Source organism: Pan paniscus, chromosome 2 (genome assembly GCF_029289425.2).
Source record: "Pan paniscus chromosome 2, NHGRI_mPanPan1-v2.0_pri, whole genome shotgun sequence".
NCBI classification, from domain to species: Eukaryota; Metazoa; Chordata; class Mammalia; order Primates; family Hominidae; genus Pan; species Pan paniscus.
This window is the reverse complement of record NC_085926.1, coordinates 23,903,489-23,975,577: the sequence shown is the minus strand read 5'-3', so window position 1 is coordinate 23,975,577 and position 72,089 is coordinate 23,903,489. Positions and strand designations below refer to the sequence as shown.

The window sequence follows — 72,089 nt, the reverse complement described above, 5'->3', positions numbered from 1 at the left end:
AAAGGTGGAAGACTCCAGGAGGGAAGTCTGGGAAGTGGAAGAATGAGACTGGGAAGTAGGAGAGTGAGACTAGTGAGTTATCTGCTGGAAGGTGTGTGATAAATTAGCAATAGGTAAAAAGAAAACTAAGCAAATCTTAATGCAATTAACAACTTGGGAAAAAATAATACGAGGCCGGGCACGGTGGCTCACACCTGTAATTCCAGCACTTTGGGAGGCCGAGGCAAGTGGATCACCTGAGGTCAGGAATTCAAGACCAGCCTGGCCAACATGGTGAAACCCTGTCTCTACTAAAAAATACAAAAATTAGCTGGGCGCAGTGGTGCGCGGCTGTAACCCCAGCTACTTGGGAGGCTGAAGCAGGAGAATCACTTGAACCTGGGAGGCGGAGGTTGCAGTAAGCCAAGATCGCACCACTGCACTCCAGCCTGGGCAACAGAGTGAGACTCCGTCTCAAAAGAAAAAAAAAGAAAAGAATTGTAATCTTACTGCAGTACTTGGTAAGCAATATGCACATGGACACAATATTTACATAGGCATAATCACATAAACACTGAATATTACTCTAACCAGAAACACTGACTAGACTGTATCAGGAGACCAAGAAGATCAAAGCAGCTGAATGACAGGGTGGGATGGGAGCCCTGTAAAAGAGCTAAATGCTCATCTACCGCAAGTAGAAGTCAATAAATCAATTTTTAAAAGTCTAAAATAAACAAACCACGATAGTATTTAGGAATTCCAGACACAACTGCTACATGGATAGAAAGTGGGTCCCTCCCAGAAACAAGACTAAGGGGTTTGAGTAGGGTAGGAAACTATTTTTTTTTTAATTTTTTGTTTTGTTTTTTTGAGACAGGGTCTCCCTCTGTTACCCAGGCTGGAGTGCAGTGGTGTGATCATGGCTCACTGCAACCTCCAACTCCTGGGCTCATGCGATCCTTCTGCCTCAGCTAATTCCAAGTAGCTGAGATTACAGGCACAACCACCACACCTGGCTAAATTTTTTTTAAACTTTTTTTTTTTTTCTGTAGATGGGGTCTCCCTATGTTACCCAGGCTCGAACATCTGGGCTCAAGAGATGCCCCTGCCTCGGCATCCCAAAGTGCTTGGATTACAGGCATGGGCCACCACGCCCAGCCAGGTTTTTAAATTTTAAGTCTTTGTGTCCTATTTCACTTTTTAAATTTTGGTAATAAAATAAATTTTAATAATAAATAGAATAAAGGGGGAACTCTTTATTAAGAAAAAAAAAGGCACCACTGGCCTGATTCAATCTGACAAAACCCACAAGTAGCATCAATTCAATCCAATTATGAATTGTTCTTTTTCTAGGCTGGCTTGAAAAATCAACACCTTCCCTTTTAAAGAAAGCCCAGCCTCAGATTAATTAACAGCTGAGCTGGCACACAGTTGTATTCAAATGATTCCTTCAGGTTCAGTCTCAAATTAATTAATGACACTCTCCATTGCACTTGAATGTCATGTATTTCATCTTTCACAATTACTTAGTTTGCCTTCTCTGGACAAAGATTTACTCTTTGGCTCTCAATATACTTATAGAAATTTACTCCTACCCTGCAAACAAGAGGAGAGAAAGCAATTCATCAGCCCAGGAGAAGCCTCAAGGTGAAGACCTCCTCTGTCTAAATCACACTTTGACTAATAGGAAGCTGACAGGCTGCAACGAGCATGTCAGCTGACTGTTTTTCTGTGCTCCACTTTTAGAGGAAATATCAGGGTGTATCACACACACATACACACACAAGAGCAGATATTAGAGACGGAATTCCAAACAGCCAGGCTCAGGACATGTAGCCAGGCTAAGGCTAGCACATGTAGACACCTCTAACACCCCAGCTCACATCTCTCAGCTCCTCATTTCACCTCAGATCTTCATGGACTTCAATGCAACCCCCACTGATGGTGCTTTCCCTCAAGCACACACTGGGACTTCTCCAGTACTCTAGAGCCCAGAGGTGTCATCAAGGGCTCACGGGGAGAGTTTCCAACCCCCAGGGAAACCTCAACTAATGGGGGCCAGTAGTGGATGGATAAATACTTCTCCCAGTCCACCTTCTGATAGACCATTCTGAGAGGTATTCTGGCTGGAATGTTCCAGGCAGGATTAAGCCCCAGTTACTCTCAATGTTGACCTCATTAATGCAGCCTTTTCCTTCTCCCCTTGCTCTCCCTGACTCCTCATCCTTGCAACTTGGCAGAACCTCCAAAATAAACTACCTGCATCATATCTTTGTCTCCATGCTAAGCTTTCAGAAATTATGCAACTTAAGAGCTAGAGAGACTCAGGGTCCTAGTTTTCTGGGGACAGTGATAGTGCCTTGCCTCAAGTATGTGCTGGGGGACTCTTCCAACACTCCAGACCCCAGGGTTTCTTCAAGCACTCACATGGGAGAGTTACCAAACCCCAGGCAAGATTCAACTAATGGAGGCCAGGAGCCAATGGAGATATCTCTCTCAGTCATGCTGGGTGTGGTGGCGCACACCTATAATTCCAGCACTTTGGGAGGCTGAGGCAGGCAGATCATTTAAGATCAGGAGATCTAGACCAGCCTGGGCAAGATGGCAAAACCCTTTCTCTAGAAAAAAATACAAAAATTAGCTGGGCATGATGGCGGGAGCCTGTAGTCCCAGCTGCTGGAGAGGCTGAAGGCGGGAGGATCGCTTGAGGCTGGGAAGTCGAGGCTGCAGTGAGCTGAGATCGCGCCCCTGCACTTCATCCTGGGTGACAGAGTGAGACCCTGTCCCAAAAAAATGAACTTCTTTCAGTCGTAAATCTCCCAGGGATTCCCCATGACATGGGATATTCAGTGCCAAAACCGGGAAAGTCCCAGGCAAACCAGGATGAACTCATCCATGTAAGACAGTGAATTTTTGTCCAGTCTTTGACACTTCTGATGTTATTATCTGAAAAACTTAAGAACTGTTATTCTTGATTATTTTTCATCAATTCATTCAATGTTTACTTGACTCATACTCTGCCTCAATCACTGGAATGAGAGATGAATGGGATATATCTCGGAGTTCTCTTGGTCTAGTGGGGAAAACAAACATAAACACATCACAGTATGTTGCAATGCACGTTGTGGCTGAGTAATACATGAGGCACCCCCAGGGCACAGAAAGAAGGCCTATCTCTGTGATGGGGGTCACAAAAGAATGCAGAAGTGGACCAAGCACAGTGGCTCATGTGTGTAATCCCAGCACTTTGGGAGGCCGAGGAAGGTGGTTCACTTGAGCCCAAGTTTCAGACTAAACTAAAGTTTAGTTTAGCCTGGAGACAAAGATACGATGCAGGTAGTTTATTTTGGAGGTTCTGCCAAATTGCAAAGATGAGGAGTCAGGGAGAGCAAGGGGAGAAGGAAAAGGCTGCATTAATGAGGTCAACATTGAGAGTAACTGGGGCTTAATCCTGCCTGGAACATTCCAGCCAGAATACCTGAAACTTGAGCCCAAGTTTCAGACCAACATGGCGAAACCCTGTCTCTACAAAAAATACAAAAGTTAGCCAAGCGTGGGTGCCCGTGCTTGTAGTCCCAGCTATTGGGGAGGCTAAGGTGGGAGGATCACTTGAGCCCAGGAGGTCAAGGCTGCAGTGAGCTGAGATCAGGCCACTGCACTCCAGCCTGGGTAACAAACCTAGATCCTCAAAAAAAAAAAAAAAAAAAGCAGAAGTGACTGGTGAGAGAAGTTATGGAAGCTGCAAAATCCCTTGGAGGCTTGATTTTGTTTTGTTTTTTGAGATGGAGTCTCACTCTGTCACTCAGGCTGGAGTGCAATCTTGGCTCACTGCAACCTCGTCCTCCTGGGTTCAAGTGATTCTCCTGTCTCAGCCTCCGGAGTAGCCAGGACTACAGGAGCACACCACCACGTCTGGCTAATTTTTGTATTTTTAGTAGAGACAAGGTTTCACCATGTTGGCCAGGCTGGTCTTGAACTCCTGACCTCAAGGGATCCACCCGCCTCGGCCTCCCAAAGTGCTGGGATTACAGGCATGAGCTACCACGCCCGGCCCTCCTTGGGTATTTTTTATGATTTAAATGTTTTCATGAGTTTGCCCCACTAAGGTAAGAAAATGAACTAATGGATATCAGCAAGACTTTTCAACAGCAAGCTTTGGCTTGTAAACAGTTTGGGTTGAACCTGGAGTATACCAGGAAATTCAGTTAACTATAAAACGCCTTCGCTGACGTGTGAAGGCAAGTCTGATGGTAATTTTTTTTAAGTGCAGCACATTGGAAATTCCTGAGGGGGCAACAAGATGTTTCCCCATGTGGCAGCTTAAAACTTCCTGGAGTATGTAGTCCTCACCTCTGAGAGTAACCTCAAAATCAGATAGGACTTCTACAATAGTAAATACTTCAGGTTAAAGATGATTAGCTGGATGCTTGGAAAAAGGGAGCTGAGGGAAAAGAGATATGGAAATGGTTCTAGGGAAGGAAGAGAAAAAATTATTTTAAAAAATAATTGCCACATGATCCAGCAATCTTAATTCTGAGTATATACCCAAAGGAAATGAAATCAGTGTATTTAAGGAATATCTGCATTCCCCTGTTCATTATAGCACTATTCGCAATAGGCAAGATGGGAAATCAACCTATGTATTAGCAGACAAATGAATAAAGATAATGTAAATAGTATGCACAATGGAATACTATTCAGCCTTTAAAAAAGAAGAAAATCCTGTCATTTGCAATAACATGGATGAACCTGGAGGACATTACATTAAGTGAAATAAGACAGACACAGAAGGACAAACACCACATGATCTCACTTATATATGGAATCTGAAAAAGGTGAATTCACAGAAGTAGAGAGGAGAACAGTGGGGTTTGTAGGGGGATTGGGGGGATGTTGGTCCAAGGTTGCAAAATTTTAGGTAGACAGAAGAAATAAATTCAACAGATCCCTTGTACAACATAGTGACTATAGTTAATAACAATGTATTATATTCTTGACTATCACAAAAAGAATTGATTTGAAGTGTTCTCATCAACAAAAGAAAAAATGATAAATATGTGAGGTAATGTACATGTTAATTAGCTTGGTGTAGCCATTCCACGATATAGACATATTCCAAACATGTTGTGTATGATAAATATATATAATTTTTACTTGTTAATTTAAATAAAGATATCAAAAACTGGATAAAGATGGCAAAGTGAACACAAATGCTATTCTCTATCATAACCCAAATACCTTTAAAGTGACAGAAAAAAACGTATTTTTAAATAATAACATTTATAACAATCTTGGCAAAAATAAACAGCATCGTTAACAGAAATCTTAAAGAATTCCTGGAAGTTAGGGAGAAATCAGATTTATAATGAAACCACAGCAACAGAAAACTGCCATCCGAAACACTAAGATGTTCGTGGAAAAAAAGGATGACAAGATAATGCACAAAGCAGGTATTTAATATTACTGACAGCGGATTAATATCCAGAATATATAAAGAATATCTAGGAATCAATAAAAGGCTGGGCGCAGTGGCTCACACCTGTATTCCCAGCACTTTGGGAGGCTGAGGCAGGTGGATCACTTGAGCTCAGGAGTTCGAGACCAGCTTGGCCAACATGGTGAAACCCTGTCTCTGCTAAAAATACAAAAATTAGCCAGGCATGGTGGTGTGTGCCTGTAGTCCCAGCTACTCCAGAGGCTAAGGCAGGAGAATCCCTTGAACCCGAGAGGCAGAGGTTGCAGTGAGCCGAGATCACGCCACTGCACTCCAGCCTGGGAGACAGAGCGAGACTCTCTCTCTCAAAAAAAAAAAAGAATCAATAAAGGTTTTTAAAGTACCCACAGAAAAATGGGCAACAAACACAAATAGGAATTTCAAAGACGAAACACAAATGCCCAATAAACATATTGGGACACAACCTCAGCAGTAATCAGAGAAATGCCAATTAAAAGCAATGCCTGCCAGGCATGGTGGCTCTCACACCTATAATCCTAGCACTTTGGGAGGCCAAGGCGAGCCGATCGCTTAAGGCCAGGAGTTCCAGACCAGCCTGGGTAACATGGTGAAACCTCGTCTCCACTAAAAATACAAAAATTAGCTGGGTGTGGTGGCAGGCGCCTGTAATCCCAGCTACACAGGAGTCTGAGGCAGGAGAATCGCTTGAACCCGGGAGGCGGAGGTTGCAGTGAGCCAAGATCACACCACTGCACTCCAGCCTGGGTGACAGAGAGAGTCTCAAAAAAAAAAAAAAAAAAAAAAAAGGGCTGGGCACGGTGGCTCATGCCTATAATCACAGCACTTTGGGAGGCTGAGGTGGGCAGATCACCTGAGGTCAGGAGTTCGAGACCAGTCTGAACAACATGGCAATACCCTATGTCTACTAAAAATACAAAAACAATTAGCTGGGCATGGTGGCACACACCTGTAATCCCAGCTACTCGGGAGGCTGAGGCAGGAGAATCGCTTGAACCCAGGAGGCAGAGGTTGCAGTGAGCTGAGATCACACCACTGCACTCCAGCCTGGGCAACAGAGTGAGACTCCATCTAAAAAAAAAAAAAAAAAAAATCTAATTGTATAAGATTATAGGTCTGCCAAAGTCTCAAGAGGAGAGTTCAGTGTTCACACTTGATTCCCTTTCTCCTTTGAAATGAAAATTTCAAATACAAAGCACAAGGAAGAAAATAGTAACCTAAGGTGGGACATCTAAAAGCCAAACTGCAAATGAATGATATGGTAACAAAAGGAAAAGGTACCAGAGAAGCTGAAAGCAGTCTAGGGGTAAAGAGGAGGGGACAGTGTCTCTCCATTATACACACTAAGTCTCCTGACCTCAGGAAATAACCACATGCTGCGGTTGGCTCCCATGATCCTTGCTATTGTTAAACACTGTATGGATGCATAGGAGAGACAATAAGACAAGAAAAAATATATAAGATATAAATCATAGAAATAAAGAAGCAATGCTAGAAAATCTAGAAGCAGCACCCTAGAAAGCAACCTAGAAAATCCAACATAGCAACTAAAAATCTATGAAAATAACAGAATTCGGTAGTTTAGCCAGACAAAAGAACAAACAGAACAAATGAAACAACATAAGAGCTGGATGTAGTGGCTCATGCCTGTAATCCCAGAACTTTGGGAGGCTGAGGTGGGTGGATCCTTTGAGTCCAGGAGTTTGAGACCAGCCTGGGTAACATGGTGAGACCCCGTCTCTACAAAAAATACAAAAATTAGCTGGGCATGGTGGTGCACGCCTGTAATCCCAGCTACTTGGGAGGCTAAGGCAGAAGGATAGCTTGAGCCCAAGGGACAGAGGCTGCAGTGAGCCAAGATCATGCCACTGCACTCCAGCCTGGTTGCTAAAGCGAAACCCTATCTCAAAAAAAAAAAAAAAGAAAAAAAATAGACAAGCACATTCTTATTTACCATTAATAAGCAATTAAAAATTGTACTATTTTATTTTATTTTATTATTTTTAGACAGGGTCTCACTCTGTCACCCGGGCTGGCTCACTGCAGCCTCTGCCTCCTGGACTTAAGCGATCCTCCCACTTCAGCCACCTGAGTAGCTAGGACAACAGGTGCATACAACCACGCCAAGCAAATTTTTGAATTCTTGTAGAGATGAGGTTTCACCATATTGCCAGGCTGGTCTTGAACTCTCGGGCTCAAGTGATTCACCTCCCTCATCCTCCCAAAGTGCTAGGACTACAGGTGTAAGCCACCGTGCCCAAGCAGAAATTGTAATTTTTAAAATTCCATTCATTACAGCAACAAAAATTATAAAATGCCTGAGAATGCACCTGAAAAAGTGTACAAAACTGATATGAATAAAACTATAAAAATTCACTCCCAAACACAAAAGGTGGCCTGAATAAAGGGAAAAACATTCCATGCCCTTGAATGTGAAGGCTCACTTTTGTGAAGGAATCATTTCTTTCCCAAATTAATTCATAAATTATCAATGCAAACTAAATCAAAATCCCAATATAATTTCATAATGAAACTTGATAAATTGATTATGTTTCCTCTGAATGAGAAAATGAATGTTTGAGGATAGTCAAGAAATGTTTTAAGGTGAAACACAGTGGTTCACGCCTGTAATCCCAGTAATTTGGGAGGCCAAGGTGGGTGGATCACCCGAGCTCGAGAGTTCGAGACCAGCCTGGCCAACATGGTGAAACCCCATCTCTACTAAAAATACAAAAATTAACCTGGCATGATGGTGTGGCCTGTAATCCCAGCTACTTGGGAGGCTGAGGCAGGTGGATCACTTCAACCCAGGAGGTGGAGGTTGCAGTGAGTCAAAAGAAATGTTTTAACAGTAAGTAGGACTTGATCCATTGGCTATTAAAAGATTTTTTAAGTCTACCATTGGTGCAATAATAGACGACAGAAATGAAAGAGAGTAGGAAACTTGAAAAGAGACTCATTGTGAATCAGAATACATTTAGGTAAAATGGTATTTAAAATCAGTAGAGAAAGGAAGACTTGTTCGATACATGAGGACAATAGGCGTAGGATATTCATTTAGAAAACATTTACGCTAAAGCCCTACCTCACACAAATGCTTATTGAAGATCTAGTGATAAGCACTGAAAGAGACATTTTCTGTCCTGTGGCAAGGGCTACAAAAGAATGCCCCTTGCTGCTATGAGAACTCAGAATTTGCCTTTATTAAGCCAGATTAAAAAGTAAGTAAAATTGTTTTTTTAAAAAAAGAGAGAATTCAGAAGAGTGGAAACTGGCTTAGTGAAGTCAGTAAAGCCTTCCCTGAAACAGACTGAGTTGAGTTCTAAAAACTGAAAAAAATAAGGATTTGCCTGGCTGAGAGTCGGAGGGCAACATACCTTGCAAAGGACACAGCTTGTACAAAAGCTCAGGGAGAAAGGAAGGATGCAGGCAGCATTCAAGGAAGCGGAGGAGGTTAGTATGGCTGGCACTTAGAAAAGAGGGAGCGGCCAGGTGCGGTGGCTCACGCCTGTAATCCTAGCACATTGGGAGCCCGAGGCGGGCGGATTGCCTGAGCTCTGGAGTTCAAAACCAGCCTGGGCAACGCGGTGAAACCCCATCTCTACTAAAAACACACAAAAAAATTAGCTGGGTGTGGCAGCATGTACCTGTAGTCCCAGCTACTGGGGAGGAGGCTGAGGCAGAAGAACTGCTTGAACCCAGGAGGCAGAGGTTGCAGTGAGCCGAGATCATGCCACTGCACTCTAGCCTAAACAACAAGAGCTGGAATCCATCTCAAAAAAAAAAAAAAAAAAGGAAAAAAAGAAAAGAGGGAGCATGTTGCAAAATGAACCAGCAAAGGCAGGCAGGGGCCAGATCATGCAGAGCCTTGAAAGCCACATTAAAGGTTCCAATCCCTATCCTAAGAGCTATCGGAAACTACTGAGAGTCTTTGCCAGGGGAGTGACCAGAAGAGATCTTGGTTTTGAAAAGGTCAACTCTGGCTGCAAGAGAGAAAACTGGATTGGCTGAGAGGCCGTACTGAATAAGAGGGTAAGAGAATGTGGACAATAGCCATAGGCCACACAAAAGATACATGTGGTGGCAATGAAAATAGAAGGCGATGGGCCAATTTAAAATGTATTTACAGGCCAGGCATGGTGGCTTATGCCTGTAACCCCAGCACTTTCGGAGGCTGAGGCAGGCGGATCACTTGAGGTCAGAAGTTCAAGACCAGCCTGGCCAACATGGTGAAACCCCATCTCTACTAAAAATACAAAAATTAGCTGGGCATGATGGCGGACGCCTGTAATTCCAGCTACTCGGGAGGTTGAGGCAGGAGTATCGTTTGAACTCAGGAGACAGAGGTTGTGGTGAGCTGAGATTGTGCCACTACACTCCAGCCTGGGCAACAGAGTGAGACTCAATCTCAAAAAATAAAAATAAAATGTATTTAGAAAAAGAAAAAATGTATTTAGAAGGTAATATGTATAGAAGTTATTAGTGGATTGGATACTAAGGGTAAGAGCAAAGGAGGTGTCAAGACTAGATGGATGGTTATGCAATCCACTGAGATAAAGAGCACAGGACTAACCTGAAGCTGGTGAAATCACAAATTCAGGCTTGGACATGCCGTTTGAGACACCTTTGAGATATTCAACTATAGCTGTAAAGTAGGCAATATAGAACCTTGGGGAAAATATTCATGTATCAATTTTTAATGGAACATAAAATAGAGTACTACTAACTGCCATAACAAATAAACCCCACAGTTTTGCAGATTTAACTGTATTGATTTTTCACCCACAGAACAGTCCAAAGCAGCTCTTGTCCGTTTGCAGTGTGGAGACTCAGGCTTTCTCCTTGTGACCTGTTCCTCCCCTAGGGTCTCACAGGTCTTCTGCATACAGGCAGAAGTGGAAAAAGACAGTGGAGAACACACATCTTAACCACCTCAGCCAGGAAGTGGCAGACATTACACATCATTTCTCACTATATGCCATTGGTAAGAACTACTCACATGCAAAGAAGCTGAGAATTAGAGTCCCTAGCTGAGCAACTGCTCCCAAGTGTAGCATTGCCAGACAAAATACAGGATGCCTAGTTAAATTTCAGTTTCAGTCAAAAGTGAATGATGTTTTGGCTGGGCGTGGTGGCTCACGTCTGTAATCCCAGCACTTTGGGAGGCCAAGGTGGGCAGATCACCTGAGTTCAGGAGTTCGAGACCAGCCTGACCAACATGGAGAAACCCCATCTCTACTAAAAATACAAAATTAGCCAGGCGTGGTGGCACATGCCTGTAATCCCACCTACTTGGGAAGCTGAGGCGGGAGAATTGCTTGAACCCGAGAGGAGGGGGTTGCAGTGAGCTGAGATCGCACCATTGCACTCCAGCCTAGGCAACAAGAGCAAAACTCCATCAAAAAAAAAAAAGTGAATGGTGTTTTAATATAAGAATGTCCCCCATATTGTATTTGAAGTTCAAATTTCACTGGGTATCTTGTTTTTCAAGTTTGTTTGCTAAATCTGGCAACCCTATCCCAGGGACAATCCTATCTATGGCAGGGGTCACATATTTTGATGGATAGTTAGTCATGTCTGCCGCATGATACAAATAACTTAGAGAAAATGTGGTACAAATGCATCATGGAATACTATGCAGTCATAAAAAAGGAATGATATCATGTCCTTTGCAGCAACATGGATGTAGCTGGAGGCCATAATCCTAAATGAACTAACCCAGGAACAGAAAACCAATACCTCATGTTCTCACTTATAAGTGGGAGCTAAACATTGGATACTCATAGACATAAAGATGGCAACAATAGAAACTGGAGGCTGCTAGAGTGGGCAGGGAGGCAGGCAAGGGTTCAAAAACTAACTATTGGGTACTATGTTCAGTACTTGGGTGATAGGATAATTCATATCCCAAACCTCAGCATCACACAATATAGCCAGGTAACAAGTACCTGCACATGTAGCCCCTGAATCTAAAATAAGAGCTTTTTTAAACATGACTTAGAGCAAGCAGACTTCCTCCATATTTCCTGTACAAGCCATGGGTAGGGTTGTGGGGAGGGTATGCAGTAACTTTTTCTTACGTTTGAGAGACCAGGAAAGAGGACTTGTAAGTAGAGGATGAATGAGGAGCACCCTTGATAGATCTTAAAGTCAAAAAATTAGAATCTGGCACAATTCCATGTACTTTATCCATTTAGTCAATGAGCATTTACTGAGCACCTACTATGCTCTAAGTGCCACACTAGAGGCTGAAGATACTGAGAAACTACAATCTATATCCTCAAGAAGCTTACAGTTCTGTGGAGTCAGGGGGAAAAGGAGGAAGCATAACTCAGCAGATGAAGGAGCCCTTAAGTCAAACTGGTGGAAACCCAGAAAGTGTCCCAAGGGAGATGGTGGCTGAATTGCACCTTAAAAGTCAGGCAAGTAGGAATTAACCAAATGAAGGTATACAGATTGCTACATTCACTCATGGAGTAGTAACTGGTACAGGACATACCCTCCCACTATAAACATCTAGAAAACTGGGCAAAATATATGACATAGTTGGCCCCAGGCAGAGCGGGACTGTGATACCTGAGAGAAGAGAGACAAACAAGGGGAACCCTCTCTACAATTGCCCTAGGTTTCTGCTTGGAGGCCATTCATGGACCTTGGCAGAGGGAAAGGAACCCAGATAGAACCTGGAAGACTCACTGAGTTGAGTAGACAAAGATAGGCATTTGGGGAGTTTGATGGTTAAGTGTTTATGTGTCAACTTTACTGAATTAAGGGATACCCAGGGAGCTGGTAAAAACATTTCTGGCTGTTCCTGTGAGGATGATTCCAGAAGAGACAAGCATTAGAATCAGTAGACTGAGTAAAGAAGAGCCACTGAGGTGGGCATCATCCAATCCATTGAGAACCCTGATAGAACAAAAAGATGAAAGAAAGAAGGGCAATCCTCTCTCTCTCTCTCTCTCTCTCTCTCTGTGTGTGTGTGTGTGTGTCTTTCTCTCTCTCTCTCCTCTCTCTCTCTCTCTCTGTGTGTGTGTGTGTGTGTGTGTGTGTGTGTGTGTGTGTGTGTGTGTATGTGTGTCTCCTTCTCTCTCTCTCACTGGAACATTCTCCTTCTCCTGCCCTTGGACGTTAGAGCTCCCGGTTCTTGAGCCTTCAGACTCTGGGACTGATACCAATGCCCCCCTCACTCCCAGACTTGGGCTGGGAGTTACCCAGTTGCCTTCTCTGATTCTCAGGCCTTTGGATTCAGACTGAACTATGCTGCTGGCTTTCCTGGTTCTCCAGCTTTCAGGCAGCATATCACGGGACTTCTTGGCCTCCAAAATTGTGTGACCCAATTCCCATAATAAATATACTTTTACATATCTCTGTATATCCTATTGGTTTGGTTTCTCTGGTGAGCCCTGACTAACACAGGGAGGCTAAGGTAGCTGGAATTTATCGGCCAGCGTACCAGAGAGGAGGGAGCTATACAGAGAAAACTTTACAGAAATCTGCGCAAGGTTCTCCTCAAGTGTTTGACTGAATACTAAGCCATACACAGTTAGGGCAAAGCTCCATGAAGCCAAAAAAAAAGACAACTTGACAACTTTCAGGTAGCTCTGAGATGAACATTCTCAGAGCCCATTTAGGGTTGAGAGATGTTTTGATCTCCTCTCGGCCAAAGTAGAGAGGACTCACTGAATACAAGGGCATTCAGAGTGACCCCAGAGTGTCACGCCTTAGTGGTAGAGTAAAAGCTACTCTAGACCAGACCTAACAAGCTGAAAATCAAGCCTAGAGAAAAATCAAGCTGATCTGCCAGTAAGTTTACTGCCCACCGAAACAAACTTCAACACTACTTAGACAACAAAATCCAAACCCTCAACGAAATATCATTCATAATGTCGACATCTAATTTAAAAATTACTAGACATGCAAAGAAGTAGGAAAATCTGATTCAAACCAGGAGAAAAGTTAGTCAATAGAAACAGAATCAGAAATAACAGAGATAATGGAATTACCAAGTGAAGGTGTGTGGGAAGGCAATAGAATTCCAAGCCAAGAGAGTATTGAAATACACAAGGCTTCTGGAGTATGTCCAGTTTCTTTTGGTTGCACTGGTGAGAACAGGTTGTACAGGACAGGCACCCACTACCATCAGATGGGCTGGGTGACATGGGACAAAGGTAGAAGTAGGCTCTTCTGGAGAAACTTGGAAGACTAATGTAGGTCCCGTTAACTGACAAACAGAATGGCTGCCTTCCTCCCACTAAGGTGGTTCAAAGTCCCTGGGACAAGCCAGAATTTGAGTGTTTCCGTCCTAATCATAGTTTTCTCATTTATTTCTAAGACGAACTTGAATTAAATACTTGCATTTCTAAAGAAAGGAAAGGGAGCTCAGCTTTAACGAGCACTCACTATGCGCCAGCAACTATACCTAAGCACCCTCAAATTCATTACTTAATCCTTGACCAGTTCTGAAAGACAGGTACATATCTCTTTAGAAATGGAAACTGGACAACAAATTAAGGAACTTGCTTGTGTCAGTCAAGTAAAGTCAATTTGAACTGAAATCTGTGAAATTCAATGAATCAAACTGTGGTGAACATTTTGAAGTCCTCTTGTGTAGTGCCACCTTTGCAGTCAACATACTTGGGTTTAATTTTCAGCTTAGCCACTAGCTAGCTGTTTGCCTTTCAAAAGTTCCCAACCTCTTCAAGACTCAGTTTCTACATCTGTTGAGTGGGAGAACAAATCATACTTTGTACAGTCATAGGGAAGATTAAGTGAGAAGATTAAGAATGTAAAGAGCCATAGAAGCATGTATATACCAGGTGTTCAACAAATATCTGCCCACTTGGACCTCCTCTTCCTTCTCCTCCATTCATTAAATATCTGATTCTGACCATATATAACTGCAGGAGGATGAAAACCAAAGCCATAACCATAACCAAATCAAATAGAAAACTTTTTCTGCAAAAGTATGTCAGTGGTTCTCAAAATCAGATCCCTGGACCAAGAGCATTAGCATCACCCAGAATTTGTTAAAAATGTACATTTTATTACCTCACCCTACTAAACCAGAAATTCTGAGAGTGGGACCCAGCAATCTATGTTTTAAGAAAGTTTGGCACCATTGATACACACCAATGTTTCCGAACCACTTGTATGATAGTTCTTTCATTGCATCAATTTAATTCATATATTACATAGACTGTGGCTAGGTCTTAACAATCAATCTAACAATTGCTCATTCTCTTTTGTTTTATAGAGTGCCTTCAGATTAACTTATTCTGATTAAATCTCTCTCCAGGAAAGAGTAAACCAAGTAAAATGGTGTTACATTAAAAACGTTACAGAAAAAAGACTAGCTAAGCTATTTATGTGATACAGAAAGATAAATGTAGAGAAGTTCTTCTTGAGAAAAACTATTTTAATGGCCAAGTAGAGAGAGTGAAGCCTAAATTGGAAGCATTATCCCGAATCCCAATAGCAGGTTAGCACAAGTGACCCTTCAAAAATCCAACCATTTTCACAATAAATACTTTTTTCTTTTAATTTAGCTGTTTCTATTCCAATCCCTTTAACTAAAGTTTAATTACTAATTCAGCTGTCCTGTATTCCTGACCTGAAATTTTTGGAAACTATAAGGCAATTTTGATTTAGAAACCAGGCACTTGTCATTAGGTGCAAACGTTTACGTGCTGAAGACCTCAAACTATTGAAAGTTACAAAACAAGAACTGGGTGTGGGTTGGGCAGCTGAAACCAATTATGCAGATTTGGCATCTAAAGAAAATGGTACATCTGAATACTTAGAATGAGTCCCAATTATATTCCAGTTGTTTTCATTTTTTCCAATTGCTGCAACACTCCTCCACATCCCTCTCCCAGGGCAGTACTCCTCCATCCTTGCTTGCAGATGATTTCAATTGTTTTCCATTTTTTAAATCTTCTCTTTTATCTCAGATGCTTTTCCTTCCTTCCTCATTTCATCATTTTTTTAACAAGACAGTCATGCATCTGATGATTCTACAGATGCAGGGATTTTTCTTCCTGTCCTTGAAGCGACAGCTTGTCTTTCCCCTCAAGTGTCTTTGTCGCAATGCCTGATAAACTGTTTATTTTTCCTAACGGCTTTCCTTTTTAGCCTGAAAAACAAACATTAACCAAAAACCTCCTTGTTTCACTAGTCACTTTCAATGCAATCTCTGGTGCTGGAGCGCCGCCTGCTGAGTAAATGAGAATTAGCAGGTCATAGTGCCTTTGGTTAAGCAGCAGAAAAAATAATGGGCCATTTTATCATCAACAGATTCTTCAGAAATGACTGGTGTTAACATTCTGGATATTGTTCCTTCCCCAACAATGCTGCTGAAGTCATTGTACATTATCTATAAGAACTAATCCAAAGTATTTTTAAAACTGCATATTTTAGGCTGGGCGCGGTGGCTCACGCCTATAATCCCAGCACTTTGGGAGGCCGAGGCGGGCGGATCATGAGGTCAGGAGATCGAGACCATCCTGGCTAACACGGTGAAACCCCGTCTCTACTAAAAATACAAAAATACTAGCCGGGCGTGGTGGCGGGCGCCTGTAGTCCCAGCTACTCGGCAGGCTGAGGCAGGAGAATGGCGTGAACCCGGGAGGCAGATTTTGCAGTGAGTGGAGATCGGGCCACTGCACTCCAGCCTGGGCGACAGAGCGAGACTCCATCTCAAAAAAAAAAAAAAAAAAAAAAAAAAAAAACCTGCATACTTTAGCACCATCTACTAAAAACTCAGCAAAATGTCCTCCATAGAATAGGTGCTCAATAAAAACTTGTAGATAGCAGTTTATTAATATCATGTGAAAACATTTATCAAACTGTATTTCAGTTGTCTACTTCTCTTTCTCTCTAAAAAACTGTAGGGCTCCTTGAGGGGGAAAAAAACATACACTTTTTTTAAAAAAACCTATATATTGACCGAGTGTGGTGGCTCACACCTGTAATCTCAGTACTTTGGGAGGCCAAGGCGGGCAGATCACTTGAGGTCAGGAGTTTGAAACCAGCCTGGCCAATATGGTGAAATCCCATCTCTACTAAAAATACAAAAATTAGCCGGGCGTTCTTGCAGGCGCCTGTAATCCCAGCTACTCAGGAGGCTGAAGCAGGAGAATCGCTTGAACCTGGGAGGCAGAGGTTGCAGTGAGCCAAGATTGCACCATAGAACCCCAGCCTGGGCTACAGAGAGAGACTCAGTCTTTAAAACAAAACAAAACAACAACAACAAAAAAGATATATTTCACTGTAGGTATTCAAAATACATTTGAAGAATACTGATTAAATAATTCTAAATATTTAATAGTCATCATCTCTAGCGCCCATTATGTGCTAAGAACTGTTCTAGCTATTCAACAAACATTTTCTCTAATCCTTAAAACCTGCCCGACAATTTTTGGAAAAAGCTCATCAGCTGTAACTTGACATCCCAGCTGAACGCAAAACCCTCATTTCCAGGGCTTCTCTGTTACTCTGACACATTCTTTGCAAACTGGTTTTTCAGAAGCTTACATTTTATTTTTTGTTTTTGTTTTTGTTTTTTGTTTTTGTTTGTTTGGTTGGTTTTTTTGTTTGTTTGTTTTTTTGAGACACAGTCTCACTCTGTTGCACAGGCTGGAGTGCAGTGACGCGATCTCGGCTCATTGCAAGCTCCGCATCCCGGGTTCACAACATTCTCCTTCCTCAGCCTCCCGAGTAGCTGGGACTACAGGTGCCCGCCACCATGCTTGGGTAATTTTCTTGTATTTTTAGTAGAGAAGGGTTTCACCATGTTGTCCAGGCTGGTCTCGAACTCCTAACCTCAGGTTATCTGCCCACCTCGGCCTCCTAAAGTTCTGGGATTACAGGCCTGAGCCAGCGCACCCAGCCCAGAAACTTACATTTTCAACAGTAGCTTAGGACATTTTCCTGCCAGTGGTCCTTACACAAGGTGAGAAATCATGTACTGACAAAAATTACAAACCCAGGTGTAGTAGATGAAAGAAATGGCCGCCAATTCTTTCCCTCCTTGTACCTACACCCTAGTAATGTGACACTGTAACTCCTTCCATCAAGGAGTAAAGTGTTTTTCTCCCCTTCTTGAATCTGGACTGGCCTTGAGATTTTCTTGGGCCTACACCTCAGAAAACCTTGTGTGCGTCTGTTCTCATGCATGGAACCCTGAGCTGCCATGAGAATGAGCTAGCATGGGAAAGAGTGAGTGATCACATGGAGAAAGACTGGCCATCTCAGCCGAACCCACGGTCAGTCAACCCAGCCAAACTATCAGCTGACTAGAGACAAATGAGCAAGTGCATCCAAGACCATCCAAACTCAACCTGGACCAGAAGCTCTTCCCAGCTTATCCCAGCCCAAATTAAAGACCAACCTTCAGAATCGTTAGCTAAATAAATAGCTATAATGCCATATAAACCAGAAACATCACCTATTATATATTATAGCCTTAAACGGTTAACTTGAATCTAATCAAGACAGATCTAATTTCCAGTTCACAGGAAATGTAAGATAAAGGAACAAGCTAACTGATGTTTTGAGGTGAGGCAGGTATACATAAATACACACATAGACACACGCCACACACACACCAATTTACACTCTTACTTTAATGGGTTAAGTTAGCCAAAAGTAGTCTCAAAAAATTTTTAAAAGGATCAAATGCATGTCCCAGAATTGCCCAGAATGTTTACAGTGTTCTGTCAACAGAAGATGTGAAGTTGTATTTTGTGGATCCCATAGAATGTTGAAGTCTAGCCACTTGAGAATCTGTGAAGATTTATCTATATGCAGCCTCTGGATTGATCACTTCCAAGTTAAATCTTTTTTAGGATCATTTTAACAGTCAGTTTCTGAAGCCAGCCGTACAGTCTCTATGATTCACTCAGATCCGGGGAAAATCATCAGACTGACCATTTTTCATCTCAAAATATTTATTCTCATTGGCATAAGAAAGGATTTATTATCAACTTATGCAAGATGCAGATAATAAATCAGCCTTAGGAGTTTGTAGTAGAAATGATTAAATATGGCAGGAGTTTGAGCTCATCTGGTGCCTGGAATGGTTTGGGGTTTTGAAATTCTTTTTAACTACTATTATACAGTTTTAAAACCCAAAACATATTTTCTTAAGGCTTTTTTCCTTCATTTCTAAACCCAAGCGTATGATCAAGGAAAATGGAATCCTTGTGCTATTGAATGTATTTACACTCCATTCAGTTCAGTGCATTACAATGTATGACACTGACATTCTCTTTTGTAGGAGTTATTTCAAGGCCTAAATGATTCTGAAGCTAAAATTTTAGGGAATTTTCTTTCCCAGCCCCTGAAAGAGTCCCAAAATTTGCAAGCCATACTCTTGACTCCTCACCTGGAATATCAGGCTCTTAAAAGTTTTAATATTCATATGATGGAAAGATTAGTGAAACAAGTTCTTCCCCTCTCTCTTTTGTCCTTGACTCTAACTGCTCTGGATAAATAGAACGAAATGGTGTCTTTATGAAGAAACAATCAATACTATCTTGCAAGTCTCTCAGCAACTGAGTGGAATGGGATGACAGTGGATAATTCCACAGTAAAGAAATAAAGGGCACAGTATGAATACAAGGTGCTACCAGACTCTTCCCAAAGCCCTTTGCAAAATAGTATCTCCTATTATTGCAGCATCCCCAAGGGGCAGGTGGAGAATTGTTAATGGTACAACTGGAAAAGCTTGTTAATGCAAGCTCAGGAGAGTGCCTTTACCTCCTGAGCTTCTTGGGCTTCCTCTGGAAAGTGACAGGCTAACCTGATCCCAAAAGATGTTATGTGAGTGTTTCTCCTGCACGTCCATCACAGTGCTGGCAGCTGAAGCTCCATGCTTGGGCAAATAAGCTAGTGACACTAGAAAGGAACAGTTTTGAAGACTGACAGTGTCTCAGAGAACTGGCTGTGCAAAAAGGGAAGTGCTTACATTTAAAGATTTAAAAAAAAAAGACTTTGTGCATTAGCATTAAGTAAAACTAAATTTAAAAGGATAGGTGTGGATAGATTGCATTGTCCATCATTTGTGAAAAGTATCACATCAGATGTTGCTAATATGCAAGTATAAAGGCTTTTCAATCACTTATTTTTCAAATATGAATTAAAGTAGATTAGAAGTCATCCCTATAAAAATGCCACTCTTACCAGCATTTCCTAGATTAGGGAGGAAAGATACTATTACCACCAGGGTCCTGGAAATTGTATATTGAGTGTTCCAGTTACTGTTACTGCATAACAAAATACTTCAAATGTAGAACTGTAAAACAACAATCACTTTACTTTGCTCACAAATTCCGTGGGTCAGGAATTCAGACAGAGCTGGATTGGGCAGTTCTCACTTGGGGTCACTCAAGAGGTTGCAGTCAGATGTTAGCTGAGGCTGCAGATAATTGAAGGTTCTGACATCCAAGATAGTTCCCCCACACAGCTAGCAGTGGATGCTAGCCATTGACTGGGAGCTCCGCTGGGGCTGACCAGGGAGCCTACTTATGACCGCGCCAGCATGGCCGTCTCAAGGTGGTTGACTTCTGACATAGCAGATCAAAGCTCTAAATGCAAGTGTCCCAGCAACCAAAAAAGTTGCATAACTTTTTATGACTTGACCTTGAAGTCACATAGATCACTTCTGTCATATTCTATTGGCCAAAGTGGTCACAAACCTGCCTAGATTCAAGGGAAGAAGCTCCTCTTAAGGGGAAGTGTGTCAAGAATTTACAGATAAGACTTTAAAACCATCACTATCACTATAAATACTATCACTTAAGTGTGTTATGTCATTGGAAGTTAACCACAAAGGCAGACGCTATTGCTGCCCTGTCCTATATCCCCCTGGTCCATGTCTGAGTTCAATGGCAACTACGGTGGACAGTTCCTGTGACTGCTGACAGCTTCCTACCTCAGGTCCCCAAGTGTAGCATCCCCTGTTCCTTCCAGTTTTTCCTTTGTCCTGGCCAAGAAATACAAAGTGCCTTAACTGCTGTGTGACCAGTCAGCTGCGTATTTTTTCCTGCAGGCTTGAACCGAAGCCAGGCCTTGAATATTCCCAGACACTGATAAACTAATTTAGGTTGTTGCCTGAACCACGAAAAGAACAAACATGTTGCTAAACATGTAGAAAGTAGCCCCCATCCCTAAACAGAATTCCTTAGACCCACATATAAACTCCATACCTGGATCTGCATGTTATGGACATACCTAGACAGATCTTGTTTCACTGTCTGTCAAGCGGACACGCTGCAGCCCCCTCCATACATAAGTTCCCCTAATAAGTGTTTGCACTGATCACCCTGGCATTTAGTGTTTCTTTCTTTGGAATCCCATCCAGCCCCATCTCAGGATAGTTTGGGGCAATTGCCTGCAGGAATTCCCCTGCTGCCACTTTTGGGCTGATTCCAGGCTCCAGTTCAGCCACACAGAACACCAGGTCTCTCTGTTTCTCAGCCTGAGGGTTTCTCTGGTAAGTGGGAACTGGCTCAGCATACAGAGGTAAGCTTTAGCCAATAAGAGACAGAGTCAGTGGACAAATACCCCGACTCCCTTGTCCCTTAGTGGGACAATTCTGAGGCACATTCAAGCGGTCCCCGACATGACTGAGCTCAGATGCCCTTAGTGGCACCCAGCTCATTAGGCCCAGCACAGGCTCTCCTCTCCCCCTCTGGATTTCTCCCTCCCTCATTTCTGCTTCCTGGCATCACTTCCCAGCAGCCAACTGCTTGTCTCTGAATTGGCTTTGGGAGCACTCAAACTAAACACCCATTATATGTGTCTGGGTCTGAGTATAAATGACCTCTAAGGTCCCTCCCTAGTCTGAATTCCTATTATCGTTATCATTTCATCCTTTCATCCTTTTTTTTTTTTTTTTTAAGACAGGGCTTCCTCTGTTGCCCGGGCTGGAGTGCAGTTATGTGATTACAGGTCACTGCAGCCTCCAACTCCTGGATTCAAACAATCCTCCCATCTCAGCCTCCAGCGTAGCTAGGACTACAGGTGCACACCACCATGCCCAACTAGTTTGTTTAATTTTTTGGAGAGATTGCAGTGGGGGTGGAGGGGGCGGTGCTCTTGCTATATTGCCCAGGCTGGTCTTGAACTCCTAGTGATCCTCCTGCCTCGGCCTAAGTGCGGAAATGGATGCTTTTATAAACATGGTTACCCGAGAAGCTCTAGGATTGTCCTGAGTTCTCAAAGAAGTCACAGGGTAAAGCCAAAATCACCCCAATGCCAGGGTGGATAACAATGTTTCATTAGTTGATCCCACCTTCCGAATAAAATAAAGCATTTCTTACTCCAAAAAAGAAAGTCCTCGCTCCCATAAAGTAGCCATAAAAATCAGCACTAAGCAATGGTGTAAAGTCTGAAAAATTAAGTGAGACTGCAAATAGAAATATCCCATTAAAACCTAAACTTTCATAGACAGCAAACTTAGGGTAATTGCAATGTCTATAGCTAAGGGTACATTTTGTTTTATTCTTTAACTTCTCATGCCTCCAAGAAGTACAGTCATGCACCACACAATGATGTTTCAATCAATGAAAAGCCACATATATGACAGTGGTCCCATTAGATTATGCCATATTTTTACTGTACCTTTTCTATATTTAGTTATGTTTAGACACACATACTTATCACTGTGTCAGAACTGCCTACTGTATTTAGTACAGTAACATGCTATGCAGCTTTGCAGCCTAGAAGCAATAGACTATACCATACAGCATAGGTGTGTAGTAGGTTATCCCATCTAGGTTTGGGTAAGTACACTCTGTGGTGTTTACAGGATGAAATCGCCTAATGACACATTTTTCAACAAGTATTCCTGTTGTTAAGCAACGCATGCATCCAGGCTCAAGTTATGCTCTGAAATTAGCTTATCAAATGAATCAGCCTTCCCTTGGCTCTTAAATCTTATATAATTAGCTTTGTAACATAATGCGTTCAGTGGCTGTGGGCAAAGCTCAAAGGAGTGAGAAAATCCATTTAGGGCAGTTGCCAGAATTTCCGGTGTTTCCTCAAGCTGAGCTGCTAATTCATTTTCTTGGCATAGCCTAGGATGGATCCCAGATCTGCCAGGCCCTTCTGGCTTCCCCTCCATTGGAAATGTCTTGAGATTCAGTCTTCTGTTATTTTGAGGCCTTCTTTTGATGTCCCACCTGAATGAAAGAAGTGTGGTCACAGAAATGACAGAAGTTTATCATTTGTCAAACCTCAGATTTGAGTGGGAATTGATTAACTGCGTTATGTGCCAACCATCCCCAGAGTTTCTCAACTCCCACAGCGTGTCAGCAACAAAAGTCACAAAACTGCATAGGAGACAGATACGCAGTTGTTTTCTTGAAAGAACTCCAGAAACCAAATTATACAATTTCTAACACTGGGCTAATTCAGGGGCCTGGTAAACACAGAAACCACAGAGGGGAGGGAAGAGGAAACAGGGGAAAGCAGGATGTCTGGTCTAATTCACCATTCACTTTGCTCTGCTCTGTTTTATAACAATGTCAGCTCTATGGAATAAAACAAAATGTGGCTTCTGTGTCTTTAAGGCCCAGGCAGCACTGGCAATGGATAGGTTTCCATAGCAACTTGTAATTCCACTGTCTATTAAGTGGAAAAGCAACAATAGAAAATCCCTAGCAAATAAAGTGTGATACCTCTCAATGACAATTATCTGCTTATTACAGTCTCGCTTTGAGTGCTTAAAAATACAAACACCTAGAATCTTTTACTATGTTTGAATGAAGCAGGGCTATTTCTTTTCTTCTTTTTCTTTTGAAAAACTCTTAGACACAAAAGAAGAAACAAGTTTCTGAGGGTGTTGAGACGTCAAGCCTCTTTGGTGGCCCCAGATGAATTCTCCCACTCTACACGCACACTGCACAAAAGCAGAAAGGAGGATTAAGCAATTCAGAAATCTACAGCAACATGAGGTGGATTCCCACCACAGGACCTCATCCAATCAGCGTCCATCAGACTTGCTTGTAAGAGGCCTGGGACCACATGAAGTCTAGGGCAGTGTACTTTGCACACACAAAAAAATTTTTAAGATTATAACCTCATTAAACATCGATAAGCATCCATCCATAGTCAATCAATTTAAATAACATTTATTGAAAGACTGTTAGGCAATTTGTGAGACACTAGAAAAACAAGAAAGACCTCTAGAAGCTCACAAACAGGGAATGGAGAGAAAAACAGAAATCTTTATGTGACCCGGTTTCTCAAGTGTTATGAGCTGAATTGTGCCTCCCAAAAATTCATATGTTGAAATTCTAACACCCAGTACCTCGGAACATAAACTTATTTAGAGATAGAGTCTTCAAAGAGGTCATTAAAATGAGAGAATTAAGGTGGGCCCAATACAATCCCACTGGTGTCCCTAGAGGGAAGACAATGTGAAGACACAGGCCCCTCCGCAAGCCAAGGAGAGAGGCCTGGAACAGCTCCTTCCCTCACAGCCCTCAGAAGGAACCAACCCTGCCCACATGTTGATCTCAGACTTCCAGCCTCCAGAACTGTCAAGAAATTAACTTCTGTTGTTTAAGCCACCGAGTCCATGGTCCTTTGTTACAGCAGCCCCAGCACATGAATAAACCAAGCTATATCCTTTTTTTTTTTTTTTTTTTGAGACAGAGTTTCGCTCTTGTCCCCCAGGCTAGAGTGCAATGGTGCAATCTCAGCTCACTGCAACCTCCACCTCCCAGTTCAAGCGATTCTCCTGCCTCATCCTCCCCAGTAGCTGAGATTACAGGCACCTGCCACCACAGCCAGCTAATTTTGTTTTGTTTTGTTTTGTTTGTTTGTTTTTTGTATTTTTAATAGAGATGGGGTTTCACCGTGTTGGCCAGGCTGGTCTCGAACTACTGACCTCAGGTGATCCAACCCCCTCAGCGAAAGTGCTGGGATTACAGGTGTGAGCCACTGCACCTGGCCTATTCTTTTTTTTTTTTTTTTTTTTTTGAGACAGAGTCTCACTCAGTCACCCAGGCTGGAGTGCAGTGGTGAGATCTCGGCTCACTGGAACCTCCGCCTCCCAGGGTCAAGCAATTCTTGTGCCTCAGCCTCCCAAGTAACTAGGATTACAGGCATGCACCACCACGCCTGGCTAATTTTTTGTATTTGTAGTATAGATGCGGTTTTGCTATGTTGGCCATGCTGGTCTCGAACTCCTGGCCCCAAGTGATCCTCCCACCTCAGCCTCCCGAAGTGCTGGGATTATAGGCATGAGCCACCGTGCCCGGCCCCAAGCTATATTCTTCTAGAGCAGTGGTTCTCAATCTTTCAGCTGGAACAGAATCACCTGGAAAACTTGTTAAAACACAGACTGCTGGGCCCTACCCCCCAGCCTCTGATCCAGGTGGTCTGTCGTATGACCCCAGAATCTGCATTCTAGGTAGGGATGATGATGATGGTTGGAGGGCTACCCTTTGAGAACCACTGTACTAGGAGGTATTCAAGATACAGGCTGTATCTAATCCTAGCCAACTCAAGTCAGGAGGCGTCATGCTCTCTCCTCCCTGAATCTAAAGTGGATATGATTCCAACCTGAGTTTCACACCCAGGTGCAGTCACAGGCGGTATGCTGCCCAGGTGTGCTTGCCCCGCAGGAGAACACAATCACCAAAGCTGTATCTTACAGAGACCCTAAGCTTTAAGGCACAGTAAGCTTGTCCACTACTAAAACATGGCCCATGAATAAGTGTCCTGGGTTCTGAAATATTAGACCAGCAATTCTCCATTCATGGGGAAATGAGGCAGATGGATGAGGGTGGAGGTTTTCTCTCCTATCCAGGCAGAGGCACAGGGTTGGGGAGAGGGGACAGAAGGATTCTCCCTCTTTTCTCCTCCCTGTAACTCAGGCTACGGGGGCCACAGAAGGCCCAACTCTGGCCCTCCTCTGACTGTGCCCCTGCCCTAAGCCAAGAAGACACACCTGCCCAGAGCCCAGAACCCCTTCTAGACCAAGCTCCAATTAATGTAATTCCCTGCCCAGAGGGACCTGGGCCTTCCAGGCAGGCCCTGAGACTCTTTCCTTGGTCCTCCTGCAGGCAGACCTCACTGCCCATGGTGCGCAGACCTAGGCCCAAAGGGGTGGCTCAGGAGGTGACTGTGTGAAAGATAAGGTAGACAGCTTGGACCCAGGAGGTGGGATGTCCACCGTTATGCGTGAGAGGCTTAGCTGCAGGCGGGTACTAGGGGTGGAAGGAGCCCTATCTGTAGCATTTACTGATTTCCATAAAATCAATACTACTCCCACCATGGCCAATCTCAAGCTACCAATGTGAAGTCAACTGGCTCACAAAATTCCTGAAACATTGGCTTTCATGAGCTGGTAAGAACTGGCCCCAGCACACCACTGGAGAGGTCCTTCATGCTAGGGGACAACGGCAGGAGTGGAAAAAGGACAAAGGCAGACTGAGGACCTTCATCTATTTTTGCTCTGGCCCTTCATGTATCTGGCCCTGCATTTCTATCAACCAGGATGTTGTTCTGGTCACCGCTGATGATGGCCATCAGTACTGAGCTCACAAAGAAGGACCCTTTCTTCCTTACTATTTGATGTAGAAGATATGAATGACTCTTGGTGTCCATATTCGTCCGTTGTCACAATGCTATAAAGAACTACGTGAGGCTGAGTGTGGTGGCTCAGGCCTGTAATCCCAGCACTTTGGGAGGCCAAGGCGGGTGGATCACTTGAGCTCAGAAATTCGAGAACAGCCTAGGCAACATGGAGAAACCCCATCTCTACTAAAAATACAAAAGTTAGCTGGGCATGGTGGTGCACACCTGTAGTCCCAGCTACTCGGGAGGCTTAGGCACGAGAATCACTTGAACCTGGGATGCAAAGACTGCAGTGAGCGGAGATGCCACCATTGCACTCCAGCCTGGGTGACAGAGCGAGACTCGGTCTCAAAAAAAAAAAAAAAAAAAAAAGAACTACCTGAGGCCGAATATGGTGGCTCACACCTCTAATCCTAGCATTTTGGGAGACCAAGGTGGGTGGATCACTTGAGCTCAGCAATTCGAGACCAGCCTGGGCAACATGGTAAAACCCCATCTCTATAAAAATTACCAAAAAGTTAGCGGAGCATGGTGGTGTGTGTCTGTAGTCCCAGCTACTTGGGGTGCTGAGGTAGAAGAATCATTTCAACCCAGGAGGTCGACGCTGCAGTAAGCCAAGATCACACCACTGCACTCCAGCCTGGGTGACAAAATGAGACCCTGTCTCAAAAAGAAAAAAAGAAAGAAAGAAAGAGAGAGAGAGAGAAGAAGGAAGGAAGGAAGGAAGGAAGGAAGGAAGGAAGGAGAAAGAAAGGAAGGGGAAAAAACAAATTAAAAACAAAAAGAACTGGCCGGGTGTGGTGGCTCACGCCTGTAATCCCAGCGCTTTGGGAGGCCAAGGCAGGCTGATCACCTGAGGTCAGGTGTTTGAGACCAGCCTGGCCAACATGGTGAAACCCTGTCTCTACTAAAAATACAAAAATTAGCCAGGCGTGGTGGCAGGCGCCTGTAATCCCAGCTACTTGGGAGGCTAAGGCAGGAGAATTGCTTCAACCCAGGAGGCAGAGGTTGCAGTGAGCCGAGATCATGCCACTGCACTCCAGTCTGGGCGATAGAGTGAGACTCTGTCTAAAAAAAAAAAAAAAAGAACTACTTGAGACCAGACGATTTATGGTGAAAGGAGCTTTAATTGACTCACAGTTCTGCAGGCTATCTATACAGGAAGCATGGCTGGAAGGTCTCAGGAAACTTACACAATCGTGACAGAAGACAAAGGAGAAGCAAGCACGTCTTACCATGGAGGACCAGGAGAGGTGGAGAGTGAAGGGGGAGGCACTTTTAAACATCCAGATCTCATGAGAACTCACTCTCACAAGAACAGCCAGGGGAAATTCTGCCCCCATGATCCAATCACCTCCCATCAGGTCCCTACCCCAACACTGGGAATTACAATTCGACACAAGATCTGGTTGGGGACACAGAGCCAAACCACATCAGTGGCCTACCCAATAGCCTTTCCCCAACAGCTTCTTTCTGGAAGAGCCCGCTGCTCTCTACAGAGGCTGAAAAATGTTAGATACTTGCTTTCCCAGGCTCCCTTGAAGCAGGAGACCCAGTCTGGCCAACAGGAACTGAAGGGTGAAGCCCGCTAGAGCCTTCTGGAAAAGATTCCCCCCTAACATACAAGAGGAAGGTCTCTGCCCTTCTTATCTGGACATGGTACCTCTGCTGTGATGCCCGAACTGTGGCAGCCATCTTGCAACCATGAGAGAAAACATTAGAAACAGGCACAGGATGACAAAGAAGGATCAGAACTCCTAGGTTCCTTTTTTTCTTTTAATTAATTGTGGTAAAATGTACATAACATAAAATTTACCATCTTAACTTTTTTTTTTTTTTTTTTTGAGACAGAGTCTCGCTCTGTCGCCCAGGCTGGAGTGCAATGGCGCGATCTCAACTCACTGCAAGCTCCGCCTCTTAGGTTCACACCGTTCTCCTGCCTCAGCCTCCCAAGTAGCTGGGACTACAGGTGCCCACCACTATGCCCACCTAATTTTTTGTATTTTTAGCAGAGATGGGGTTTCACCGTGTTAGCCAGGATGGTCTCCATCTCCTGACCTCATGATCCACCTGCCTCAGCCTCCCAAAGTGCTGGCATTACAGGCATGAGCCACCGCGCCTGGCCCATCTTAACCATTTTTAAGTGTTCACTTCAATAGTGTTAAATACAATCACTTTGTTGTACAACCCATCTCAAGAATTCTTAAAAATTATTATGGGTGCATAACAGTTGTATGTATTTATGGGGTACATGTGTCATTTTGATGCAGGCATATAATGTATAATGATCAAATCAGGGTAATTGGGGTACCCATCACCTCAAGCATATCATTTCTTTGTGTCAGGGACATGCCAGTTCCACTCTTAGTTTAGAATTCTTTTCATCTTGCAGAACTGAAATTCTGAAATAATTCCCCCTTTCCCCCTCCTCCCAAACCCTGGTAACTATTTTTCTACTTTCTGTTTCTATGAATTTGACTACTCAAAGTACTTCACATAAGTAGAATCTTACAGTATTTGTGACTGGCTTATTTCATTTAGCACAATGTCTTCAAGGTGCATCCATGTTGTAGTATGTGTCAGAATATCCTTCCTTTTTGAGGCTCAATAATAGCACATTTTGTTTATTCATTCATCCTTCTATGGAAATCTGGGGTTTTCCCACATTTTGGCTATTATGAATAATGCTGCTATAAATGTGAGTACAAATATCTCTTCGAGACCCTGCTGTCAATTCTTTGGGGTATATACCCAGAAGTGGAATTGCTGGATCATATGGTAGTTCTATTTTTAATTTTTTGAGGAACTGCCATACTGTCCTCCACAGCGGCTGCACTGACTTACATCTCCAACAGTGCACAGTGGTTCCAACTTCTCCACATCCTCACCAGCACTTATTTTCTGGTGTTTTTTTTTTTCTTCCTGATAGTTGCCATCCTAATGGGTGTAAGGTAGGTGCCTGTGTTTTTTATGGCATTTGTGAAGCCACTGAACCAGCCTGAAATTGTCCTGCCTCTAGAAGTCTTGTGTAGGAAAAAAAATTAATAAGCATCCTTATTACAGAACTCCATGTTTTTTAATTTTTATTTTTTTAAAGATAGGGTCTTGCTCTGTTGCCCAGGCCGGAGTGCAGTGGTTACAGTGAGTGCACAGCTCATTGTACAGCCTCAAACCACCAAACCCAGCTAATTCTGAAATATTTTAATAGAGATGAGGGCTCACTATGTTGCACAGGCTGGTCTTGAATTCCTGGCCTCAAGCAATCCTCCCACCTTGGCCTCCCAAAGAGCTGGGATTACAGGGATGAGACACTATGCTCTGCCTGAACTCCCTTTTAGACAGAGCTTAAGCACCTTCTAATTGATGCACTGCTCCTTCAGTAATACAGAAAGTATTAATTCTTTTCATGATTTACTTTTGTTTATCATGCTTTCCATTATATACTGCTTCTTGAACTCTTAGAACTTAGCACAGATTATATACCAGGGTTAAGTCACAAAACAGTGCAACTGCAAATACAAAGGAGTGTTCCTAACAGCTTTATACATAATAACCAAACTGGAAACAATCCAGATGTCCATTCAATAGGCGTATGGATAAACCATGATACATCTATACAATGGAACACGACTTGCAATAAAAAGGAACAAACTGCCAATACACAAATGACATGAATGAGCCTCAAAAACATTATGCTGGGTGAAGAAGCCTGACACAGAAGAGAACTGTTAGTCCAACTCCTGCTGCTATAACAAAATAGGGTAAACTGGGTAATTTATTTAAAAAAAGAGGTTTATTGAGCTTATGTTCTGGAGGCTACAAAGTCCAAGATTGAGGGGCCATATCTGGTGAGGGCCTTCTTGCTGCATCATAACAGAAGGGTGAGCAAGCACATAAAACAGAGAGGAAGTCAGGCCAAACTCACCCTTTATAGGAACCCAATCCCGCTATAATCCATTCAAAGAGGCAGAGCCTTCATGGCCTAATCACCTATTTTTTTATTTTATTTATTTTTATTTTTTTTAGATGGAGTCTCGTTCTGTCACCCAGGCTGGAGTGCAGTGGCGCGATCTCGGCTCACCGCAACATCTGCTTCCCGAGTTCAAGTGATTCTCCTGCCTCAGCCTCCCCAGTAGCTGGGATTACAGGCGCCCACCACCACGCCTCACTAATTTTTGTATTTTTAGTAGAGACAGTGTTTCACTATGTTGGCCAGGGTGGTCTCAAACTCCTGACCTCAGGTGATCTGCCTGCCTCAGCCTCCCAAAGTGCTGGCATTACAGGTGTGAGCCATCGCGCCTGGCCTAGTCACTTATTAATTGCACACAGTTATTGAATATCTATGTGTCAGGATTTAAAAAAAAAATCCAATGCAAAATGAGGTTCCACGAAGGGCTGGGCAACTAATTCAGACAGTGTTAGGGGAATTGTATGCACGTGGAGCACAACGGCTACCAATCCCAGCATTTTGAAGGATAATTGCCAGGCACTGCTGTCGTAGACCTTGTATGCTGGAGCTGGCTTGTGAGAGCTCCTGATGTCTGATTCTTGTTTCCAGGAATTCAGGGTGCAGTGGCGTGCGCCTGTAATCCCAGCTACTCAGGAGGCTGAGGCAGGAGGATTGCTTGAACTTGGGAGGCGGAGGTTTCGGTGAGCCGAGATTGAGCCATGCACTCCAGCCTAAGCAACAGAGCGAGACTCCATCTCAAAAAATAACAATAATAATAATAATGACTAAACCATTAGTCCATTCATTGAAAATCTGATCAGATAAAACAGCCTAGGAAAACAGCAGCCATAGTAGAGAACAAAAAGTTGATCAAGAGAATGAAAGTAGGTACTTTCCACTTTGGAAATGACCCTAACTGCATTTAACTGCGGAATTGAGACAGGAAATTAAACAGCTACTGCAGGGGGAGAAAACAGATGAGCATTTATAAGCAAAGCAACAAAATAATAAGGGGAAAACTGCTGGAGTTAAGGTGTTCAGAGCAATATGAGACAATAGAAAAGAAAAAAAAATACAGAACTGACTTCAGAGACTTTAAGAAGATCATATTTGACTCTGCAGACTCCAGTAGAAAAAATAGGGGGAAAAATTTTAGGAACACCATATTCACCTGCGGATTTTGTTTTTGAGTCATTTTAAAAACACTGATCCCACCCCTGTCAGTAACTTGCATTAAAAAGTATGGGAAATGCTAACTTTGAGAGCATGTTTACATTCTGGGGAATGTGCCCCATATTAAAGCAACTGGAGAGATTCTGAGCTTCCTCCAAGACTTCCCCTTAGGGCTCCTATACTCACTGCATTCAGTGTTGTTCTAAGTGGATTTTGTACTCTGGTGTCAAAAATTACCCCACAGCCACCAACTCTTAACACAGCGAAGAGCAACACTGATGTGGCTACTAAAACACATGCCACAGCTGTTTCTAAGCTTTTACATAGACAAAGAATAAAAAAAAATCAAACATAACAAATTTTAACACAGGCCCAATCTAGAGTAAAAACTAAAACCAGATCTGTGAAGTGATTATCTTTATTCCTGTATTCACAGACAGCATTCCTCAATTTCAGAAGGAATTTAATCCATTTTGTTTTCCATCAACCACACATTTACTTGGAGCTTGCTTATTAAACTGTGCAAAGAAGGGGACAAAATAAAATTAAATTTGTGCAATAATGCACTGAATTCGATCAACATCCTGATCAACACCCAAAATGGGTATAAGGTTAACAAGCCTTTTTCTCCTAAAGCTGTCTTTCTTAAGAGTCCCAACAAGTGCTCAGCACAGAAAAAAAAAAAAAAAAAAAAAAGGCAAAGGGGTTATTTAGGGAAGACAGTTTGATGAAAATGGCATCCCATTAAACCCTTCCTTAAAGGATTCACAATGCACACTGCCTCACTGCAGAACAGGACTGACATGGAGACATCTCAGTAACCTTGTTTAACCCAGCATTTCCAAACTTACTTGATCAAGGAGCCCATTTTTCCCAGCTAACATCAATTAATATCCACAGAAACACAGTGGATATTTATGGCAGAAGCTGCTCCAGACGGCACATGGCTGCATCACACCAGCTGCAGCAAGGAGGTGCCTCCAGGGCTGCATGCTCCATAAAGCCGGTGGGAGGCCCACCCATCTGGGTGCAGTTGCAGCTGCCCAAACATCCCTGCACTGTTTTTGTTGTTGATGTTTTTTGAGACGGAGTCTCCCTCTGTTGCCCAGGCCAGAGTGTGGTGGTGCAATCTCGGCTCACTGAAGCCTCCACCACCGGGGTTCAAGCACCCTGCACTCTTGGGGGCACGAGGAAGGCCCCCTCACTGCCCCTGCCCTCACAGGCTCAGAAGTGCCTGTTCCCACTGCCTGGCTTCCCCCTGCTATTGGCACTCACTCCGACCTTGGAGCAAAGTTGGGGCCAAGTCCTGGGGTCATGAACAGCAGCAAGAGACAGACGGGTTCCTGGGCAGAAGGAGGCGGGTCCCCAGTGAGGCCCCACCTTCAGGCTATGGAGGGCCTGAATGCTGGCAACTGAGCCGCCAGCCCTGCAGACCAGAGTGGAAACTTGTGGTGCCTTTTCCAGGCCCACCCATGGCTGCCCGTGGACCAATCAGCATGCACTTCCTCCTCTCCGAGGCCCATAAAATCCCTAGGCTGAGTCAGAGCTGGGGAAAAGGTAGGGATGACCAGCTGCAGAGAGGATCTACCCACTCCAGGGCCTCCTCTCTGCTGAGAGGATGGGGAGACCAAGGGATGGCCAGCTGTAGAGAGGAACTACCTTCTCTGCTGAGAGCTGCAGAGATGACAAGATGACCTGCCTGCAGAGAGCAGCCACCCACTCCAGGGCCTCCTCTCTGCTGAGAGGATGGGGAGACCAAGGGATGGCCAGCTGTAGAGAGGAACTACCTTCTCTGCTGAGAGCTGCAGAGATGACAAGATGACCTGCCTGCAGAGAGCAGCCACCCACTCCAGGGTCTCCCCTCTGCTGAGAGCTCCAGAGAGTGGGATGACAACCTGCCCACAGCAAGGTGCTTCCCACTCCAGGGTCTCCTCTCTGCTAGGCCTAAACACTCATTGGGATACCCCTGGCTGCAGAAAGGAGCTGCCCACTGCAGGTCCCCTCTGAGCTATTCTATCGCTCAACAAAGCTCCTCTTCATCTTACCCTCCACTCGTCTGTGTACCTCATTCTTCCTGGTTGCAGGACAATAACTTGGGACCCACTGAATGGCAAAGCTAAAAGTTGTAACACAAATAGGATTGAAACATGCCCCTTGCTCACCACGCTGTGGGTGAAGGAGAGAAAAGCTGCAGCCAGCCCTTCAGGGACGTCACACCTGGGAACGCCCCAAGCCAAGGCTGTGATTCCCTCTTCGGAGACCTGTGGTTCCTCGCATCTTCAGCCTTCCAGCCACCACTGCATTCCCAGGTGCCAGCTGGGAAAGCTGCTCATGGTGCGCCTGGTCCAGCTGCAGCCTCGCAGAGAGCCTGCACCTGGAGATGTCCATCCCATGGCAGCAGCTGACGTGTCTGCGCAGTAGCTGGACCCCACACTCGCTCACACACCCCTTGCTGCTCCATGCCTGACTCACAGTCTCCCTTGGAGGCGTGGGATCCAGGCCAGGAACGTGAGCTGAGTACAGCCTGCCAGGCCAAGTGGGTGGAACAAGCCCAGTGGGCCCGAGCAAATCTCAGGCAAAGGTGCCACCAGCCACAGGTTTCCAGCTAGAAAAGCAACACCCCCAAGATTGCCTAACAATATTACTGCAAACAATGCAGATTTAAGTAGCTATCTTAATTTTGCCAACATGGGAACAACTGATAGGAAAAGAAAAAGAGGCTAGTAGTCTTGCTGAGGTGCACTCCATTCATGGCCAAGGGTGATTTCTGGTTATATCAAGTACCCCATTCCTCTCTCACATCTCCTACCTAGAAAGACTACCTTATTAGACACAACGAACCATTACTCAGTTGGCATTATAGAAAATAGCAACAGTCCTTGCCAGCATCTCAACTCTAAAATCTTTTTTTAAGCCCTGTGTGTGTGCGTGTGTGTGTGTGTATATATATATACACATACATATATATACATATACATATATATGTGTGTATATACACACACACATATATACATATACACACATTTCCCCATGCTGAATCAGAGATTTACATAAAAGATCCTGCTATGCTCAGGGGAAAGATACTTGTAGTGAGTTAAATTATTAGTTTTACAAAAAAGGCAAGGTAGATTAGACACCAAACACCACAGTTGGTTAGAAATATTTATTATCCCCTCCCCCCACATACAGATTACTTCTCAGAAACATGAAGTTATTATCCATGTCCTCATCAATTACAGTTTGTAGAAAATAAACTTAACTCATATCCCATCAACAATGTATTTCTATCTTTTTTTTAAACAATAGCCATTTCATTTTTCCATGTTAGTTCCAGAATAGCTTCAAGTTTTATCTTTTGGATCGAATCCAGTCAATCTTTGTTTATAGGTAACAGTTTCCTAACAGATCCCCTCCCCCAACCCCTAAAAAAATTCTATATCCTAAGTGATAAACTCTTCTTGTACATTCAGCAAACTTTATATTGGAAAAGAAAAAGAATAATTGAGATAGGTATTTACTTTCGTGCACAGTAATAAATCTAGCTGAGCTGCTACACCTTGCTTTGCAAAGATGTTTACATAAAATAAATCATCTCTTATCAAGTTACAATGGTAATTTCTTGAAATGTAGATATGAAAGCTATACACTTAATCCACTGAAATTTCCTTCTAATTTTTTAATCTGTAATTAAACCATCACCATAAGGACAAGCTTCATCCCAAGATGTTCCCCCTTTTCCCCTCAGCTATTTCTATCAACTTGAATCCTCTCTCAGATCATGTAAAGAGATACATTAAAAGCACAGGAAAAAAAATGTTTTAGCTTGCTGACATAATGCCCTTAAGTTTGCTGACATAATGCCCACATTTTAACTTTAAAATGTAAAATCAAAGTTAAAGCATCACTTAATTCATACAGTACATTATTAATCAACAGTGTCCCACCAACTCAGAAGTTTCCTAAATTGGCTGCTTTCTCTGCATTTAGTAAGTTTATAACCAATGACTCAATCAAAGAATGTGCTTGTAATAGGCTGCTGGTTTAATTTTAGAATCGAAAGTTTTATATTGGGCTACTTTCAAATATAGAAATGCTATGAGTGACATATGAACTATTAATTTTGTTTCCCATTACCTACAGGAAGAATTTATTCAAATAAAATTTTACAAGACAAAATGCAAATCTATATACCTATATAGAGATGTATATATGTATATATTGAACCTAACTAAAGTTTTATAAGCAATACTAACATAGTTCTGGTTACACATTCCTAAAGACTTAATTGTTTTAAAGATACATGTTATAAACAGGCTTATGCAAAAGGCAAAAATTAAGAATCAACATGATCTTTTGAGGTTTTCATTACTTCAAAAAGCTGTTTCTATCACCCATAGAAGAAAACTATGCATTTGTTTATCTTAGGAAAAAAAATTATAAAAAGATAATGCTATCATGTAAAGATTCACAAAAACTATACTGTATATCCCATAAGAGTTATACCTACTTAAGGTAAATCACAATTATGGTTTATATTGTATTACAGACATCACCATCGCCTTTCCTCTTTAATAATGAGAGGGTTTAACTTTTTTTAACTTACTCAACTAGTGCCACAGTAAATCAAGTCCCAGTAGCAACAAGTTAAACAAGATTACAAAATAAGGCATTCTGCTCACACGTCATGAAAGTAACAGGCTTAGTACAGTAAAGTGGGCTGTTATCATTTTTGCAATTTTATATAATCCAAACATTATACAGAAGGCAATCTTTACCAAAAAATCCAATTAATTGCTATTTTCCAGGTAAACAGGAAAACATACATAAAATCCTCAACTTTGGCTATTTCTCCTACTACCATAAACAGATGCTGATCTTATCTATTTAATCAAGTCCACTATTAGAAATGTGGATAAAATGTCTTTGACTATACCATTTCTAAGCCTGTAGGTCACACACTAGATGATTTTTCAAATTATAAATTAAATCTAATATGACAAAATCCCTGTAGTGTTATTTAGGAAAAAAGAAGTGGACTCAGAACATACACACGCACGCACACGCACACATGCCATCATATTAAACAGTTGCTTTAAACATTAATTAGTTCTTCAGAAAGAATAAAAATTCTTTAACATCAAGCTGCAGCATGTGTATACGGGGCAGCAATGCAACCTTTTTCAGCACAAGGTAAGAATATGAATCAACTTTTAAACAACTAGTACCCTGAACCAAAGATTTTGCCAAAGATGAACTCTAAAATACGTTTTTTTGTTGTTGTTGAAATTTGGATTCAATTGCCTGTTGCACTTTTACATTAAGTGTTGCTTAAATAAACAAAAATAGAGCATAAATTCAATATTCTACTGTCTAAACATTTTAAAGCAACGGTTATGCCATCATAAACAAGTAAAATGCACCTAATTTGGGTCTTTTGACACCTCCTGTTTTAAGTTTCCTGTATGATAAAGTTCTTCACAGTTTAAAATATTGTGAAGAAATATATTTATGTTTAACTATATTCACATACATATTATGTACATGTACTATGTCTTTGTTGTACCCATAAACTTTGAATACGTGTGTATCAGTAGGATACCCCACACATATGGCAGGAACCCTGAATAATATGGTTGGTGTGGACTGAAATGATTTCCCAGAAAGGCTTAGAAATAAGAAAAGAATATTATTATGAATAATTATAATAACAGAAATTTTACCTTATTTACATAGTGCCTATCTCCCAAGAGGTAAATATGCTTTACAGACATTTTTTAGTAACTCTGTGAGGTGGGGCATTGGGGACACTATCAATTCTCATTTTCCACAAGCAAGTAAACTACCCAGGACCACACACTTTAGCAGTGGTAGAGTAAATACAGACATGGAGATCTCCTAAATCCCGAAGTCTCCAATTACCAGATCAAATACTCTTGTGGTAGTAATAAGATTTCCATCATTCAACAGAACTCCTACCACAAAGGATTAATTTCTAAGTCCTCATACACTTGTGATTGTGCGTTATATTGATACCACAGGGAGATCAAAATGGTTTTTGGTTTTGGCAGATGAAAAAGTCTAACATTCAGTGTGATTATACTTCAGTGTAACTTCTCCAGTTTAAGTGCGACACAGCTGATTGGTCTATCAGGGAGATGCAGTCAACGTCTAATCATGGCTGAAGAGTTCTCAATCCGAACAGCTATTGCATGATTACAGAGATAGCCTACAATCTTTTATTGTCTTAAAGGTCTCTTCTATCTCCACATATGGTATACACATATAAATATGCATTTTAGCACAAAATGTACAGTTACCATCAGTTCATGTTTAAATAAACAAAGGCCTTAAGGGTGAACTTTAAAGGCCAAGAGCTCCTCAGAGTGCATGTTGTTTAAAGATCGAAGATCTGGCAACTTTAGAAGCAGTTTTGTAAAAATAGAGGCCTCATTTGGATGGTTTTTCATTATTAAGGTCCTTAGTGCACGAATCAGAGTTTCCTGCAAAGCCTCCACAGAGTTGACGTTTTCTATTCCAGATCGATCTAAGAGAGATCACGAATAAGGAAATATGAAAAACAGGATAAATTATTAACATTAAATATAAATAACATTCTTGCTTATCAGTGTCACTAATGAATAGAAAGCAAGGTTTTATACATCTGAATAAAGGCAAAAGTTGACAAATTTCTCAAAATCTCAGTAACAAATCGTTAGCTAGTTACTATATTATAAAGCATATATATCATGTAAAACATTTGATCAATCAAAATTCTTTACTGTTAAGAATTTTTATTCACAAGAACATAGAGGTTCTGACTTTTTAAAATTAGATGTCATCTGATTTCAACTGCTTCTAATTAGCAAAATAAAATAATGTAGTATATAAACATATTTTCAATACATATGGAATACACTCCCATTTGTATGTCACCATGTGTGGTAGGCAGCCCCTAAAATGGCCTCCAATGATCCCTTCATCCTGGTATTCGCACCCTTGCGCAATCTCCTCCTACTAAGTGGACCTAGACTTACTAACTTCTAATGAAAAAAAATATGGCAGAATTGATAGGATGTCCGTTCTGAGATTAGCTTACAAGAAACTGTGGCCTCCATCTTAGGTACGCTCTTGCTCACTTACTCTGAGAAAAGCTGCTGCCATGCTGTGAGCCACCCTGTGGAGAGGCCCACATGGCAAGGAACTAAGAGTGGGCTCTAGCCAACAGTCAGCAAGCAACTGAGGTGCTCAGTCCAACAGCTTACAAGGAACTGAATCTTGCCGATAACTACATACAACTGAAAGCAGATCCTTCCCTACTCAAGCCTTCATATGAGACCACAGCCCTGTCCACAGCTTAACTATAACCTCCTAAGAAACCCTGAGTCAGAGGCACATATCATATCCTATCTCTCATATCATATCTTAACCCTCAAAAACTGTGAGATTAAATAAATGTTTGCATTTGTAAGCCCCTGAATTTTGGGACAATTTGTAATGCAGTAATAGGTAACTAATACACTATGCAACTTTATTGCTATGTAACCCTACATTCACTTTCATTTAGCATATTGTGTTTATTAAATTTGTCATACAATATGTTAATAAACCAGTCATTTGGCATAAGCCTGCAATAAAGTATCTTAAAATCAGGCAAACCTATGTAGATCACCCATAGATGTTTTCATCAGCAAGAGTATTTTTTTCCCTTTACAACAGGAGGCAGGAGTATACAAAAATATTCAATGGTCCCCCACATGGGAGGTTGTAATTAACAAGAAAAAGATTTCTAACTTCTACAAGGAAGCAAAACTTCTGGCCATTCATGCCCTTTCGTTTTTTTACAAGGATATTGAGGGAGGTCTCCCATTATAAGTGATAGCTGAAAAAGGTCATTTGCAATGAAAGCACTTAAAACAAGGACTAAAATTTAATAGTAAAGGGCAAAAAAAGAAAAGTTTGATTAACTCTAAATGCAGAAAAATGATAAAAGTAAGTTTATCTTTTTTTTTGAGATGGAGTTTCACTCTGTCACCCAGGCTGGAATGCAGTGGTGCGATCTCGGCTCACTACAACCTCTGCCTCCCGAGTTCAAGCAATTATCTGCCTCAGCCTCCTGAGCAGCTGGGATTACAGGCACCCACCACCACACCTGGCTCATTTTTATATTTTTAGTTTCACCATCTTGGCCAGGCTGGCCTTGAACTCCTGACCTTGTGATCCACCCGCCTCGGCCTCCGAAAGTGCTGGGATTACAGGCATAAGCCACTGCACCTGGTCAGTTTATCTCATATTTAACAAAATTTGAACATTACAACTATATGCTAATTCTTATTTGGAAAAAAAGGCCAGGCATGGTGGCTCACACCTGGAATTCCAGCACTTTGGAAGGCCGAGGCAGGAGGATTGCTTGAGCTTAGGAGTTTGAGACCAGCCTGAGCAACATAGTGAGTCTTTGTCTTTACAAAAAAAAAAAAAAAAATTTAATTGAATGGGCATGGTGACACATGCCAGTAGTCCCAGCTACTTGGGTGGCTAAGGTGGGAGGATCACTTAAACCCAGGTCAAGGCTGCAGCGATCCACGATCATTCCACTGCACTCCAGTCTGGGTGACAGAGCGAGATGCTGCTCAAAAAATAAAAAGAATGTTGGGCAGGACGTGGTGGCTCATTCCTGTAATCTCAGCACTTTGGGAGGCCAAGGCAGGTAGATCACCTGAGATCAGGAGTTTGAAACCAGCCTGGCCAACATGGTGAAACCTCGTCTCTACTAAAAATACAAAATTTAGCCGGGCATGGTGATTGGCATCTGTAATCCCAGCTACTTGGAAGGCTGAGGCACAAGAATCACTTGAACCCAGGGGATGGAGGTTGCAGTGAGTCGAGATCATGCCCCTGCACTCCAGCCTGGGTGACAGAGTGGGAGCCTGTCTCAAAAAAAAAAAAAAAAAAAAAAAAAATTGGATATTGGTTTGTGGGGGTAGGGGGAGGGTCACAATTTTTCAGACAAAACTACTGGCAGAGACCTCTTTCTCTTGACATTTAACTTTGGTCAATCATAAATTATCTTCATAAAAATAAAGCCTTCAGTAATGATTTGAAGAGTCCCTCTTGCCTTTGATATTCAAGTAATGGTTTTTTTAAAAAAACATTATTTCACTTGATGAAATCGTTTGCCAAACATTTATTAAACATATGTACTGGTTACTGTTCTAAGGTGCTTGGAAATCAGCGGTGAACAAAACAAGAATGCCTTTAAGGAGCTTACGTTCTGACAAAGGAAAATAGTCATGTGCCACATAACAATGTTTCAGTTAATGGCAGACCACATATAAAAGGGTGGTCCCATAATATTATAATGTTGCTGAAAAATTCCTATCACCCAGTGACGTTGCAGCTTTTGTTGTCGTAACATCATAGCACAACACATAACTAACACGTTTATAGTGATGCTGGGGTAAGCAAACCTATTACACTTAATAATAGTAAACAACTATATTACTGATTTAAGTATTTACTATACTATACTTTTTATCATTATTTTACAGTATAGTCCTTCTACTTCATTTTTTGAGAACTCCTGACCTCAAATGATCCACCAGCCTGGGCCTCACCAAGTGCTGGGATTACAGGCATGAGCCACCTCGCTCGTCCCTTCTACTTAAAAAAAAAAAAAAAAAAAAAGATAACTGTAAAGCAGCCTCAGGCAGGTCCTTCAGGAGATATTCCTGAAGAATGCATTGTTATCATAGAAATACAGAAGGTGATAGATGATGACAGCTCATGCATGTTACTGCTCCTGAAGACCTTCCAGTAGAACAAAATGTGGAGGTGGAAGACAGTGATATTGATGATGATGAGCCTGTGTAGGCCTAAGCTAATGTATGTGTCTGTCACAGTTTTTAACAATAAAGTTTAAGAAGTAAATAAATAAATTATAAATAGAAAAAAGCTTATAGAATAAGGATATAAAGAAAATATTTTTGTATAGCTGTACAATGTGTTGTTTTAAGCTAAGTGTTACTATAAGACTCAAAAAGCTTTTAAAAATTTAAGTTTATAAAGTAAAACAGAGCAAGCTAAGTTTAATTTATTATGGAAGAAAAAAAATTTTAATAAATTTAGTGTACCGTAGGTGTTCAGTGATTAAGTCTACAGTCATATACAGTAATATCCCAGGCCTTCACATGCCCTCACGATGCACTCACTCATTCACCCACAGCAACTTCCAGTCCTGTACGCTGCATTCATGGTAAATGCCCTACACAAGTATACCAGCTTTTATCTTTCATATCTATTGTTACTGTACCTTTTCTTTGTTTAGATATGTTTAGATACACAAATACTTATTGTGTTACAAACTGCCTACAGTACTCAGCACAGTAACATGGTGTACAGGTTTGTACCCTAGTAACAATAGGCTATACCATAAAACCTAGGTGTGTAGTAGGATATACCATCTAGGTTTATGTAAGTACACTCTATGATGTTCACACAATGACAAAATTGCCTAACAATGCATTTCTCAGAACATATTTACGTCATTAAGCGACGCATGACTCTGGTTTCAATCATATGATTAGTAATTTATAATACCGAAAACTGAGAAAGAATGACAGTAATCCCCACAAACAAAATAATCTAGGTGGGCAAAGAAAGAAACAACTGATAAGTGGGGAAGATACCTGAGTGGGAACTAGTATTCGTAGTAGTTGGTTGGACAGGTGTAGGAAGTCACACAAAAAATTTAAAAATGTTTGAAGTTGTTGGTCTTTCAGTGGCTATTTTGTGTTTAGATGACCTATGCTTTGTTATACAACTCAGAACTTCAGGGAAATGGATGCCTATATCTAAAACCATAGATTGTATTAAATTTTTCTAAAGTCTCCATTTCTAAAACCATGGTTTTTAAGATTTCAAGGCCAAAGAACCTAAGGTACAAACCTGGTTGGATGGTAAACAATCTTCTGGAGACTATAATGTTAAGAGTACACATGTTGAAGTGGAAATTCATCTTCTAAATGGTGTACTAAATGCTACACTAGTACTGCAGAGTTTAATTTATGACACTTCTATCTTCTCTCTCCTTAGCTGGTTCTTCATTGCACTCCCAAGCTTGTACTCCTTACCAAATATTCTATTTATTTTCACTTCCTACAGGATGAAAGTCAAACCTTCAACAAAAATCTCTATGAAGACAACTAAAGTCTGTATGTAAATGAGCCTTGACTTCACACCTACATGCCAGTCCTTAATCTTCAACTGGAAGTGGCTGCTGTTACTTTAAACAACCTGAAAAGAAACCTACCTTCCAGGTATAATTCCCCTTCCACGATACTAGGATTCTTCCAATCTTACAGGCAAACATCATGTTTGAGATTTTTCTCCCCCTTAGCAGCTAGAGCTATTCTGTTAACAAGCAGTATAATGGAAAGGCTTTGAAGCCAGACTAATGGGAGTTCAAATACTTGCTTAGCCAGTAATTAAAAATGGACATTGGGTAAATTACTTAATCCCTCTGTTCCTCAAATCCCTTGTCTGTATAACTGTGAATAACATGTCCCAGCTCACAGGGATCTACTGTGAGGATAAAATAATATAATGAGACATAGAAATTAACTACCATTTCTTCTGACAACCCAAAAACAACAAAAGAAGACCACTATACATTTCCAAGAAGAAAAAGCTATTTTAAAGATAAAGCAAACTATGTTACTTAATTCTAAACAATTAATAGAGAACTGAAATAAACTATCCATTTGTTCCCTGATACAAGGAACATCACCCTTCAAGGTGCAGAGGTTTGGAGAAGAGGTTTCCATTATTCTTTACCATTTCAACCTCACTGTGTGAACACTGTAAGTACTATTTACATAATCATAATACCATAAATGCTGACTTTCAACTTTTCAACTTTGGGAATCAACTGATCAAATCATAACAGTGATAGAACAAGATATAAATGTTTTAATTGACTACATAAAAGGAATGTTACAGCAAAGTCAGAGTACAAAGAAAAAACTGTGTCTTTGAACAATTAAGAGATTCTATCTAAACTATCCAAAAGACATTATGTATAAGCAAAGGTCAAAAAATGTGAGTATATTAAAATTACCAACAAAACTGTTAAAGTAAATTAAAAAATAAAACATAAAAAAACCCTGAGAGGGAAAAGGAAGGATACTTTTATTTATAAGTTATACTCACTAAATAAAAAGAGGTATAGGCTGGGCACGGTGGCTCATGCCTATAATCCCAACACTTTGGGAGGCCGAGGAGGGTGGATCACCTAAGGTCAGGAGTTCAAGACCAGCCCGGCCAACATGACGAAACCCTGTCTCTACTAAAAATACAAAAATTAGCTGAGGATGGTGTTGGGCACCTGTAATCCCAGCTACTTGGGAGGCAGAGGTTGCAGTGAGCTGAGATCACTGCACTCCAGCCTGGGTGACAGAGTAAGACTCTGTCTCAAAAAAAAAAAAAAAAAAAAAAAAAGGTATAGAGATGTAAGCATTATATTCAGAGTTGGGTGGTCAACAACCAGAAAATTAAAAAGAAGGGTGTTAAGAAATCCAGTTTTCTGAGGAATAAGGCTGGGGTGGAGGAAAGAGGAAAAAAGCAGAGACTTTTCATTTTAAACTCTTCTGTAGCGTTTGAATTTTATTTTCCTGCCTAGATACTGCTTTAAAAACAGCTAGTAATTTATGCTGCTGTTTGGCTGGGCGCGGTGGCTCATGCCTGTAATCCCAGCACTTTGGGAGGCCGAGGCGGGCGGATCACCTGAGGTTGGGAGTTCGAGACCAGCCTGACCAACATGGAGAAACCCCCTGTCTACTGAAAATACAAAATTAGTTGGGTGTGGTAGTGCATGCCTGTAATCCCAGCTACTCAGGAGGCTGAGGCAGGAGAATTGCTTGAACCTAGGAGAGGGAGGTTGCGGTGAACAGAGATCATGCCATTGCACTCCAGCCTGGGCAGCAAGAGAGAAACTCCATCTCCAAAAATAAAAATAAAAAAACAAACAACAACAACAAAAAAAAAACAGCTAGTAATTTTTAAGTGGTAAGGATTAAAATTTGACATGAAACTTCATATATGTGTACTTGTATATGTTCATACAGTGACATAACAAAAATGAGAATGCACTGTATTCTTTTACAATCAGTCTTTCACACTTAATTTTCCATTTTTAAAATATATCCTACATAAACAAACAGGTAAATGGATAGATGGATAGGCGAATGGATAGATGGATAGGTAAATGGATAAAGATCCCCAATATTAGTAGTGATCTTTTCTGGTAGTGATATTATAACCTTTTTTTTTCCATTTTAATATTTTCTACATTTTCAAAGAACCCATATTAAATTTATAATCAGAAAAAAGGCTTTTTCAAAAACAGATTAAATCAAACTAAAAATCATGTTCCTATCCTGAAATAACAAGATTCGTTCCTGGCATACAGAGTTTCCCTCTACCCCTTTGCCATCATTTCTTCCTCTGAACTACCTCTGGGAAGTTGGCCCTTCTACTTCATCTCACCTGCCTTAATTTATTTTAGAAGAGTTCACCCCACTGCCTCACACCTGATGTCATTTCAAAAGCTTCTCAACCTAACTCTCTAGCACTAATGACTTACCTACCTAATCCGCCCACCACAATAAAAAAGCAGAATTAATGTTAAACATCACTTTGTTCAACCAGATCACTCTCCTACTTAAGAAGGTACACAGACTTTCTTCTGCCCCATATTTTGGTTAAAACCTCCCCGCTTAGTTCTCATAGCTGTTAGTCCATAACCTGGTGCTCCCCTAACTCTGAAGGCTTTTGTCCCCCTTCCTCCTTGATGTACACTCCAGGCTTTGGCCACCTGACCCTTCCCCGGCCCTAACTCGTACTCTCCCATGCCTTTCCATCTCTTCTTCATTGGGAAAGCTTAATAATTCAACCTTCAAATTCCAGCTCCACTTCTATCTTTCCCCACAGAGGCTTCCAAGATGATTTCACCTTCCTTTCTACAACTCCAGCTTACCTCAGACAGAGAACTACACGGTTTAGTAGCATAAAGCTCTTTGTGTAGTTTCGTCTCTCCAAAAAGAATGAAAACACTTAGCAAGCTTGTGCCTTAAAGCTTTTTGTCTCCCCCTGGGCACCTAATAGGTAAGGTATATTCATCAGGTAAATAATTTAACAAGTATTGATTATCTGTGGTTTCAAAATAATCGATTAATCTGATGTCAACTCAAACCAATACTAATTACTTATCAAGAGATTCTGCAAATGATAGGTAAAATGCAAGAGGCATTATAAATTAGCTATAAAACAGATATCCCTTATTGACATATTCCTTTCATACTACTCCCACGTCATATACACATTTTTAGTTATCCAGGTAGAGCTGGTCAGAAAAGGTAGCCAAATTATGTTACCAAATGGCATGTCTTTATTCCACTGAGGTACAGGTCCTTAAAATTACACAAATAACTTTTTTTTTTTTTTTTTTTTTTTTTTAACACGGAGTCTCGCTCTGTCACCCAAGCTGGAATGCAAGCTGGTGTGATCTCGGCTCACGGCCACCTCTGCCTCCCAGGTTCAAGCAATTCTCCTGCTTCAGCCTCCTGAGTAGCTGGGACTACAGGCACGTGCCACCATGCCCGGCTAATTTTTGTATTTTTAGTAGAGAAGGGGGTTTCACCATGTTGGCCAGGCTGGTCTCAAATTCCTGACCTCAGGTGATCCACCCACCTCAGCCTCCCAAAGTGCTGGGATTACAGGCGTGCACCCCTGGCGCCTGGCCAAGAACTTGTTCTCTTTCAAGAGCTACTAATTTATGGTTTAGCTACATAATCAGAGGCCGTAACTTATAACTCTCACAATGCCTAGCACAGTGCCCTTTACACAGTAGGAAGCAAATGGGAAACAAAGTCATAACCAAATACTAAAAAATTCCCAAATGCTATAAAATAAAATGATGCCTAAAAAATAGCTGGCACTTACTTAGACATACCAAGGAAAGTACCTCAATTTCCATTTGTTATTGGGAGTAACAATCTCTGCCTTAATGGGTACTGTCAGAAATAACTGTAATATTAATGCAAGATGGCAGGGGCATTGGGAAACATCATAAATGACTCATATAAATAAACATTAAAAACTCAAAAATCTTGCTCACTCATTCAAACAGTGACTGAGTAGCTCTTCTATGCCAGACACCACACTAGGCTCACATGGTACAACCCCTTCCTTTGACAGGATGAGGAAGGAATCCAAGACCCAAAAGAGTAAAGTTACTTACCCAAGTTACCCACATAATTCAATGGCAGAACTAGACTAAAGCCTACAACTAATTCACATTTCTCTGCAACAAACCATACTAATACCTCTTGATACTTTTAATGTTTTCAAGTAACCCACATTGTATTTGAATGGAAACTGAAATTCATATTACAACTACCTACCTGGAGATACACAATGTTCTAACAAATTCATGAAATAAAGATTTAGACTCATAGAAAAATTATGAACAAAAAGCTAAAGACTAACAGTGGTAAACACAAGGCCTAGATGTAAGTATTACTTTATTCCTATAGTACTTTGACATATATTGTTATAACGAAAAAATTAGTTACACAAAAATAACAGGGTCATACAATTTAGCATCTTCCTTAAGGCCTTATTCCCTCTATGTAACTTTCTGGAACCCTGTTAACTGCCATCTTCTCCCCAGTTGGTCACTATATGCTAGGTGTGGCACAACTGTGAACCAGCTTGCTTACCTGCAGATACCAGGACAACAGCTGTAAACAAACTCATCTCTTCATCACTAAGTTGGAGGGCATTTAGCTTCTCACTAAATTCAAACATAGAGTTTAACAGATCCCCTGCTCCCATTGAGTGTAAATCATCCACACTATATTTCTTTCCACTTAAAAAGGTGACAGTACGTTCCTTTGCATCAAATAATGATGCAAACCGTACCATTAAAACCTGGAAAAAGAAAAAGAAATGTATTTGGAGAAGTCTAACAGCAATAATAAAAAAAAAACTTAGTATTCAAGTCAGTTATGAATCATCCCACATATAAAAGAAAGTTATAAAAGAAAAACAGGGTATACTTTTACTCAAAATCACTCTATTCTATTCTATTCTATATTCTATATTCTATATTCTATTCTATTTTTGAGATGGAGTTTCGTTCTTGTGGCCCGAGCTGGAGTGCAATGGCATGATCTTGGCTCACTGCAACCTCCGCCTCCCGGGTTCAAGCAATTCTCCTGCCTCGGCCTCCCAAGTAGCTGGGATTACAGGTGTGAGCCACCACGCCAGGCGATTTTATTTTTTGAGATGGAGTTTTCTTCTTGTCACCCAGGCTGGAGTGCAGTGGCACGATCTCAGCTCACTGCAACCTCTGCCTCCTGGGTTCAAGCGATTCTCCTGCCTCAGCCTCCCAACTAGCTGGGATTACAGGCACACGCCACCACGCCCAGCTAATTTTGTTTTTAGTAGAGATGGGGTTTCACCATGTTGACCAGGCTGGTCTCAAACTCGTGACCTTAGGTGATCCACCCATCTCAGCCTCCCAAAGTGCTGGAATTACAGGCATGAGCCACAGCGCCCAGCCTATTTATTTATTTATTTATTGAGACAGGGTCTTGCTCTGTTGCCCAGGCCGGAGGTGCAATCACAGCTCACTGCAACCTGAACCTCCCCGGCTCAAGTGATCCTTTCCACCTCAGCCTCCTGAATAGCTGAGAATACAAATACATACCACCACACCCAGCTAATTTTTGTATTTTTTGTAGAGACAGGGTTTCACCATGTTGCCTAGGCTGGTCTCGAACTCCTGGACTCAAGTGATCGGCCTGCCTCGGCCTCCCAAAGTGCTGGGATTACAAGCATGAGCCACTGCACCCGGTCCCAAAACCACTTTCTTAAGACAGATTCTCTACCAAAGCAATAAATACTCCAAGAAGAACATCAAAAGAAATTCTAGCCACTGATGGCAAAGATACTCTGCCACTCTATTAACAAAGATTCTGAAATGCAATATAAAATTAGAGCAAGAAATAGTGCCAGTAAATTTAAAACTGGGCCCTGGCCAAAGGCATTAAAGAAACTCTTTAGGCTGCCAAGTATAACACATGGCCTCTATGCCTTAAGTAAAAAGAGCAAAATTCCAATGCAGCAACACTTTGAAACATCAACACATCAAATGCAGCCAAGGCAAAGGAAGCAGATGAAGTCTAACTGAACTGCTTCAAGAAACCAACACCCAAAGAGACTATCCACAAAGAAAGCTATCACAGTAAGTGTTCTAAGCACCATGTTATAATTGACATCCAAGTTAAATCGGTTAACAATTATATTACTTAGTTATCTCACTCCCTCCGTTATAATAAATCCAGGGAGAAGTGAAAATACAGCCCTGGCTCACTTCTTCCATCCATAAAAGGTTCAAAGATTTGGCCCACCAAACATCAACTTCCTCTCACCACCCCAATCTCAGAGTTGTCCTTAATTAGGTCCCAAGGCATCTCACACCTTGGCAGCAAAAGGGATGCCCTGGGGCAGACAGAAGGTGAAAGACACCTAACTAAGGACCAGGAGAGGCACATCTGTTAAGTTATACAGTAGAGACTACCCCAAGCCCAGGCAGGATACAGTGTTGCAAGAGAAGCGGGACAGAAAAGTAGCCAAGGATCCTGAAGCAAGGTGAAACCAGGAAGAGCTAAGGTGGCACATAAGAAATGTCTGATATATCCCCAAAATATTCTACAGTCTCTCAAAAAACAAAATCACATTCTATTTGCCCTTCTTATTCTGTATCGAATACAGTAAATGCTAGGCTAGGCTTTCAGGAGGTGTCTAACACTGCAGAAACTTGTTAAGTCCACATCTAAAAGCAATATTAGAACTTAGGAGTTCATATGCTGTAGATACAGAATACCTGTATTTCAAATCCTAAATAATAAGTAAAAAATATATATATAATCCTAAACAATTCTGGATTTACCAAGTCTCCCAAGTCTGTTCCCAAAATCCTGAGATGATGATTATTTTGTTGATAGTTTCAGACTCTGGACTATAAATACTGACTTAGAAAAGAATGAAAACATCTGCCGGGCACAGTGGCTCAGACCTGTAATCCCAGCACTTTAGGAGGCCAAAGTGGGCAGATCGCTTTGAGCTCAGGAGTTTGAGACCAGCCTGGGCCACAAGGCAAAACCCTGTTTCTACAAAAAACAAAAACAAAAAAAATTAGCCGGGCATGGTGGCTCACACCTGTAGTCCCAGCTACTCAGGAGGCTGAAGCTGGAGGATGCTTGAACCCAGGAAGCAGAGGTTGCAGTGAGCTATGATCGTGCTGCTGCACTCCAGCCTGGGTGACAGAGCAAGATTCTGTCTCAAAAAAAAAAAAAAGAATTAAAACATCCATGAAAATAAAATACTACATGCCCTGCCTGCATCAATATTCAGGATAAATAAAACCTACCTCAAAAGTCCCAGCCTTTAAAAGGTTGACCTGGTCATGCTGAGAGAGATCTCTGAACCCAGGAATACGCTTTGCAAATTCCACCACTTCTTTCACTGCTGGAGTGAAGCTCATCGAAAATTCTTCCCAGATTTCATGTCCTGATTTATGAGGATCCACATATGGAGACTTACTCATTGGACAAACCTAGTATACATAAAACGGAAAAACTCTTAAATACTAAGAGGTGGTAAAGAAATGTCAAAAGCAGCATCTCAATTATCAGAAACCCCAACATGAATTTAACCCCCAAAACACAAGTAAAATCTACTGAGATATTAGCACTTCATCCATTTGCTGCCCACCATACTGTAGAAAGCCTCTTGGCAACCTAATATAAATAGCAATTAACTTATCATAAAAAAAAGCCTAAGCAAAAATATCATCTATAACAAGCTATTTCAAACACCTGTTGCACAGGTTTAAGAGTTTATTTTGTAACACTGCTGCCACCTTATGCTAGTATATGGTGTTTTATAATTTTGCAAACAAATTCAATTGTTTGATTCTCAATCTATTATTCATGGCAGATTATAATTTCCATTTCTTAGGTGGAGAAATGAGACTCTGAGAGGTTTAGTGATTTGTCCAACACAGCCGGAAGTCACAAGTCTAGGCCCAAATTCATATTTAGTTAATATTTCAAAACTCCTTTATTTCTAAATAGGTAGAATTACAATGTTGTAATTTCCAAGAGGAAAAAACAGCAAGGTGCCTCATTTTGTTGAAAAGGTCACTCACTGCCTGGCCGGGCGCAGTGGCTCACGCCTGTAATCCCAGCACTTTGGGAGGCCGAGGCAGGCGGATCACAAGGTCAGGAGTTCGAGACTAGCCTGGCCAACATGGTGAAACCCCGTCTCTACCAACAATTAAAAAAATTAACCAGACGTGGTGGCTCGCGCCTGTAGTCCCAGCTACTCAGGAGGCTGAGGCAGAAGAATCACTTGAACCGGGAGGCGGAGGTTGCAGTGAGCCGAGATCATACCACTGCACTCCAGCCTGGGTGACAGAGTGAGACTCCATCTCAAAAAGAAAAAGAAAAAAGAAAAAAAAAGTCACTGCCCATTTATTTCAAAAACAATGCTGTGATCACTGACTTCTACTTGTTCAATCAGGAAACAAGGACTGCAGATACAGGTGCGTCTTTTAAATGAGGACTGCGTGAGGGAAAATAGGAAGCCAAGAAGTTATTAAAAAAAAAAAAACAAAACACCAAAAAGATGATGAAACACACCTGTATATTCTATTAGTAAAATCAGCCTTTAAATTTTCACTAAATCCATACAAAATCTAGGAATGGGATGATTACAAAACCATAGAGAATATCATGAAATCAGAACCAAAATGCCTACAGATTTTTCCTTCATTAAGGCAGCCACTTGGCCAGGCGTGGTGACTCATGCCTGTAATCCCAGCACTTTGGGAGGCCGAGGTGGGTGAATCACTTGAGGCCAGGAATTCAAGACCAGCCCGGCCAACATGGTGAAACCTGTCTCTACTGAAAATACAAAAATTAGCCAGGCATGGTGACGCACGCCTGTAATCCCAACTACTTGGGAGGCTGAGGCATGAGAATTGCTTGAACCCAAGAGGTGGAGGTTGCAATGAGCTGAGGTCGCGCCACCGCACTCCATCCTGGGCAACAGAGCAAGAATGTCTCAAAAAAAAACAACAAAAAAGCAACGACTTAGCCTAACATAAGGTCCACAGAATCAAATAACTCCAAGTGACAACAAAAATTTTAATGAAGATTGAGGTAGAGTCAACTATTTTGAAAATGAAAAAGACGACTTTAATTACCTGTCAGTAGAAAATACCAAGCACTATCAAAGGACCACATGGTTTAAACTGGAAATGGTGTGGTACTGCTGTTTTTGGTGAAATTTTGGCTGAATATGAACACTGTACTTTGATGTAGAATGTCGTATTTGATGGAAAAATTAAAAAGCTTGAATGATATGACCAATATTAAGTCATCTCATAAGATGAAGTCTGAGAAAATCCTTAGAAATTAGCCTATGAAATTAAAATACTCCTAAATTTATCAAACAATAAAACATCTATGTTCTATATCCAAAGACCTTCTTGCATAATAATGGTTAAAAAAAAAAAAAAAACCTCTTTCTATAGAAATCAAAGAATTTCTAACTATGGCAAGCGAAAAGTTCAGCCCTTTGAGAAAATCCCAAAGCTAGTAAGGTACTAATTAACCAGAATGCTTAAATTTTCAAAGCGATTTCCAAGAATTAAAGGACCAATTCTGCATGAATCATATTTTACATAAAATCCTAATCCCAATCTCAGATCAATCAAATCACATGCTTGTACCTAGCTGGGTGTGAAATTAGGTCATTCATCAGATGATGTTTATTAAAATTATTTGACCTAAAATACTGTACAAAATTAAGTCTGTAAATTTCTTAGGTTTCCTGACACCATCTCCCCAAGTTAGCATATCTCCCGAATAAAAGAAAATTGTCAAAGCTTTCCCTGATACAGTGTAAGCAAAAAATCAATTTCACTATACCAGATGCATTCTTCCTCCAGTGTTGCACAGGTAACTATTCTTGTTCTCATTCTGAGAAAATCCATCTATCGGAACTCTATCACATACTCTTTGAGTATAAGCATTGGAGAAGTTCATACAATGTCCATTTGCAATACAAATAGCATGACCATTTGGGTAATGCATTATGTTCCTCCCTTTGAACTGTCCATTGAGATGCTGCTGGGTCTCACTACAGGGAAAATGGCTGCTAAGCCCATTGCCGCAATGATCATGATTTAAATTATATTGCTCCATGTTCTTGGGAATCCGTTCTCCTCTCTGGGGCTGCATGCTCTCAGCTGAGTTTTCTTGCTGCTCTTGATTATACATAAAGGTATCCTTGTGAGCTCTGGTCACCATGCCAATCACTTCTTCCTTTGCAAAATCAGAAGATGGAGGAGAAGAGCTTTTGATGTTTTCTTGCTCCAGTTGGGGCTTGGGTCGCAGCTGTTCCTGGGCTGGCAAGGCTGTCTGTTCATGATGTTCTACTAATGTGTCATTTTGCAAGTGACCACTGAACTGGCTGTTCATCATGGTCTTCATTGCACTTTGCATTTCAATTAGCATCCTCTGTTTTTCACGCTTAGGAATACGACCAAACCGAACAGCTATTGAAGAAAAAGATATTTAACGTCTATATTCTAAATAAGACCTGTTTTGTATAAAAGAATAACACAAAATTATCCAACAGTTATGGCCTCTAGTCATACATATAAAGAATGAGTCTACATGTCTCTGGTCCACATTTTTCTAAACTTGCTGGTCTTGATGCACCAAAGGAAGTAGGAGAGGGAGAGAAAATTTTCTGTTTTCCCCCAAAACAAAGTTAAGGACATCTACCTCCTAGGTATTTTATAAGCAAAGTCTAAGAAAAGAAATAGGAAATTCGGATGGGTGCAGTAGCTCATGCCTGTAATCACAGCACTTTGGGAGGCTGAGGCAGGTGGACGACCTGAGGTCAGGAATTCGAAACCAGACTAGCCAATATGGTGAAACCCCGTCTCTACTAAAAATACAAAAACTAGCCAGGTGTGATGGCGGGCGCCTGTAGTCCCAGCTATTCTGGAGACTGAGGCAGGAGAATCACTTGAACCCAGGAGGCAGAGGTTGCAGTGCGTCGAGATGGTGCCAATGCACTCCAGCCTAGGTGACAGAGCAATACTCCATCTTAAAAAAAAAAAAAAAAAAAAAAAGAAAGAAAGAAAGAAAAAGAAAAAAGAAATATGAAATTAGCTAATGAAAACCAGTTTGAAGCAGACCAGTATTACTACACGGCTCCTTACTAACAAAGCTGAGGACTGTTCCCAGCAAGGCATGTGTGATTCAGCTACACACATCCATTACCATTAATGGAATCTGGTAGGTAAAATCATTCCCTGAACACCTGGCCCTTGTCAATTCATTTTTGTAACTTTGCTCTCAAGATCTAACTATGAAATTATCTGCGGTCTTCTTTTCCAGCCTCTTTAAAAAAAAAAAATCCTTAAAAAAAAATTCCACAATCAGTAGAAATGCACTTACTGAAAAATAAACTTGGTAGATTTTAATTAAAACCAGTGAAATAAGTAAAAATGAGATAAGTCATCCTCTATTCTTTTAGAAGCTAGTCTTAGAAGGTGTCTTGTCTCCAATAATCCTATCCATGAGAGAAAGAAAAGCTTCTTTCACAGTCTAGTATTTACACAGAGATAATAAAAATTCAGTATACTTGCCCAGAAAGCCTCGTTAATCTAATTGTAGCCTCTAACATTATTGCTACCAAAAACAAACAACTTAATCATGTTTGATACTTTATCTCTACTCCTCCCTTCACAAATGATTGTCAGTTTTATTCTTTCAGGGCAATCACAATATCCATCGACTATTTTTATAGCATTAGTACTTTTAGCACTATAAAAAAAATTTCAGGGAATTGAAAAAACAAAACAACAATTGCTGAAATCTGTTACTCAAAAAACTCCTGGCCACGCCTGATGGCTCACACCTGTAATCCCAGCACTTTGGGAGGCCGAGGCAGGTGGATCACTTGAGGTCAAGAGTTCGAGACCAGCCTGGTCAACATGGTGAAACCCCCGTCTCTACTAAAAATACAAAAATTAGCCAGGTGTGGTGGCGGGCACCTGTAATCCCAGCTACTCAGGAAGCTGAGGCAGGAGAATCACTTGAACCTGGGAGATAGAGGCTACATTGAGATAGAGTGTCACCGTGTCACCCAGGTTAGAGTGCAGTGGCACGATCTCAACTCAGTGCAACCTCCACCTCCTGGGTTCACGCTATTCTCCTGCCTTAGCCTCCCGAGTAACTGGGATTACAGGTGCATGCCACCACGCTCAGCTAATTTTTTTTTTGCATTTTTAGTAGATATGGGGTTTCACCATGGCTGGTCTGGAACTCCTGACCTAAAGTGACCCACACACCTCAGCCTCCCAAAGTGTTGAGATTACAGGCGTGAGCCACCATGCCCAGCCATATAAAAAATGTTTTTAAACTCCATTCGTTTTAGGAAAAAATAAAAAGTAATCAAATTGCACAGAAAAAAATGGCTCTTTTTAGAAGAAGCAACAACAACAGAAGTTTAGCCAAAAACTGTTTCTGGGATGATAATGCTAAAATATGACTTTAATCAATTTGGTGTCCTGTAAAGCATGAAAATATGTTTTCTGCTTCACCTTAAATACAAGAGGGTCCTTGGTAACCGGTTTATAGCTCTGGTTCATGATGAGGAATACAAGCCAAGCTCCATACACTTTAGGAACACTCTTTAAACTGGGAACATACCATCTCTTGACATTCCAACAGACAGACACTTTTTGAAGCGACATTGCTGACATCTGTTCCTATTCATTCTCATTATAGAACAGTTTTCATTCTTCAGGCACTTCTTGTACTGGATGTTTTGTTGAATACTTCTCCGAAAGAAACCCTAAGAACAAAGGAAGATTTACTTACCCATTTAAAAACACCCAAATGAACTTCTTATAAACACTGCTCCCATACCTATCTAGTATATATGACGAACTATAGTCCCAGTATATGACTCACTATCTGGGAAACACTATGTCTTAGGACAGAGGGAAATACAATGTTGACACACACAATTTAATTTCGATTCTTATTGGTATGAGTAAGCACCTAACACCTACTAACCAAACAAAATTCTTCTTCCCTTCAGAGATTCTTTGTCCTTACCCAAAACACCCCTTGCAACAACCACACTACCCTGTTACCAGACCCGGCCTGCAGTCACATTTTCCATCTCATACTTTTATTCACTACAAATTCCAAAACTCTTGAAGTATGAATGACTGATTCTTTTTTTTTTTTTTGAGATAGGATCTCGTTCTGTTGCCCAGGCTAGAGTGCAGTGGCATGATCACAGCTCACTGCAGCCCTGACCTCCCTGGCTCAATCAATTCTCCAACCACAGCCTCACAAACAGCTGGGACTACAGGCATGCGCCACCACACCCAGCTAATTTTTGTATTTTTTGTAGAAATGAGGTTTTGCCATGTTGCCTAGGCTGGTCTTGAACTCCAGGGCTCAAGTGATCTGCCAGCCTTGGCCTCCCGAAGTGTTAGACTTACAGGGCATAAGCCACCACCACTCCGGACCTGATTTTTTGTTTGTTTGTTTGTTTGCTTTCTTGAGACAGACTCTTGCTCTGTAGCCCAGGCTGGAGTGCAGTGGTGCGATCTCAGCTCACTGCAACCTCCACCTCCCAGATTCAAGGGATTCTCCTGCCTCAGCCTCCCCAGTAGCTGGGATTACAGGCACATGCCACCATGCCTGGCTAATTTTTTGTATTTTTAGTAGAGACAGGGTTTCACCATGTTGGCCAGGCTGGTTTTGAACTCCTGACCTCAACTGATCCGCCCACCTTGGCCTCCCAAAGTGCTAGGATTACAGGCACGAGCCACCGTGCCCAGGCTTTTTTTTTTTTTTTTTTTAAAGAGACAGGGTCTTGCTCTGTCACCCAGGCTGGAGTACAATGACATAATAATAGCTCACCGCAACTTCGAACTCCCGGGCTCAAGCAATCCTCCTGCCTCAGCCTCCCAAGAGCTGGGACTACAGACATGTGCTACCACATCCAGCTTTTTTATTTTTTGTAGAGGTGGGGTCTCCCTATGTTGCCCAGGTGGGTCTCACACTCCACCTCAAGCAATCCTGCAGCTTCGGCCTCCCAAAGAGCTAGAATTACAGGCCTGAGCCACTGCACCCAGCCTAAATGACTACTTCTTAAAAAGCTGACTGAGAAATATGTTTGATAGCTATAATCCCCTCACTAGATTGTGGATTACATTAACAGAAGTTGGTCTTTCCAGGATCATTACCTGCTGACAATGGCAAGGCCTACTTATACATGACAGAAGTCACTGACTACGTGCCAGCAACAGGTAAGTGTTACACCACACACCAACAGAGTAGCTAACTATCCAAGGAAAGACAGTTCCCAACTAGATGGCTACAAACAGCTGCCTTTACTCCACACACAAACAATTCCAGTACATGTTCTGTGATAGGTGTCCAAAGAGCTCCAGCTTCATGGTACCAGGGAGGACAGAAAACTCAAGAATGCAATTACCGAAATTATTTTAAACTGCATTTTCCTTTTATATGACAACTAAACACATTTCCCGAATCTATACTAAGTAGTCATGGGACACAACATTTTTATATTTTATTATTGTGATACTATACACTTGACTTAGATACTACAAGAGCTGAACTAGACATTTTAAGAGTACTGCACAGATGTGTATTTATCAAGAATATGCAATCAGCTCATTCAGTTTGTGCTTTTATTTTCTAGCTATAAAGTAAGAATAATGCCTGCCCCAATATTACTTCACTTTTTTTTTTTTTTTTTTTGAGACGGAATCTGGCTCTGTCGCCCAGGCTGGAGTGCAGTGGTGCAATCTCGGCTCACTGCCAAGCTCCGCCTCCCGGGTTCACGCCATTCTCCTGCCTCAGCCTCCCAAGTAGCTGGGACTACAGGCGCCCACCACTATGCCCGGCTAATTTTTTTTTTTTTTTTTGTATTTTTAGTAGAGACAGGGTTTCACTATGTTAGCCAGGATGGTCTTGATCTCCTGACCTCGTGATCCGCCCGCCTCGGCCTCCCAAAGTGCTGGGATTACAGGCGTGAGCCACCGCGCCCGGCCTATTACTTCACATTTTTGTTAAAAAAAAAAGATATATAGAGAAGGAGAATCTTTTTTAAACAATGAAAAAAATGCTACATCTATAAAAAATACTGACTTGTCTTACAAAGTTACCCAGCCATTAAAAGTTAGCAAACTTGGCAGGGCGCGTGGCTCACGCCTGTAATCCCAGCACTTTGGGAAGCCAAGGTGGGCAGATCACCTGAGGTTAGGAGTTCAAGACCAGCCTGGCCAATGTGATGAAATCCCAAATCTACTAAAAATACAAAAATTAGCCTGGAGTGGTGGCGTGTGCCTGTAATCCCAGCTACTCGGGAGGCTGAGACAGGAGAATCGTTTGAACCCAGGAGGCAGAGGTTGCAGTGAACCAAGATCACACCACTGCACTTCAGCCTGGGAAATAAGAGCAAAACTCCATCTCAAAAAAAAGAACTGGCAAACTTGCAATTCATTCAGAGCCACACTAGAAAATATTTCCTCTCCCATCATGTATATTCATTATCTTGTTTACCCATCATATCTCGCCAAACTAGATTCTTGCTTGTGGCCTCAAGTCAGAGAACAGCAAGAACATGTGTCTTCATCACGTTAATTTTTGATACTCAGGAGAAAAGACTGTGCCAAGTTTTTTAAAAAGAGAGAAAGATTCCCCGTATATAGGTAGGGAGGTAGAGACCATCTCACTTGGAATTATTTGACCAATACTCTAATAGCAATAACTAGAAAATAGTCAACTAAACTTACAAATAAACTAGCTTTCCCAAGGGCTCAACTTATATTCAGGATTATTTTACTCACTTGGCATTATTTCTTAAGATACCACATTTTTTTCAAGTATGTAGCAATTATTCCCAGCTCCCAGCACCTGACGTGTCATTAAGTCAAAGTATATGATGAGATCCTAATTCAAAGTTTGGTTTAAACTAAGTTCCAACAAGGCAGAAGTAGTGCCTTGTCTGTTTTGTTCCTTGTTATTTCACTACCACCTAGAACTGTGCTTGACACATTAATGAATGAGCATTTGGTGCACTTGGTTTAACACAATAAGTATGTTTAATTGAGATAGCAAATTTACTTTGTTCAAAATCTTAAAGAAAAAAGAAATACTTTCACTGAATTAAGAATATTATTCAAAACAAGTTATGCGTATACACTACATAAAATGCTTAAAACTTAAAAAGAGCAGCTGACTTCTCACCGTCTCTCAGACTATCAATTGCACAAATGGGTAAATCTAAACCCAACTTCTTAAATCCCAGAATCAGTAGCTTAAAGAAACAAAAGCATGCTTTACCTTACAGCCTTCGCAAGCATGAACTCCATAGTGGAATCCTGACGCCACATCCCCACAGACTTTACACAGTAGAACCATGCCACTAAATTCTAGGACACAAAAGGACATGAAGTAAAAAGTAGGAGGAAACACCGAGTCTGTTTTCTTTCCAATTAGATATTTTATTTCATTCAACTTGTAAGAGCTTTTAAAAGATACGCATCTACTTTCATAATGTAAAAGAAAAATATTTTCAAATCAAAAGTAATCACAATCATAATTTTCTTACGGTTTTTTTTTGTTTGTTTGTTTGTTTTTAAAGATAGTCTCCCTCTGTCGCCCAGGCTGGAACGCAGTGGCGTGATCTCGGCTCATTGCAACCTCCACACTTCCCAGGTTCAAGTGATTCTCATGCCTCAGCCTCCCAAGTAGCTGGGACTACTATAGGCATGCACCACCACACCCAGCTAATTTTTGTATTTTTAGTAGAGATGGGGTTTTGCCATGTTGCCCAGGCTGGTCTTGAACTCCTAGACTCCGCCCCACTCAGCCTCCAAAAATGTTGGGATTACAGGTGTGAGCCACCACACCCAGCCATAATTTTCTTTTAAATACAACTTATGGCACTGACAAAAATACCTCACTGACCCAGATTTTTCCTTTCCTGATTTTAGAATTACACTGAAATTTTGTAAATTTATTTTTTTTCCAGACCTGTCAGCAGGAAATAAGAAATTTTGTAAATTTAGAGTTACTTTATACCAGATATGCAACCAGAACTAAGAAAACAATTCTCTGGATAACAATTAAGAATTCAGACAGAGAAGTCAATCAATAAAAGGTGGAAAGGGATGTCTCTCCACAGGCAGCTGTGTCAATTTACTTCACCTACAGAGGCCAGATAGGTCCAAATCCCCCTACTCATTTGGTTATCCCAATCCAACATTTCCTAATCCCAAATATTCCCAAATCCAGTTTCACTAACGTAACCCCTTCCCACAATAAGCAAGTACTCTGTTCTAGAAACAAGACTTAGTTCTAGTAGTTCAGAAGAAAAGTAACTGTGAAATGTAGTAAAAGAGGGTACCCTAGAGTGACCAGGGTCAGGTAGAGTACATAATCACATGTCTTGCTCTGAGGCAAGAATTAATGACAGCCCCTAGGTTATAACTTCTATCATCATCACTGATTTCTTTCCTAACTACTGATGTATGATTACCCAGCAAGGAGTGAAAACTGTACCCAGAAACATAATGGCCCCCTAAATGAAAAGCTGATAAAATAAGCCCCATTTGCAATTAATGGCAGCAATCTTTAGAAAACTAAAGTAACTTACTTGTCACACCACTATGACTTTTTGTCATCCCAGGTGCACTCGATTTGCTTGTTTTCATAGAACAATCTATTCGATCATTCTTCAAGATGCCTTCAATATTGGAGAGATCACCATTCTTGGGATTACCATTGGTATCAGAATTAGAACTATTTGGAGAGGATGGAACAGAAGAGGAGGAGGACTGGAAACTATTCTCGGAACCCTCACTGTGACAAGAGGCAGGGCTTGAGGCTGAGCTGGAAGAACTGATATAGGCAATCACACCTCCTAGAAAATAGGAGGAAAATCACATAATTAGATACAAGATAATACGTATTTTTTATTTTTGCAAATCTCAACAGTAAAGCCATTAACTTTAGAAACAGGATACTGATATGAAATGTTTGCTTACACCAAAAGCAAAAAGTAAAGTATTTCCTTATTTCCCATTATTCGTCCTGCTTCCGCAAAGTTCAAAGCACATGTAACTCCCACTGATTTAAAAAGGGAGATAGGCCCGGCACACTGGCTCATGCCTGTAATCATAGTACTTTGGGGGCTGAGGTGGGAGGATTGTCGCTTGAGCCTAGGAATTTGAGACCAGCCTGGGCAACATAAGGTAATGCTGTTTCTACAAAAAAATTTAAAAACTTGCTGCATGTGGTTTGCACCCAGCACCTCTAGTAGTGCCAGCTATTCAGAAGGCTAAAGCGAGAGGATCACTTGAGCCCAGGAGTTCAAGGCTGTAGTGAGCCATGATCATGCTGCTGCACTCTAGCCTGGAGACAGAGCAGGACCCCATCTCAAAGAAAGAAAAACTTAAGTGAGAAGGATTTCACTGGCTTGGATATTCTGAGCACATGCAGACCCTCACACCTAAAGCTTTTCATTTTCCAATATTTTCCTAAAAGGACTAAAAAATACTCCTAAGTAACTTCATTGCTTAAACAAACTGGCCATGAAGAAATCTGGTTCTGGTCTCTTCTTTGCCTCCTGTTACACTGTTATCTGACACAATCCTAGAAACAACGAATTTATCATTTGCCTCCCCCAACACTTGGCTAAAAGCACAGGTTAATCCAGAACAGATGTAACATTTAGAATGATAGATAAGGTAAATTATCTAAAAACAGGGATCCTTTCATAGCCCTTGCTCCCACACCTTTCTGTTTTGGTGTTCCCAGAAGACATATGTGGCTATCCACTAACCAATCCCCAGTTCAGTACTCTCCCTTCTCTACCCCATTCTGCCATTCATCTCTAAGCAGCTCTTAAGAAATCCAGACTCAATACTTGTTCTTCTGACTCGCTCTTTATAGGTATTAAAGATGCTAGAAGAATGCATGCTATACCAGAAAAACAGTAAGGCTGAAGCTAATTCCCTCTACACAGAGCTATTTTCAAAATGTGATTCGCAATTTTATATAACCGCCACAACCCTTCTGAAAACTGGCCTTGATTTTTTTTTTTTTTTTTTTTTTTGAGACGGAGTCTCACTCTGTCACCCAGGCTGGAGTGCAGTGTCACAATCTCGACTTACAGCAACCTCCACCTCCTGGGTCCAAGCAATTTTCCTGTCTCAGCCTCCTGAATAGCTGGGACTACAGTCACATGCCACCACCCCCAGCCAATTTTTTTATTTTTTTTTTTAGTAGAGATGGGGTTTCACCATGTTGGTCAGACTGGTCTCGAACTCCTGACCTCAGGTGATCCACCCACCTTGGCCTCCCAGTGCTGGGATTACAGGCGTGAGCCACCGCACCCGGCCTATCAATCATTTTTAAACAAAAATCCACAAAGCAAAATGCTGAGGCCAAAACAATCCCAAAAAGACAGACATTTCCGTCTTTAGGCAAGAAAAAAAAAAACAGGCAGAGAAATTTAGAGTCACTTTTAGTCTGTCATGTAGTAGATATCAGATGTGTTTTTAAGCACCAATTATATATATTGAGGCTAAGAAACAAACCCTCTGAGGAGGAAAGCACAACCACAACTCTCAAGGGGTTTGAGTGCAACCCAGAAGGGAAGATAAAACAGGTGCCTACTATGCCAAGAAACACACAATGTTTTTCATCAGACATGATTTTTTTTTTTGAGATGGAGTCTCGCTCTGTTGTCCAGGCTGGAGTGCAGTGGCACAACCTGAGCTCACTGCAACCTCTGCCTCCCGGGTTCACGCGATTCTCCTCCTTCAGCCTCCTGAATAGCTGGGACTACAGGCGCCCGCCACCACGCCTGGTTAATTTTTGTTTTTGGTTTTTGTGTTTTTTTTTAGTAGAGACAGGGTTTCACCATGTTGCCCAGGCTGGTCACGAACTTCCGACCTCAGATGATCCGCCCGCCTCCACCTCCCAAAGTGCTGAGATTACAGGTGTGAGCCACCGTCCCCAGCCCAGACACAAATTTAACATACATAAATTCAACTATATGCACTTGATTTTTAAGACAAAAATATCACTAATGTAGACAATTCCATCCACTGTTTTAGTCATGAAGCCTATGCCTGGAATCGATCATGAGGTGAGAGGTGCAAATCTGCTCTTCCCAGTTAAACCCACTGTCCATATGCTCTCTTGCTATGTGCATCTCACCTTAATTAATCCTGCAATTAATATTTTTCCTGCAATGTGGTCCCTAATTACAAACCAACCATCTCAAAGTGTGGGCCCTGGACTAGGGGCATCAGTATCACCCAGAATCTGTTAGAAATGCAAATTATCAGGCTCCGCTCCAGATCTACTGGATCAGAAACTTTAATAAGCCCTCTTGGTGATTCTGATGCACATCCAAGTTTGAAGAACACTGCCACAAGCCAACTACTTCATCTGTGCTCCCTGGAAGACAAAGTGACCAAGGTAGTTTTCATCTACCATTCATTCTAAAATCTAAAAACTCCAAAACTACAAACACAAGAAGAAAGATTCCCAACTTCGAGTTTATTTTCATCACCCAGAGAAATTATGTAAAATACATATCCTCAAAACTAGCTGGTGCTTTTTCAGAATACATGTTTCCAAGGCCCTGCCCAGACGAGAACACATCCTCAGGAACGTGCAATTTTAACAAGCTCTCCAAGCAATTATTTGCACACTGAAGTTTCAAAATGGCTACAATCAGTGAATTCAAACACAAATTGGCCCATAGTTTTAAAGATTGATGTTTTCATCGATACAACCGCCAGAATATCATTAATGCCCTGTGAATCCAAAGAGAAACCAACTTAACCTAGAAACCCAGCCAGTGTCAGGTTACTGGATAAAACCATTGTGCTGTCTTTATATAACTTTAGAGATCTTAAGTCCACATTAAAAATTCCAGGTATTAGCACACTGCTACTTTTTCACAGATGTCTCCACTCACAATAGGACACTTTACAAAGACAAATATTCTTAGTCCTCAATGAAATTCCAAAGGAAGATCTCACAGCTATTTGTCTTCTCTAAAATAGTGTCTTAAGTACTAAATTCACATCTAACATCTCAGGAAAATAAAAGATAAGAAAGTGATGTTTTTCCTTGGAAGTAAGACTTCCCTAGGGCCCCCATTTTCAGTCATTTATGTTCACAAGATCTGCTGACTACCTTAGCTAAGAAATAAACTTTTAGAAATTAGAGCTGGCCGGGCACAGTGGCTCACGCCTGTAACCTCAGCACTTTGGGAGGCCGAGGCAGGCGGATCACCTGAGGTCAGAAGTTAGAGACCAGCCTGACCAACATGGAGAAACCCCATCTCTACTAAAAATACAAAATTAGCCAGGTGTGGTGGCGCATGCCTGTAATCCCAGCTCCTCAGGAGGCTGAGACAGGAGAATCACTTGAACCCAGGAGGCGGAGGTTGCGGTCAGCCGAGATGGCACCATTGCACTCCAGCCTGGGCAACAAGAGTGAAAACTCCATCTCAAAAAAAAAAAAAAAAAGAAAGAAAAAGAAAAGAAATTAGAGCTATGCAGATGGCTTAAAAATTGGTTGCAAGCACTGATGGGGCAATGGACTGTATCATAATTAATTAACCAAAAAACAATTTCCTTTGCAAAAGCTTCAATATCCAACCTAAAAGAAACTACTGGGCTATTATCAATCCAGCGAAGATCCAATTCCTGTCTTAAGAAAACAAGCATCTGTGCCAGACACCAGAAAATCAAAGAAGACCCATCTAGAAGTAGCTGCATTCTCCTAGCAAGACCTTCAATATTGATTTAGTTGTCTTGGCATCTATTCTTGCTACTAGACACCCATCTATGAACCTGACTGATAGCAACCCAAATGGGTTAAATTTTAATTTCTTAGAAGAAAAGGAGTACATCTAGTAGTTCCTCACCTAATGAAGAAAGGAAAGTGAAACTACAAGTCACCAAGTACCTACTGGATGTCAGGAATAAAATGACACAATTTCATCCTCACAAGAACTCTGTGAATTAACTTTCATCAAATCATTTTTGTAAACAAGGAGCTCAGAGAGGATAAGTCAGGCACTAAGTGGCAGGCCAGAGTTTAAAGTCAAGGTTGTCCAATTCCAGAGTACAAACTTATTTGGTGAGAAGACCTGAGCAAGCAAGTCACTTTCAATCTTTCTAAACCTGAGTCGTCTTCTATAAAATTGGAATATCTGCCACTTATTACAAGACTGAAATGAAATGGCGTTCATAAGGATTATTAAAGTGCTTTTTTCATACACTGTTTTTGATGATAAAGTAAGAGTAAAAATCCCCAAACCAGCAAGTCCCAACACCTCCAAGAAACAGGCAGCATGTACCTCTTTGAAACCCTGAGCTAAAATTAGCTGAAGCAGTCTTCTCTATTTTCAGTTGAAAGGGACCCTGGACCTGGGCCAGGTTCCCAGGCTAGGGCTTACCCAGTGGTCAACTTCAGACAAGCCTTAAGTCAATATCCAATTTTGTACTGCTAGGAAGCACTGATATTCCTGCATATATTGGGGTCTTCTTACCCATTTTCTACACTTGTCCATCATCAAAACCCTCACACTTCCTCTGTCCACCATCCTGGAGATTATGTTTGACTTCAAGTCATGACTGTACTTTTCTGCCTTGTGACTTAGAACAAAACATTTTATCACCAAGAAGCTTTAGTTTCCTCATTTTAAAAGTGTTATAAATAATTTCTACTCAAAGGGTGGTAGAGTAGATCTAACTGAAGCACTAAAATTCCAATTGTGTCCTAGGTGTCAGGGCTCCAGAGAACAGCATGGTCCTTTCTCTAAAATGCCTTATAGGCCAACTGGGGAAACACCTATGTTATTAGGAGCAATGTTTCATACAAATGATTGTGACTGCTGAGGATCATACTAAAGAGGGCAGAGATCAATAGGGGCAAACACATCCAAGGTTGCAATATCTAAGTGGGGAATTGAAGACTGTTTAAATCATCAAAAGAGACATTTTTTCAATAGGGTGACACAAAAATAAATGGTGTGTTTTTTGTTTTTTGTTTTTCAGACGGAGTTTCGCTCTGTTACCCAGGATGGAGTGCAATGGTGTGATCTCGACTCACTGCCACCTCCGCCTCCTGGGTTCAAGCGATTCTCCTGCCTCAGTCTCCCAAGTAGCTGGGATTACAGGCACCCGCCACCACACCCGGCTAATTTTTGTATTTTTAGTAGAGACAGGGTTTCACATGTTGGCCAGGCTGGTCTCGAACTCCTGACCTCAGGTGATCTGCCCATCTCAGCCTCCCAGATTGCTAGGATTACAGGCATGAGCCACCATGCCCAGCCAAATCGGTCTTATTTTATAAAATAGACATTATTTTTATCTCCATGTAAATTACTGGAGAAGGGAGGTCAAGGTGTAATCTAATGTCTGGAAATAAGCCAGCATGACTAAAGAGAGGACTGATGAAACTGGGAGGCCCTACAGATGACTATCCTTTTCCACCAGCTATAACCTACATATATCACTGCAAATTGAGTGGGGATCCATACACATGCAGTATCTCCTTCACCCTCAAGAAGACAGGACCACCAAGTTGCGTATAAATCTTCAAATATTATGCAAGCTAAAGTACATTATAGCACAGTAGTTAACAGTTTGTGTTCCCAAGTAAATTTCGTGGATTCAAATTCTGGCTCTACTACTTGCCTGAGTAAGTTATTTAGCTTCAATTTACTTAGCCCCTCATCATTAAGATGGTGGCAACGGCACCTTCCTTCATGGAATTAACATGAGGAACACATGTAAAAGGCCTGGCACAGAGTAAGAAGCTGATGATTATTTTTTTGTCATCATTATACTAGAAGAGTTCCAACAGAATGGTTCAAACCAAAGTAACTAATCCTCCCTACCCATTATTCACCTCATTTTTTAATGTGTGTTAAGGATCCAGTGGTTTCTTTGTAGGTTATTTCCACACTACCTTTTGAATCTCTTAACCCTACTGACCAGTAGAGCAACTTTTCTTCAATTCTTGCTTTTCCTTGCTCCAAGGAAAGATTTCTTTGCTCCACCTCTCCAATTTTTTTCCAAGTCTCTCACTCCACTGTTTTCACTTGTTACTCATGGGGCGAGCAGACATAGAGATGTCATGAAGGACAGTAAGATTACAGGATCACTGGTTGAATGTTTGTCAACTGATACCAAACTACAGGGAAGGGTAGAGGTGTGCCACACAGCACTGAACCTGGCCCCACCTTGGTCAATGTTTACGAAAATTCGAAAGTTAAAAGGCTTTTTTTTTTTTGAGATGGGAGTCTCGCTCTTGTCGCCCAGGCTGGAGTGCAGTAGCGCGACGTCAGCTCACTACAACCTTCACCTCCCAGGTTCAAGCTATTCTGCTGCTCAGCCTCATGAGTAGCTGGGATTACAGGAGCCCACCACCACGCCCGGCTAATTTTTGTCCTTTTAGTAGAGACAGGGTTTCACCATGTTGGCCAGGCTGGTCTCGAACTTCTTACCTCAGGGGATCGGCCCGGCTCAGCCTCCCAAAGTGCTGGGATTACAGGCGTGAGCCACTGTGCCCGGCCAGTTAAAGGCAATTCTTATTAGACCTCCTGCTTACAGATAGATGGCAGAAACTGTAAAAATGGTGGGTAACAGCTTCTAATAGCTTTGAACTTAAGGCCAAATGAACGAGAGAAATTTTAAGAATGGTCATTGTAAATTCCTACACTTCAAGTCATGCAATTATCTGCACAATGAATGAAATCTAACTTCATAATAGTTCACGTGAAAGGTCCTAGTTGACTGCAAGGTTACTGTGAGTCAGAAAAGCAACATGCCAAAAATACTAAGCCTGCCAGGGAATTCATTTGCAACAGGATTCAAGACAAAGAGGGCAACTTGGAACTTGATAATCATCCAACCACTTCCACAAGAGCCTGTTCACTTCTGGGTGCTCCATCCCAAAGGGCAACAAGGATGATGAGTGATCAGAAAAAACAATGCTGGGCAAGGACAAAGAAATGAGAACTGTAAATGGAAGAACTGAAGGGGGAAGGGGATGGTCAACATTCATCCGGAGGAATTTTTATAATGTGTAGCTCCACGAGGCAAGATTTTGATCAGCGAAGTATTGGAAGAGGGCTCAAACCAGAGAAAAACTTCCTAATTGAGCCAGCCCTTATGAGGTTACTAAAGCTATTAGAATTCATGCTAAAGGGTGGGTTAGAAGAGGTTCACCCTGATCACCTCTGAATTCTAACATGTAAAAGTTTAATTCTATGATAAACTCATAAAATTTTAAAAATACCCTCAAAGGCTAAGTAGGCCGATTAGGTAATCAAAACACAATTAAATCCAGATTTTTGTGAGACAACAGGTTAAAAAAAATAAGTAAATTCTAAAAATACGTAAATAAAACACAATTAGAAATTGACTTTATTTTTACTTTTGGTGAAAAGTTCACAATACATTTGTTATCGAGGCAAGATTCTTAGAGGCGCATTACAACTCAAAAAATAAAACAAAAGCTGGCTGTTTCCATAACCTCACTCACTTCAGATCTACCTCATCATTTGGGGCAGACAAAAGGAGGGAAGGGCACCCTGTTGTTCCGTTGCAATGTAACAAAATGTGACAAGAAAAATATTTATAAAGCCAAATTCTCTTGATCAGATTCAGGAAAAGTCAGCGACCCACAGGTTAATTTTTTTTTAATTTAAATGAAGAATGTCCAGTCTTACATATGGTGTTGGAGTCACCTATGATCACCTGAGTCATCCTGACCATACGTGAGCTGCACGCTCAGCTGCGGGTGTGACCCGTTTACTGGAAAACTCCAGCCCGAAGGGATCTGGAAGCAGTTTTTAAGACTGTGTGTGTATGAGACAGGTCGCGTCCTAGAGAAAACGGTTTTTTTTGTAAACAGACGGCATCCTAACAGGGGCGGTGCTACCCAGTCTGCGGGGCGTCGCTCGGGATCGAAGCACCTCAGAGCTCCTTCGAGCGTATCCCTTCGGGAAAGCCCCACGCCTTCCCCGAGGCGCCTCCTCCGGCCTGCAGCACGCCCTCGCCCCGCACTTCCTCCTCGGAATCTGCAAGGTATGCAGCTACCAGCCTCCCCAGGCACCGGTTCGCTCGGTTTGCGCGGGGTCCGCGCCTTGGGGTCACCTCGCGAAAAGAGCGTGCGGCGTCCGGTGCACTGCGGTGTCAGCGCCCGCTTCGGGGACGCCCCGCCGCGGGGTCTCAGCGGGCGCGCACGCGCGGCCTCCTCCGCAGTGTGCAACCCCGCGGGGGAGGAGGGAATCGCGGCGACGTCACTGCCCCGAGGCTTCCAAAGGGGCGGAGCCTCCCGGGAGGCTGCGGCGCTCCCAGCCAGCGCGCGCGCGCGCGCCCCCGCCCCCACGTGTCCCTGCGGCCCCGGGGAATGTGGGTCAGGGAGCCGAGCGGCCTCACGTGTCCCCGCCCGCCGCCGCCGCCTCAGCGCCCATTATGTAATGCCGCGTCACGCGCCCGCCCAGCCAACCGGCGCCCGCGCGCCGCCGAACGTAAACACAGCGCGCACGTGGCTCGCGCGGCCGGGCCATGTGAGGGGGGGGCCGGGTCGGGCGCCGCCAGGCCGCGCTGCGGCTTTGCAGGGAGACAAGAGGGCGGGCGCCGAGCGGCCCGGGGGGCGATGGGAACCGAGCCAGAGGCGGACAAGCGGCGCGCAGCAGCCCACCCCGCCCCACCGGCCATGGGGACACCCCCTGCCGCCGCCCCCCAAAGTGCCCCGCGGGCTCCGAGCGCTCCCTCCGGCCATCCCCCACCCGCCGCAGTCCGGCTCTTACCCGCATTCACCTCCATGGTGCCCTCACAGAGGCGGCCGGGGCCGCCCGCTTCCCGCAGAGGGGGCAGCGCCGCAGCCGCCGCCTCAGCGCCGCGCCGCCCCGGGCTGGAAGCAGCGGTGGTCGCGGGGCCCCCTCATGGGCAGAGCGGGCGGGGCGCCCGGGCCCCAGGCCGTGCAGCGCACAGCAGGCTGCAGCGAGAGAGGGTGGCGGCGGCCGGCGAGCGGCGCTCCTCGCGGGGTCCCTGACAACAAAAGCGGCGGCGCGGCGGCTTCCTGCAGCCAGCGCACCGCGGCGGCGAGGGCGGCTGACGGGGAGGGCAGCCGCGACCATGTGACCCGCGCACACACCCCCTCCCTCCGCCCGCCCTCGGCCGGCCGCTGCGGCGACTCCGCCCCGCCGCTCCCCTCCCTCCCGCCCGCCCGCCCGCCCGCTTCCCGGCTCCCCGGCTCCCCGGCTCCCCGTCTCCCCTTCTCCCCTTCTCTCCTGCGCTTCCCCCTTCTCCCCTTCCTTCTCCTTGCCGAGCCCCTCCTCTTCCTTCGTTTTTCGCCTTCGTGCCGTAAACCTCTTCTCCGTTTCCCTCCGCCGCATATTCCTCCCCTCCTCCTCCTCTTTCCTCTCCTCCCGGCTGCCCTTCCCGCCTCTGGCCGGGAGTCCCCTCCACGCCCTGCTCCCCAGCCCTGCCCCTCAACCTGGTGGCTCTTAGGTCAAAGCGGTGGCTTGGCGCCGAGCAAGGGTGCTTCTCAGGACCCCGGCTGGGCCGGCTGGCTCGGGCTTGCTCAACCCTTGCGCCCCCCACCCCCCCGCTCCCACCCGACCGACCTCCAAACGCTGGTCTCTGAGGGCACAGACCCTTCCTTTTCCCTCTGCACCCTCTAGGTGATTTTATCCAATCTCATAGCTTAAGTAGACCTATGTTCTTGTGATTCCCAGATTTATATTTCAAGCCAAGACCTCTCTTCTAATCTCCAGATTCCTACATCCAGCAGCCCGTTTGATTATGCCGCTTTTTTGCATCTCAGATTTTAGACGGGTGTACGCGTGTGTCCGAACTCAGCTAATGTGCAGTCAAGATCTGGGCGTTTCACCTTGAATGTAAATTTTAGATCAAAAGAAAAAAGCTAGACATAAATTGTATGCGTGCTGAGGTGAATTCTGAGGAAAGTGCATTGATGCCCGCAATTTGAACGCATTACTGAAGTAAGATAGGCTGATAGAGGCATGAATAGATGATATAGTAAGATGTTAAACTTAGGCGATGGGGATATGGGTGTTGCTTGTAAAACTCTTTCCAGTTTGCTCTGAAATTCTTCACTATAGAATGTGGGGAAAATGTCACGTGGAAGACGTATTTACATGTGCAACACCCTATTTCCCCATCCCCAGGTTTCTTCACCATATCAATATTTACTATTTTGGTAAATCTGCAAGTTCCTGAAGCCAGCAATTATGTTTCTCTCCTAACACTCTCACTGCCTTTTATTCTCCATTCAATCCATTAGCAAGTCTGAGCTATTCTACCTTCAAAATATGTTCAATCCCTGTTTCTCACCGTTGGTATTGCTAGAGCAAACCATTATCTCTTGCCTCAGCTACTGCTCTGGTTCCCTAACTAGGAGAGTGCTTCTTAGGTCCTCCTACAGTCACTGCTTCCCAGCAGTCAAAGTATTATTTTTAAAATGTAAATAAGATCTGATTACTCTGCTGAAAACCCTCCAATGGCTTCGTGTTACACTTTGAAAAAATTCAACGACTTAACCTGACCTGCTTCGCCCTGCACAGATGTGGGTCCTGCTTCTCTTTCCAGGGCTGTCTTGATACCCAAACCCTTCTAAACACAGTTCCCTAATCACGGTAGCCCTCTATTCTTCCCTACTTCTGGAATTTATCACCCTCATGTGATGCTGATGGAAGAGTTCCCCAGGCCACGCTTTGTAGCTTGCTTGCTTTTTCATGTATCAACTACCATCTACTTCTACACAGGTAAAATGAGGTTAATATGAACAGTCTAGAAGGCAGAAAAGAAATCATAAAAGAGGATACCACTCTAAAAAGGCTGTGTACTGTATGATTCCAACTATATGGCATTCTAGAAAAGGCAAAACTGGGCTGGGCGCGGGGGCTGACGCCTGTAATCCCAGCACTTTGGGAGGCCAAGGCGGGTGGATCACCTGAGGTCAGGAGTTCAAGACCAGCCTGACCAACATGGAGAAACCCCATCTCTACTAAAAATACAAAATTAGCCGGGGTGGTGGCGCATGCCTGTAATCCCAGCTACTCGGGAGGCTGAGGCAGGAGAATCGCTTGAACCCGGAAGGCGGAAGTTGCGGTGAGCCGAGATCGCGCCATTGCACTCCAGCCTGGGCAAAAAGAGCGAAACTCTGTCTCAAAAGAAAGAAGAAAAGGCAAAACTGGAGACAGTAAAAAGATCAGTGGTTACTAAAGGCTAGAGGGGAAGGAGGGATGAATAGAGCACAGAGGATTTTTAGGGCAGGGAAAGTATTCTGTATGATACTATAATGGTGAATATATGTTTTTACACATTTGTCAAAACTAGAACCTACAACGTCAAGAGTGAGCCCTGGCTGGGCGCAGTGGCTCACACCTGTAATCCCAGCACTTTGGGAGACTCATGTGGAAGGATCATTGAGCCCAGGTATTGGAGAATCGGAGACTAGCGTGGGCAATATGGGGAAACTCCATCTCTACAAAAAAATACAAAAATTAGACGGGTTTGGTGGTGTGCACCTGTAGTCCCAGCTACTCAAGAGGCTGATGCAGGAGCATCTCTTGATCTGGGAGGTTGAGGCTGCAGTAAGTCATCATCTCCCCAGTGCATTCCAGCCTGGGTGACAGAGCGAGGAGATCCCGTCTCGA

At 42.4% G+C, this 72,089-nt stretch overlaps 1 protein-coding gene across 1 annotated transcript; it reads right to left on the bottom strand.

The window, feature by feature from the left end:
• Positions 1–34,315: 34,315 nt before the first annotated feature.
• On the bottom strand, positions 34,316–69,345 carry NR1D2 (nuclear receptor subfamily 1 group D member 2). Its single transcript, XM_034955973.3, has 8 exons — positions 69,216–69,345; positions 60,018–60,284; positions 58,703–58,791; positions 55,022–55,166; positions 52,223–52,851; positions 49,657–49,842; positions 46,940–47,150; positions 34,316–37,710 (listed from the first exon to the last, which is right to left on the bottom strand). The coding sequence occupies exons 1-8, from the start codon at positions 69,229–69,231 to the stop codon at positions 37,514–37,516; spliced, it is 1,740 nt and encodes a 579-aa protein (XP_034811864.1). The 5' UTR covers positions 69,232–69,345; the 3' UTR covers positions 34,316–37,513.
• Positions 69,346–72,089: the final 2,744 nt, after the last annotated feature.

What these genes read in the sequence shown, in the direction of transcription:
- NR1D2 (XM_034955973.3), bottom strand. An exon ending in TGTTGGAATGTCAAGAGATG is followed by an intron (nt 52,852 to 55,021) that starts GTATGTTCCCAG and finishes TTTCTTCAATAG; the next exon opens with CTGTTCGGTTTGGTCGTATT. An exon ending in CTGGAGGAAGAATGCATCTG is followed by an intron (nt 49,843 to 52,222) that starts GTATAGTGAAAT and finishes TATGTATACTAG; the next exon opens with GTTTGTCCAATGAGTAAGTC.